Here is a 72,089-nt window from a genome sequence, read left to right as displayed (position 1 = left end):
AACAATGGCATCCGAGCCAGGTTTTATGCGTAGATGTTATATGCACGAGTAGAACACAAGTGAGTTGTGGGCGATACAAGTCATACTGCTTACCAGCATGTCATACTTTGGTTCGGTGGTATTGTTGGATGAAGCGGCCCGGACCGACATTACGCGTACGCTTACGCGAGACTGGTTCTACCGACGTGCTTTGCACATAGGTCACTGGCGGGTGTCAGTTTCTCCAACTTAGTTGAACCAAGTGTGGCTACGCCCGGTCCTTGAGAAGGTTAAAACAGCACTAACTTGACGAACTATCGTTGTGGTTTTGATGCGTAGGTAAGAATGGTTCTTGCTCAGCCCGTAGCAGCCACGTAAAACTTGCAACAACAAAGTAGAGGACGTCTAACATGTTTTTGCAAGGCATGTTCTGATGTGATATGGTCAAGACATGATGCTAAATTTTATTGTATGAGATGATCATGTTTTGTAACAAAGTTATCGGCAACTGGCAGGAGCCATATGGTTGTCGCTTTATTGTATGCAATGCAATCGCCCTGTAATTGCTTTACTTTATCACTAAGCGGTAGCGCTAGTCGTAGAAGCAATAGGTGGCGAAATGACAACGATGCTACGATGAAGATCAAGGTGTCGCCCCGATGATGATGGTGATCATGACGGTGCTTCGGAGATGGTGATCACAAGCACAAGATGATGATGGCCATATCATATCACTTATATTGATTGCATGTGATGTTTATCCTTTATGCATCTTATTTTGCTTTGATTGACGGTAGCACTATAAGATGATCTCTCACTAAATTTCAAGGTATAAGTGTTCTCCCTGAGTATGCACCGTTGCGAAAGTTCTTCATGCTGAGACACCACGTGATGATCGGGTGTGATAGGCTCTACGTTCAAATACAATGGGTGCAAAATAGTTGCACACGCGGAATACTCAGGTTAAATTTGACAAGCCTAGCATATACAGATATTGAAGGAAATATGCCCTAGAGGCAATAATAAAGTTATTATTTATTTCCTCATCTCATGATAAATGTTTATTATTCATGCTAGAATTGTATTAACGGGAAACATGATACATGTGTGAATACATAGACAAACATAACGTCACTAGTATGCCTTTACTTGACTAGCTCATTAATCAAAGATGGTTATGTTTCCTAACCATAGACATGTGTTGTCATTTGATTAACGGGGTCACATCATTAGGAGAATGATGTGATTGACATGACACATTCCGTTAGCCTAGCACTTGATCGTTTAGTATGTTGCTATTGCTTTCTTCATGACTTATACATGTTCCTGTAACTATGAGATTATGCAACTCCCGTTTATTGGAAGAACACTTTGTGTGCTACCAAACGTCACAACGTAACCGGGAGATTATAAAGGAGCTCTACATGTGTCTCCGAAGGTACATGTTGGGTTGGCGTATTTCGAGATTAGGTTTTGTCACTCCGATTGTCGGGGAGGTATCTCTGGGCCTCTCGGTAATGCACATCACTATAAGCCTTGCAAGCAATGTAGCTAATGAGTTAGTTACGGAATGATGCATTACGTAACGAGTAAAGAGACTTGCCGGTAACGAGATTGAAATAGGTATTGGATACCGACGATCAAATCTCAGGCAAGTAACATACCGATGACAAAGGGAACAAAGTATGTTGTTATGCGGTTTGACCGATAAAGATCTTCGTAGAATATGTAGGAGCCAATATGAGCATCCAGGTTCCGCTATTGGTTATTGACCGAGAATAGTTCTAGGTCATGTCTACATAGTTCTCGAACCCGTAGGGTCCGCACGCTTAACGTTATGATGACAGTTTTATTATGAGTTTATAAGTTTTGATGTACCATAGGTTGTTCGGAGTCCCGGATGTGATCACAGACATGACGAGGAGTCTGGAAATGGTCAAGACATAAAGATTTATATATTGGAAGCCTATATTTGGATATCGGAATGGTTCCGGGTGAAATCCGGATTTTACCGGAGCACCGGGGGGTTACCGGAACCCTCCGGGGGGTTATTTGGCCTTCATGGGCCCTAAGGGAGAAGAGGAGAGGAGGCAAGAGGTGGGCGGCGCCCCCCCTTTCCTTCCCCTCTTCCTCCTCCTTCCCCCTTCTCCTTCTCCAACTAGGAAAGAAGGGAGTCCTACTCCCGGTTGGAGTAGGACTCCCCCTTGGCGCGCCCTCCTTGGCCGGCCGCCCCCTCCCCCTTGGCTCCTTTATATACGGGGGCAAGGGGGCACCTCTAGACACACAAGTTGATCTTCATGATCATTCCTTAGCCGTGTGCGGTGCCCCCTTCCACCATATTCCACCTCGGTCATATCGTTGCGGTGCTTAGGCGAAGCCCTGCTTCGGTAGAACATCATCATCGTCGCCACGCCGTCATGCTGACGGAACTCATCCCCAAAACCCTGCTAGATCGGAGTCCGGGGATCATCATCGAGCTGAAGATGTGCTGAACTCGGAGGTGCCGTACATTCGGTGCTTGGATCGGTCGGATCGTGAAGACGTACGACTAAATCAACCGCGTTGTCATAACGCTTCCGCTTACGGTCTACGAGGGTATGTGGACAACACTCTCCCCTCTCGTTGCTATGCATCACCATGATCTTGCGTGTGCGTAGGAAATTTTTTGAAATTACTATGTTCCCCAACAGTAGCATCCGAGCCTAGGTTTTATGCGTTGATGTTATATGCACGAATAGAACACAAGTTAGTTGTGGGCGATACAAGTCATACTGCTTACCAGCATGCCATACTTTGGTTCAGCGGTATTGTTGGATGAAGCGGCCCGGACCGACATTACGCGTACGCTTACGCGAGACTGGTTTTACCGCCGTGCTTTGCACACAGGTGACTAGCGGGTGTCTGTTTCTCCAACTTTAGTTGAACCGAGTGTGCCTACGCCTGGTCCTTGCGAAGGTTAAAACATCACTAACTTGACGAACTATCGTTCTGGTTTTAATGGGTAGGTAAGAACGGTTCTTGCTCAGCCCGTAGCAGCCACGTAAAATTTGCATCAACAAAGTAGAGGACGTCTAACTTGTTTTTGCAGGGCATGTTGTGATGTGATATGGTCAAGACGTGATGCTATATTTTATTGTATGAGATGATCATGTTTTGTAACCGAAGTTATCGGCAACTGGCAGGAGCCATATGGTTGTCGCTTTATTGTATGAAATGCAAACGCCCTGTAATTGCTTTACTTTATCACTAAGCAGTAGCGATAGTCGTAGAAGCAATAGTTGGCGAGACGACAACGATGCTACGATGAAGATCAAGGTGTCGCGCCGGTGACGATGGTGATCACGATGGTGCTTCGAAGATGGAGATCACAAGCACAAGATGATGATGGCCATATCATATCACTTATATTGATTGCATGTGATGTTTATCCTTTATGCATCTTATCTTGCTTTGATTGACGATAGCATTTTAAGATGATCTCTCACTAGAAATTATCAAGAAGTGTTCTCCCTGAGTATGCACAGTTGCGAAAGTTCTTCGTGCTGAGACACCACATGATGATCGGGTGTGATAGGCTCTACGTTCAAATACAACGGGTGCAAAACAGTTGCACACGCGGAATCTCATGTTAAACTTGACAAGCCTAGCATATAACAGATATGGCCTCGGAACACGGAGACTGAAAGGTCGAACGTGACTCATATAGTAGATATGATCAACATAGTGATGTTCACCATTGAAACTACTCCATCTCACGTGATGATCGAACATGGTTTAGTTGATTTGGATCACGTGATCACTTAGATGACCAGAGAGATGTCTGTCTAAGTGGGAGTTCTTAAGTAATATGATTAATTGAACTTAAATTTATCATGAACTTAGTACCTGATAGTATTTTGCTTGTCTATGTTTGTTGTAGATAGATGGCTCGTGCTGTTGTTCCGTTGAATTTTAATGCGTTCCTTGATAAAGCAAAGTTGAAAGATGATGGTGGCAATTACACGGACTGGGTCCGTAACCTGAGGATTATCCTCATTGCTGCACAGAAGAATTACGTCCTGGAAGCACCGCTGGGTGCCAGGCCTGCTGCTGATGCAACTGACGACGTTAAGAACGTCTAGCAGAGCAAAGCTGATGACTACTCGATAGTTCAGTGTGCCATGCTTCACGGCTTAGAACCGGGTCTTCAACGACGTTTTGAACGTCATGGAGCATATGAGATGTTCCAAGAGTTGAAGTTAATATTTCAAGCAAATGCCCGTATTGAGAGATATGAAGTCTCCAATAAGTTCTATAGCTGCAAGATGGAGGAGAATAGTTCTGTCAGTGAACACATAGTCAAGATGTCTAGGTATAATAATCACTTGATTCAACTGGGAGTTAATCTTCCTGATGATAGTGTCATTGACAGAAATCTTCAATCACTGCCACCAAGCTACAAGAGCTTCGTGATGAACTATAATATGCAAGGGATGGACAAGACTATTCCCGAGCTCTTCGCAATGCTAAAAGTCGCGGAGGTAGAAATCAAGAAAGAGCATCAAGTGTTGATGGTCAACAAGACCACCAGTTTCAAGAAAAAGGGCAAAGGGAAGAAGAAGGGGAACTTCAAGAAGAACAGCAAACAAGTTGCTTCTCAAGAGAAGAAACCCAAGTCTGGACCTAAGCCTGAGACTGAGTGCTTCTACTGCAAGCAGACTGGACACTGGAAGCGGAACTGCCCCAAGTATTTGGCGGATAAGAAGGATGGCAAAGTGAACAAAGGTATATGTGATATACATGTTATTGATGTGTACCTTACTAATGCTCGCAGTAGTACCTGGGTATTTGATACTGGTTCGGTTGCTAATATTTGCAACTCGAAACAGGGACTACGGATTAAGCAAAGAATGGCTAAGGACGAGGTGACGATGCGTGTGGGAAATGGTTCCAAAGTCGATGTGATCGCGGTCGGCACGCTACCTCTACATCTACAATCGGGATTAGTTTTAGACCTAAATAATTGTTATTTGGTGCCAGCGTTGAGCATGAACATTATAACTGGATCTTGTTTGATGCGAGACGGTTATTCATTTGAATCAGAGAATAATGGTTGTTCTGTTTATATGAGTAATATCTTTTATGGTCATGCACCCTTGAAGAGTGGTCTATTTTTATTGAATCTCGATAGTAGTGATACACATATTCATAGTGTTGAAACCAAAAGATGCAGAGTTGATAATGATAGTGCAACTTATTTGTGGCACTGCCGTTTAGGTCATATCGGTATAAAGCGCATGAAGAAACTCCATACTGATGGACTTTTGGAATCACTTGATTATGAATCACTTGGTACTTGCGAACCGTGCCTCATGGGCAAGATGACTAAAACGCCGTTCTCCGGAACTATGGAGCGAGCAACTGATTTGTTGGAAATCATACATACTGATGTTTGTGGTCCAATGAATATTGAGGCTCGCGGCGGGTATCGTTATTTTCTCACCTTCACAGATGATTTGAGCAGATATGGGTATATCTACTTAATGAAACACAAGTCTGAAACATTTGAAAAGTTCAAAGAATTTCAGAGTGAAGTGGAAAATCATCATAACAAGAAAATAAAATTTCTACAATTTGATCGTGCAGGAGAATATTTGAGTTACGAGTTTGGCTTACATTTGAAATAATGCGGAATAGTTTCACAACTCACGCCACCCGGAACACCACAACGAAATGGTGTGTCCGAACGTCGTAATCGTACTTTACTAGATATGGTGCGATCTATGATGTCTCTTACTGATTTACCGCTATCGTTTTGGGGTTATGCTTTAGAGACGGCCGCATTCACATTAAATAGGGCACCATCAAAATCCGTTGAGACGACGCCTCATGAACTGTGGTTTGGCATGAAACCAAAGTTGTCGTTTCTTAAAGTTTGGGGTTGCGATGCTTATGTGAAGAAACTTCAACCAGATAAGCTCGAACCCAAATCGGAGAAATGTGTCTTCATAGGATACCCAAAAGAGACTGTTGGGTACACCTTCTATCACAGATCTGAGGGCAAGATTTTCGTTGCTAAATTCGGATCCTTTCTAGAAAAGGAGTTTCTCTCGAAAGAAGTGAGTGGGAGGAAAGTAGAACTTGATGAGGTAACTGTACCTGCTCCCTTATTGGAAAGTAGTCCATCACAAGAACCGGTTCCTGTGACAACTACACCAATTAGTGAGGAAGCTAATGATATTGATCATGAAACTTCAGATCAAGTTTCTACTGAACCTCGTAGGTCTACCAGAGTAAGATCCGCACCAGAGTGGTACGGTAATCCTATTCTGGAAGTCATGTTACTTGACCATGGCGAACCTACGAACTATGAGGAAGCGATGATGAGCCCAGATTCCGCAAAATGGCTAGAAGCCATGAAATCTGAGATGGGATCCATGTATGAGAACAAAGTATGGACATTGGTTGACTTGCCCGATGATCGGCAAGCCATTGAGAATAAATGGATCTTTAAGAAAAAGACTGACGCTAATGGTAATGTAACTGTCTATAAAGCTCGACTTGTTGCGAAAGGTTTTCGACAAGTTCAAGGGGTTGACTACGATGAGACTTTCTCACCCGTAGCGATGCTTAAGTCTGTCTGAATCATGTTAGCAATTGCTGCATTTTATGATTATGAAATTTGGCAAATGGATGTCAAAACTGCATTCTTGAATGGATTTCTGGAAGAAGAGTTGTATATGATGCAACCAAAAGGTTTTGTCGATCCAAAAGGTGCTAACAAAGTGTGCAAGCTCCAGCGATCCATTTATGGACTGGTGCAAGCATCTCGGAGTTGGAATAAACGCTTTGATAGTGTGATCAAAGCATATGGTTTTATACAGACTTTTGGAGAATCCTGTATTTACAAGAAAGTGAGTGGGAGCTCTATAGCATTTCTGATATTATATGTAGATGACATATTATTAATTGGAAATGATATAGAATTTCTGGATAGCATAAAGGGATACTTGAATAAAAGTTTTTCAATGAAAGACCTCGGTGAAGCTGCTTACATATTGGGCATCAAGATCTATAGAGATAGATCAAGACGCTTAATTGGACTTTCACAAAGCACATACCTTGATAAAGTTTTGAAAAAGTTCAAAATGGATCAGGCAAAGAAAGGGTTCTTGCCTGTATTACAAGGTGTGAAGTTGAGTCAGACTCAATGCCCGACCACAACAGAAGATAGAGAGAAAATGAAAGATGTTCCCTATGCTTCAGCCATAGGCTCTATCATGTATGCAATGCTGTGTACCAGACCTGACGTATGCTTAGCAATAAGCTTGGCAGGGAGGTACCAAAGTAATCCAGGAGTGGATCACTGGACAGCGGTCAAGAACATCCTGAAATACCTGAAAAGGACTAAGGATATGTTTCTCGTATATGGAGGTGACAAAGAGCTAGTCGTAAATGGTTACGTTGATGCAAGCTTTGACACTGATCCGGTCGATTCTAAATCGCAAACCGGATATGTGTTTTTATTAAATGGTGGAGCTGTAAGTTGGTGCAGTTCTAAACAAAGCGTCGTGGCGGGATCTACATGTGAAGCGGAGTACATAGCTGCTTCGGAAGCAGCAAATGAAGGAGTCTGGATGAAGGAGTTCATTTTCGATCTAGGTGTCATACCTAGTGCATCGGGACCAATGAAGATCTTCTGTGACAATACTGGTGCAATTGCCTTGGCAAAGGAATCCAGATTTCACAAGAGGACCAACCACATCAAGAGACGCTTCAATTCCATCTGGGACCAAGTCCAGGTGGGAGACATAGAGATTTGCAAGATACATACGGATCTAAATGTTGCAGACCCGTTGACTAAGCCTCTTCCACGAGCAAAACATGATCAGCACCAAGACTCCATGGGTCTTAAAATCATTACTGTGTAATCTAGATTATTAACTCTAGTGCAAGTGGGAGACCAAAGGAAATATTCCCTAGAGGCAATAATAAAGTTATTATTTATTTCCTCATATCATGATAAATGTTTATTATTCATGCTAGAATTGTGTTAACCGGAAACATGATACATGTGTGAATACATAGACAAATGTCACTAGTATGCCTCTACTTGACTAGCTCATTAATCAAAGATGGTTATGTTTCCTAACCATAGACATGTGTTGTCATTTGATTAACGGGATCACATCATTAGGAGAATGATGTTACTGACATGACCCATTCCGTTAGCCTAGCACTTGATCGTTTAGTATGTTGCTATTGCTTTCTTCATGACTTATACATGTTCCTGTAACTATGAGATTATGCAACTCTCATTTACCGGAGGAACACTTTGTGTGCTACCAAATGTCACAACGTAACTGGGTGATTATAAAGGAGCTCTACAGGTGTCTCCGAAGGTACATGTTGGGTTGGCATATTTCGAGATTAGGTTTTGTCACTCCGATTGTCGGGGAGGTATCTCTGGGCCCTCTCGATAATGCACATCACTATAAGCCTTGCAAGCAATGTAGCTAATGAGTTAGTTACGGAATGATGCATTACGTAACGAGTAAAGAGACTTGCCGGTAACGAGATTGAACTAGGTATTGGATACCGACGATCAAATCTCGGGCAAGTAACATACCGATGACAAAGGGAACAAAGTATGTTGTTATGCGGTTTGACCAATAAAGATCTTCGTAGAATATGTAGGAGCCAATATGAGCATCCAGGTTCCGCTATTGGTTATTGACCGAGAATAGTTCTAGGTCATGTCTACATAGTTCTCAAACCCGTAGGGTCCGCACGCTTAACTTTACGATGACAGTTTTATTATGAGTTTATAAGTTTTGATGTACCGAAGGTTGTTCGGAGTCCCGGATGTGATCACGGACATGACGAGGAGTCTCGAAATGGCAACACATAAAGATTTATATATTGGAAGCCTATATTTGGATATCGGAATGGTTCCGGGTGAAATTGGGATTTTACCAGAGCACCGAGGGGTTACCGGAACCCTCCCGGGGGTTATTAGGCCTTCATGGGCCCTAAGGGAGAAGAGGAGAGGAGGCAAGAGGTGGGTTGCGCCCCTCCCCTCCCTAGTCCGAATAGGACAAGGAGAGGGGGCGGCGCCCCCCCTTTCCTTCCCCTCTTCCTCCTCCTTCCCCCTTCTCCTTCTCCAACTAGGAAAGAAGGGAGTCCTACTCCCGGTGGGAGTAGGACTCCCCCTTGGCGCGCCCTCCTTGGCCGGCAGCCCCCTCCCCCTTGGCTCCTTTATATACGGGGGCAAGGGGGCACCTCTAGACACACAAGTTGATCTTCGTGATCATTCCTTAGCCGTGTGTGGTGCCCCCTTCCACCATATTCCACCTCGGTCATATCGTTGCGGTGCTTAGGCGAAGCCCTGCATCGGTAGAAAATCATCATCGTCACCACGTTATCGTGCTGACGGAACTCATCCCTGAAACCCTGCTGGATCGGAGTCTGGGGATCGTCATCGAGCTGAACGTGTGCTGAACTCGGATGTGCCATACGTTCGGTGCTTGGATCGGTCGGATCATGAAGACGTACGACTACATCAACCGCGTTGTCATAACGCTTCCGCTTACGGTCTACGAGGGTACGTGGACAACACTCTCCCCTCTCGTTGCTATGCATCACCATGATCTTGCATGTGCGCAGGAAATTTTTTGAAATTACTACGCTCCCCTATGTTTAATATGTGTTCTGATAGTATTTTGAAATTACTACGTTCACCAACAAACTTAGTCCTGATAGTATTTTGCAAATAATGTTGTAGATCAATAGCTCGCGTTGTTGCTTCCCTATGTTTAATATGTGTTCCTAGAGAAAACTAAGTTGAAAAATGATAGTATCAATGATGCGGACTTGGTCCATAATCTGAGGTTTATCCTCATTGCTGCATAGAAGAATTATGTCCGTAATGCACCGCTAGGTGACAGACCTATTGCAGGAGCAGATGCAGAAGTTATAAACGTTTGGCTAGTTCAATATGATGACTACTTGATAGTTTTGTGCACCATGCTTAACGGCTTAGAATCGGGACTTCAAAGATGTTTTGAACATCATGGACCATATGAGATGTTCCAGGAGTTGAAGTTAATATTTCAAGCTAATACCCGAGTTGAGAGATATGAAGTCTCTAACAAGTTCTATAGCTAAAAGATGGAGGAGAATTGCTCAACTAGTGAGCATGTGCTCAGATTGTCTGGGTACTACAATCGCTTGAATCAAGTGGGAGTTAATCTTCCAGATAAGATAGTGATTGACAGAGTTCTCTTGTCACCATCACCAAGTTACTAGAACTTCGTGATGAACTATAGTATGCAAGGGATGACGAAAACGATTCCCGAGCTCTTCGTGATGTTGAAATCGACGAAGGTAGAAATCAAGAAAGAGCATCAAGTGTTGATGATTGACAAGACCACTAGTTTCAAGAAAAGGGCAAAGGGAAAGAAAGGGAACTTCAAGTAGAATGGCAAGCAAGTTGTCACTCCCGTGAAGAAGCCCAAAGCTGGACCAAAGCCTGAAACTGAGTGCTTCTACTGCAAAGGAAATGGTCACTGCACCCTGAATATTTGGTGAATAAGTAGGATGGCAAAGTGAACAAGGGTATATTTTATATACAGGTTATTGATGTGTACCATACTAGTGTTTATAGTAGCCCCTGAGTATTTAATACTTGTTCGGTTGCTAAAAGTTAGTAACTCGAAACAGGAGTTACAGAATAAATAGAGACTAGTTGAGGGTGAAGTGACGATGTGTGTTGGAAGTAGTTCCAAGATTGATACGATCATCATTGCACACTCCCTCTACTTTCGGGATTAGTGTTAAACCTAAATAAATGTTATTTGGCATTTGCGTTGAGCATGAATATGATTTGATCATGTTTATTGCAACATGGTTATTCATTTAAAGTCAGAGAATAATTATTGTTCTGTTTACATGAATAAAACCTTCGATGGTCATACACCCAATGAAAATAGTTTGTTGGATCTCGATCGTAGTGATACACATATTCATAATATTGATGCCAAAAGATGCAAAGTTGATAATGATAGTGCAACTTATTTGTGGCACTGCCGTTTAGGTCATATCGGTGTAAAGCGCATGAAGAAACTCCATAAAGATGGATTTTTATAATCACTTGGTTATGAATCATTTGATGCTTGCGAACCGTGCCATTTGGGCAAGATGACTAAAACTCCATTCTTTGGAACAATGGAACGAGCTACTGACTTGTTAGAAATAATACATACCGATGTATGCGGTCCAATGAGTGTTGATGCTCGTGGCGAGTATCGTTATTTTTCTGACCTTCACAAATGATTTGAGCAGATATGAGTATATCTACTTAATGAAGCACAAGTCTGAAACATTTGAAAAGTTCAAAGAGTTTCAGAGTGAAGTGGAGAATCATCATAACAAGAAAGTAAAGTTTCTACAATCTGATCGTAGAGGAAAATATTAGAGTTATGAGTTTGGCCTTCATTTAAAAACAATGTGGAATAGTTTCATAGCTCACGCCACATGGAACACCACAGCGTAATGGTGTATCTGAACATCGTAACCGCACTTTATTGGATGTGGTACGATCTATGATGTATCTACCGACTTACCACTATCGTTTTGGGGTTATGCATTAGAGACAGCTGCATTCACTTTAAATAGGGCACCATTAAAATCCGTTTGAGACGACGCCTTATTAACTATGGTTTGGCAAAGAAACCAAAGTTGTCATTTCTTAAATTTTGGGGTTGCGATGCTTATTGAAAAAGTTTCAACCTGATAAGCTTGAACCCAAATCGGACAAATGTGTCTTCATAGAATACCCAAAGGAAACTGTTGGGTACACCTTCTATCACAGATCCAAAGGCAAGATATCCGTTGCTAAGATGGATCTTTTCTAGAGAAGGAGTTTCTCTCGAAAGAAGTGAGTGGGAGGAAAGTAGAGCTTGATAAGGTAATTGTACCTTCTCCCGAATTGGAAATAGTTCATCACAAAAATCAGTCCCGGTGATTCCTGCACCAATTAGTGAGGAAACTAATGATGATGATCATGAAACTTCAGATTAAGTTACTATAGAACCTCGTAGGTCTTCCAAAGTACAGAGTGGTACGGTAATCCTGTTCTGGAAGTCATGTTACTAGACCATGATGAACCTACGAACTATGAGGAAGCGATGATGAGCCCAGATTCCGCGAAATGTCTTGAGGCCATGAAATCTGAGATGGGATCCATGTATGAGAACAAAGTGTGGACTTTGGTGGAGTTGCCCGATGATCGGCAAGCCATATTATATAAATGGATCTTCAAGAGGAAGACAGATGCTGATAGTAGTGTTACTATCTACAAAGCTAGACTTGTCACAGAAAGTTTTTCGACAAGTTCAAGGTGTTGAATACGATAAGATTTTCTCACTCGTATCGATGCTTAAGTCTGTCTGGATCATGTTAGCAATTGCCACATTTTATGAAATTTGGCAAATGGATGTCAAAACTCCATTCCTTAATGGATTTATTAAAGAAGAGTTGTATATGATACAACCAGAAGGTTTTGTCAATCCTAAAGGAGCTAACAAAGTGAACAAGCTCCAGTGATCTATCTATGGACTGGTGCAAGCATCTCGGAGTTGGAATATACGCTTTCATGAGTTGATCAAAGCATATGGTTTTATACAGACTTTTGGAGAAGCCTGTATTTACAAGAAAGTGAGTGGGAGCACTACAGCATTTCTGATAAGTATATGTGAATAACATATTGTTGATCGGAAATAATGTAGAATTTTCTGGAAAGCATAAAGGAGTATTTGAAAAGAGCTTTTCAAAGAAAGACCTCGGTGAAGCTGCTTACACATTGAGCATCAAGATCTATAGAGATAGATCAAGACGATTGATAAGATTTTTCAATGAGTACATACCTTGATAAGGTTTTGAAGTAATTCAAAATGGAACAGCCAAAGAAGGAGTTCTTGCCTGTGTTGCAAGGTGTGAACTTGAGTAAGACTCAAAACCCGACCATGGCAGAAAATAGAAAAAGAATGAAAAGTCATTCCCTATGCCTCAGTCATAGGTTCTATAAAGTATGCTATGTTGTGTAGCAGACCTATTGTATACCTTGCTCTGAGTTTGGCAAGGGAGTACAATTTTGATCTAGGAGTAGATCACTGGACAACGGTCAATAATATCCTTAGTGAGGACTAAGGAGATATTTCTTGATTATGGAGGTGATAAAAGAGCCTGTTGTAAAGAGTTACATTGGTGCAAGCTTTTACACCGATCCAGATGACTCTAAGTCTCAATCTGGATACATATTGAAAGTGGGAGCAATTAGCTAGAGTAGCTCTGTGCAGAGCATTGTAGACATAGAATATTTGCAAAATACATACGGCTCTGAATGTGACAGACCCGTTGACTAAACTTCTTTCATGAGCAAAACATGATCATACATCAGTACTCTTTGGGTGTTAATCACATAGCGATGTGAACTAGATTATTGACTCTAGTAAACCCTTTGGGTGTTGATCACATGACGATGTGAATTCTGGGTATTAATCACATACATATGTGAATATTGGTGTTAAATCACATGATGATGTGAACTAGATTATTGACTCGAGTGCAAGTGGGAGACTAAAGGAAATATGCCCTAGAGGCAATAATAAAGTTATTATTTATTTCCTCATATCATAATAAATGTTTATTATTCGTGCTAGAATTGTATTAACCGGAAACATAATACATGTGTGAATACATAGATAAACATAGTGTCACTAGTATGCCTCTACTTGACTAACTCGTTGATCAAAGATGGTTGTGTTTCCTAGCCATGGACATGAGTTGTCATTTGACTAACGGGATCACATCATTAGGAGAATGATGTGATTGACTTGACCCATTCCGTTAGCTTAGCACTTGATCGTTTAGTATGTTGCTATTGCTTTCTTCATGACTTATACATGTTCCTATGACTATGAGATTATGCAACTCCCGTTTACCGGAGGAACACTTTGTGTGCTACCAAACGTCACAACGTAACTGGTTGATTATAAAGGAGCTCTATAGGTGTCTCCGAAGGTACATGTTGAGTTGGCGTATTTCGAGATTAGGATTTGTCACTCCTATTGTCGGAGAGGTATCTCTGGGCCCTCTTGGTAATGCACATCACTATAAGCCTTGCAAGCAGTGTAGCTAATGAGTTAGTTGCGGGACGATGCATTACATAACGAGTAAAGAGACTTGCCGGTAACGAGATTGAACTAGGTATTGAGATACCGACGATCGAATCTCGGGCAAGTAACATATCGATGACAAAGGGAAAAACGTATGTTGTTATGCGGTTTGACCGATAAAGATCTTCATAGAATATGTAGGAGCCAATATGAGCATCCAGGTTCTGCTATTGGTTATTGACCGAGACGTGTCTCGGTCATGTCTACATAGTTCTTGAACCCGTAGGGTCCGCACGCATAAAGTTCGGTGACAATCGATATTATGAGTTTTTGTGTTTTGATGTACCGAAGGTAGTTCGGAGTCCCAGATGAGATCGGGGACATGACGAGGAGTCTCGAAATGGTCGAGACGTAAAGATCGAGATATTGGACGACTATATTCGGACTTTGGAAAGGTTCCGAGTGATTTGGGTATTTTTTGGAGTACCGGAGAGTTACGGGAATTCGCCGGGGAGTATATGGGCCTTATTGGGCCATACGAGAATAGACGAGTGAGGCGAAAAGGAAGGAGGCGCCCCCCCCCCCTCTGGTCCGAATTAGACAAGGGGTGCAGCCCCCTTTTCCTTCTCCCTCTCCCCCTCTTTCCTTCTCTCCTACTCCGGAAAGGAAAGGGGAATCCTACTAGGACTTGGGAGTCCTAGTAGGACTCCCCACACTTGGCGCGCCCTCCTCTAGGGCCGACCTCTCTCTCCCTCCTTTATATACGGGGGTAGGGGGCACCTCTAGACACAACAATTGATCTCTTGATCTCTTAGCCGTGTGCGGTGCCCCCCTCCACCATATTCGACCTCGGTAATATCGTAGCGGTGCTTAGACGAAGCCCTGCGTCGGTAGCATCATCAACACCGTCACCACGCCGTCGTGCTGACGAAACTCTCCCTTGAAGCTCGGCTGGATCGGAATTCGAGGGATGTCATCGAGCTGAACGTGTGCTGAACTCAGAGGTGCCGTACGTTCGGTACTTGGATCGGTCTATCGTGAAGACGTACGACTACATCAACCGCGTTGTGCTAACGCTTCTGCTTTCGGTCTATGAGGGTACATGGACACACTCTCTCCTCTCGTTGTTATGCATCACCATGATCCTATGTGTGCGTAGGAATTTTTTTGAAATTACTAAGTTCCCCAACATGATATCACATCACAATTTGAACTACATTTCTGCATGTGCCTTAATGTCTCACTTGTACGAAAAATGTTTGTAGAAGAACATTCATTCATAAGGGACCACATAATCTCGCAACTATACTGCACACAGCGTTGCTCTTGTGTGTACCTCTTGCCCTGTATGACCATACTTACTTTTGTAGCTGGTTGATTATGTAGCATCACTGCACATGTTAGCCTTGTTATCCTCCATTTGGTGGACATTATAACATCGGTATCAACTCATACATAAATTTAAAATCAACCAATGCTTTTGAAGAGGTTTAGCTCTGCAGTCCTCTTGTAAAGACTAAATGTCGTCTAACACTGTACTTATATTAACAGCTACTCCATCCGTCCCATAATATAAGAGCATTTTGTATAGTACACCCTTGTTCAAAACACTCTTATATTATGGGAAGAGGGATTGGTTCATTGTGTAGCATTCTGCATCTTATCTCCCTCACCCATCATTTACTGAAAATATCATATCTATATTAATCTTACCAAAAAGTTGAATACACAGACAATGCCGGTGCAGAAGTGTAGCCCATTGCTCTTGTTAGTACATTTTGTCCTATAACGCTTGTACTTCCAGGGATTGATAGTTGATTATGTAGCATCAATCTGCATCTTATGTTCATTATCCTCTATCCCTTCAAGTATTATCATATCTATAATTACTCTCTAGAAAATGTAGAGTACATGCAATGCTTATGAAGAAGATTATGTGTTGAAATTCTTGAGTTATCCTTCCCTTGACATGGAGAAGGCCATTATAAAGCCGGTGTTAACTGTTAATGTAAGTCAGTCCTTCTAAAGCCTTTATCCTCAACTGTTGTTTAATTTTCTCATACTCCCTATCGTCAACTACTGTTTAGTTTGCTGTTTCTATCAAAATGCATGTTTGCAACAACTGTAAGATCCAAGTTTTACTTGTAAAACCAAATTCCTTATTCATACCATGCACATTACTCCATACTCCCTATATGTATGTTTGTTTTTTTGGATCTATAATCTAGTATGTGGTGAAGCAGCCCACGTTTGCACCTTGTAATCTCCTGTTTTATCTTACTGATGTGGCTGATGATATGAACAACATGCCATGCATATTAACCAAAATAGATACAATGATTGTCTTTGCCTTTCATCTATGCTTGTTTTGTTGACATGGTAATCCAGTAGTGTGGTGAAGCTCCCCGCATTATGAACAATGCCAAATTATGCTATTGATATTTTGAAATTACTCTTTATTTTCTAATTTGAAATTGGATGGAATTGACAGCACAGTTACCATCTTTGTTTATTCACGTGCAAAACCTATCATCTCTCTGTTTGTTTCAGGGTGATATGCTTGATGGCAGGCACAAGTCTGCTGAAGGCTGTGAGACAAACCCAACATATATAGTGTTCAAGTTACTTGAGACTAGCAGTCAGACAAGCTCACAGAATTCGATGTCTGAATCAGTTCGACTTCTTCAGTCCCAAGTTCTAGCAGAAAGGCATTCTGCAAATCAACCTCGACTTGAAGTCCTATCTCTAAGAAAGATTGCGGAGAACATCAGAACCTCATTGCTAAATAGCTACACCTGGAAGCTATGACCGACATGCTAGGCTGGTCTCACATCCTTGCTCAGCAGCTTGCATAGCAGTTCCCACGCAAGGCTAACCTTTCTTGAAATGTCTTGGAAGTGTTCTTGGTTTAGTATTATTTTGTTACGCTGCAATGGCGCCTAGTTTTTGTAATTTGCTTCTTCGTTGCGCTTTATGATCACTGGTGGTGAACTTTGATGCCCAGTGCATGTAATATACCATAAGTCCTTTATTATATAGTGTAAGTTTATTCTAAGTTACTATGCCGTAATTTCTTTATTGTGTAGAGTAGATTTGTTCTTAATTCCTACTAGTTAGCGTATATGCCATCATTCGCTATCTAAAGAAAAAAAGGAGAAAATCTGATGTAGTCGACCGGGCCAAAACATTCGCCTCTAACGGGCCTGCATTTTAGCGGGCCACAAGCATTTTAGCGGGCCACAATTGGGCCGGCCTACAAATTTCTTGGGCCTAAAAGGCCATTGGGGCCTTCACACTTTGCGACTGGCCCACAACTTACACGGGCCTATATTAGGCCCAAAGTTTAGTTGGGCCTTTAGTGGACCCAGCACTTAGTTGGCCCATGTAGCTTTGGCCCATTAACAGGCTGAATATTCTGCTGGCATGTTACGGCCCAGAAGAAACCATGGGCCTTTTGCAGGCCAAAATGCATGTTGGGCCTCAATTTTCACTAGTCGTCAACGGGCCTTCAGCAGGCTGAAATGTATACTGGGCCATTATTGGCCGAGTTATATGACGGGCCATTACCAGGCCGAAACATATCTCGGGCCTTAGTTGGCTCACTGATATTATGAGCCTTTAAGAGGACGAAAGCTTAGTAGAGGCATCAATGGGCCGAATTATACGACTAGCCTTTAGCAGGCCCAAAGTCACGTTGGGATGAATTATTGCCACATTTATCACGGGGTGTTAGAGGGCCGGATGTCGCATCGGACCATATATGCCCCATGGGCAGCACGTGCCATTCCCATGACGAAAGACACACCGGGCTGAAATGGGCCCATGTCTACATTGGACCTCTACCAAGCCAAAATGTCATTGGGCCGTAATTGGGCCCAAATATTCGGCGAATAATTAACGGGCCAGATCTGGCTTCGGGCCGTAAATGGGTCGTGTTTAAATAGGCGGGTTGGCCCACTAGTACCTGAGTAAATACTACAGGCCTTTGACTGGGTCGGCCTTTTTAACCTATATGGGCCTTTGTTGGGCCCTACCATGTGTCGACATATCATAGGCATGTCTCCTCCAATGGACGGACGACATCTGGCCCACCGAGGATCCGACACATGTTTCCTTTAGCCAATGATGATTTTACACGTGGAAAATCCTCATTGGTCCGGGCTGTTAATGGGTTATCGGATCCAAACCGGAACCCGATAGCTTAACGGCGACCCGTTATGGTGGATGCCACCTGTCGGTTACCCTTGACGAAAGCACTTCCATGATGCGCCATTTATTGTCATGGAAGTGGACACTTCCGTCATGATAATTTTGGAATTGTCAAGGAACACTTCTACGACAACACAGGTATGACTATCTTGATTCTGTCATAAAATCGTTGTAACACCCGCAGAATCATGCTACGGTAATCCCCTGTTGATGGTGCCATGTCATCACTCTTATTGTTGCTAATCCTCATTCGCATTCAAACACCATTCAACTTCAAATTCAAATTAAAGTCAAAATTCAAAATGCTCAAACATGAAAACTAAAATGTTCATCATGTGGAAAATATTCTTTTGGTAATATTGGTGATGAACTAACATTTTTCCAAAATGTCTAAGTTCCATAAACTAGTTAAAACTGTGGATAAAGCAATTAATTAAATGCCTGTTTAATTTATAAAAATTGCAAACTATTTCAAAAGCCTCACAATCTTTTTGTGGCAGTGCCCAATAATTCTTTGAAATTATTTTGTCTAGTAGCATAATTTTGCAAAGTCAATAGTGGCTAAAAGCAAATGCAAAAGCTGCTGAAAAAAAGCAAAGAAAAGGAGAAAAGGAAAAGCAGAGGGGAGAGAAAGCCCCTGCCCCACTTGGGCTTCGGCCCACCCGCGCCAGCTGGCCCAGCTAGGCCGGCCCACGCCCACTCCACGGTCGCTCTCCCCTCCCTCCTGTCCGCCCCCCCCCCCCGGTGCGCGCCACTACAGGGGCTCGTCGCCGCCCGATCACCTCGCCGGCAACGCCGCGGGTGGATGAGAGCGCCCCCCCCCCCTTCGGCTCCTCGAGGCCTCCCCCACCTACCTCCACCCACTCACAGATTCCCCTCGTCCGCTCCTCGCCTCTCCCCCTTGTTCCCCATCGACGCTCCAGCGCGGTCGCCGCCGTTCTCCGTCGTCCCCGCGGCTACCGCCATCCCCGAGCCCGGTAACCGAGCCTGGGAGGTGCGCCGTCCTCGTCCATCAGCTAGAGTCGGGGAGGTCAGCGACGTAGGCATCACCCTCTTCCCCTTCTCGGTGGTCACCTGCGATCACCGGAGCCACAGGCCTCCCTCTACGCTCCCGAACCCCGAGAGGCCTCCGTGTGCCTGCCCCGTAAGCTCTGCCTCCTTCCTCCCCGTCCTTGCTCCGTTTCCTCCTTCCCTAGCTAGCTGGCCGTAAGCGTCGGCTCCGCCGTCCGCCATTGCTGTCGCGCACCAGCTCCTGAGCTCTTCCTGCTCCGTCTAGTCCCCGCAGCGCGGTCCTGGAGGACTACTGCTCCCGCCTACCCTTTCCCCGAGTTGTAGCACGCCGTAGCACCTTTTCCGCCATCGACCGTAGCCGCTCCACCGTGGACCTCGTCGCCAGCGACATTTCTGGCCAGGTCCGATGATGCCACCACCACCACTTGACGCGCGGTTGAGTGACCGTTTGAACATGCCTAGCCGCACCCCTTTCCGTGCCCCGTACGCGTTTTCCGGCCAACTCTAGTGACGCACCGCCACGGGTAGGCTCGTTGGCGTCACTCTATCGCCTGCGCTGACCTGGCGCCGACGTGGCACCGCCTGGGCCACTGGCCAGTGGGCCCAATGGGTCCCGCTGGGCCGGTTAACCCAGTCAACTGCTGACCAGGCAGCCCAGTGCCACTAACATGCGGGCCCTACTGCCTATATTAATTAATTAAAATGTTTTAATAATTAAAACCTAATTAGTTACTAATTAGAGACTGACATGTGGGGCCTAATAGCTATTTAACCTTAGATTAGTTCAATATAAACTCTGTTAATTATAGTGGCTGACATGTGGGCGCCACCTGTGTGGTTTGACTGGTAAGCCGACCTGTTGACCTAGTGACATTAGCATTGCATCATGTTGATGTCATAATTCCCTATTCTATTAATTTAAATAATTCCAGAAAATGGTTTAATCTTTGAAAATTCATGGAAAATAAACCGTAGCTCGGTTGGAAAAACTTTATGCATGAAAGTTGCTCAGAACGACGAGACGAACCCGAATATGCTAACCACATACCTGTCAGATGCTTCTAACTATCTGAACATGGAACATTCCCCTCCGGTCATCTGTTTGACACAGGTCCGGAATCGGGAATACATTCTCGGTTGAATTCCCCCTTCACCTATATCGTGTAGCCATACGTTAGGTCACACCCGGCACAGCATATTGCCACGTTATGCTTTGTGATGCTATGTTTGCTTTATATTTACTGTTTCTTCCCCCTCTTCTCTTCGGTAGACCCCGAGACCGATGCTGCCCCTGTGATCGACTACGTCGACGACGACCCCTCCTTGCCGGAGCAACCAGGCAAGCCCCCCCCCTTTGATCATCCCGATATCGCCCATTCCATTCTCTCATGCTCGCATTAGATTTTGCTACTATTATTGTTTGCTCCTATTCTGATGCATAGCTTGCTTATTTATCTGTTGTTGTACCTTACCTGCTTATCCTAAACTACTTAGTATAGGTTGGTTAGTGATCCATCAATGACCACCACCTTGTCCTTGTTACCCATGCTTCATCATCGATGACTCGATCAACGTGATCGACGACCAGAGCCCGACACGTCACCTCACATCACATCACATCACGCCCCTTTTGTTGCTCGACTCTGCAGAGTTACCATCGAGTGCCGAGGGTGGAACCTCATACATCACTCTTGATGAGATCTCTGTAGTGTAGCTGTTCGGTCGTGGTCATCGAGGGTGATTTCCTCCTTAACCACTTCCGATACGACTCTGTCGTGCAACCCCTCAAGTGTGAACCTCGAGGATGGTTCCTCTTACGTTCACCTTGATGATTACATCGAGTGGAATCCACCGAGGGTGGTTCCTCAGGGTTCCCCTTGGTGTTAGACACACGGTTACTATGATTACTATGACTTTACACTGAACCATGTTACTAAAGATGGGTCGGCCCTGAGGGGTACCCGCGCGAGCTTAATTGCAAGTGATGTGGAGTTGGGTTGACCTGGAAGGTGCCCGCGAGATAATTACGAGGCGTGGCCGGGCATTCTTAGCCCTTGCCGCAAGTCCTCGAGAAGGGGCGACGGGGTCACATCTTTCGTGGGTCTCTACTTGTTATCGCGCGTTCCTAATCCACTACGACTTGGATATTTGATCTGATGGGCCTCTGGCCTGATAGCACTAACCATCACGTGGGCATAGTATGGGTGTTCTAAGAAGTATGCATCAGCCGAAGCTTAATAGACGTCAGCGACTGAGTGGCGCGTCGAGTTGGACTGTGTAAGCACCTGCCTTTTTAAGGAGGTAGCTAGGTCTGCTCACCGGCCGCCCACGCAACATGTAGGAGTTCCCGAGGCGATGGCCCATGACCCCTGGGGGCATAAGTTTAGTCCGGCGTGTTGACCTCTCTATTAAGCATAGGTCGGGTTGCGGCGTATTGTTTGGCCGAGGTCGGGCATGACCCAGGAAAGTGTGTCCGGCCGGAGTTAATCGAGCGTGGTGGGTAAGTTGGTGCACCCCTGCAGGGAAGAAAACATCTATCAATAGCCTGCCCTACGGTAACGGACACTCGGAGTTGTATCCCAATCGATACAATTAGAACTGGATGCTGAGGCATGATTTGGATATGTTACTTCGGGAGTCGAGAAAGGATCCTGGAGCGTTGATACAACAACATAAATATGACTTATGTTATACTACTCTACTCCCTCATGTTGCTGCAAGATGGTGGTTTCTAGACGATGCTAGTCTTCGATAAGACTAGTTTTTCCCCTTCTCTTCTGGCATTCTGCAGTTCAGTCCACAGATACAGCCCATTTCAATTGACACCGATGCATATGTAGTGTAGATCCTTGCTTGCGAGTATTTTGGATGAGTACTCACGGTTGCTTTGCTCCCTCTTTTCCCTCTTTTCCATTCTTCTCGGATGACGCAACCAGATGATCGACGGAGTCCAGGAGCTAGATGCAACCTTCGACGACTACTACTACAAACCCGAGGGTGCCTACTACTACGTGGAGGACGCCGACGACCAGGAGTAGTTAGGAGGCTCCCAGGCAGGAGGCCTTGCCTTTTCGATCATGTTGCTTTTGTGCTAGCCTTCTTAAGGCAAACTTGTTTAACTCATGTCTGTACTCAGATATTGTTGCTTCCACTGACTCGTTTGTATTCGAGCTGATGTATTCGAGCCCTTGAGGCCCCTGGCTTGTAATATAAAGCTTGTATTATTTTAATTTGTGTCTAGAGTTGTGTTGTGATATCTTCCCGTGAGTCCCTGATCTTGATCGTACACATTTGCGTGTATGATTAGTGTACGATTGAATCGGGGGCATCACAAGTTGGTATCAGAGCCGACTGCCTGTAGGTAGCCCCCTTCCAACTCCTTGGCCGAAGTCGAGTCTAGTCACTACAAAAATTTTACTAACATGGTTGTGTGCCTTACGGGCCCACGTCACCATTGGGTGGTATTAGGATCTTTTATTCCTCGTCTATACTCTAGGATTCTGATCTCTCTTCTATTCAGGTTAAATGTTTTTACTAACTCTAACCTTAGGTTCTCGTAACTACTTCCTCCCAGAGAGCCCTCATTCCACATGGTCGCTTGGTGCACAAGAAGATTCTGAAGATACTCTTCAATGTTTTCCCGAGACCCATGTGCCCTTCGTCGTTGCAATTCCCAAACATCGATGAATCCCTATGGATAGCCACATACACTTGCTGGCCAAACCTTCTTTCCAATTGATCTTGTTACTACAAGATACCTTGAAATTCTCTCTTTTGTTCCGAGGATCCTTTGTGCCACTGCCTTGCAGTTCCTTGCCGCATGAATACCCCTACGAATAATTCCTCGCACTTACCGAGTATCCATTCATCCCTAGTTATTCTCACAAATTCTTCAAAATGCTAATCGATCTTCGGAAAAACCTCAGCGACCTATTGCTACTAAAGTTCTTTCCTTCCTGCATTATGGTTAACTCCATATGACTGGTAATCTTCGTTGACATCCTTTGTCACTGTCATTCTGACCCTATTGATTCATCAGGTGTGCGGATACACTCAATCAACAGTTGATACCTAGAATTTGTCCTTCCGAAATGGACGTCATTCCGAATATGAGTTGGTCCTTGGCCAATCGAATTATGATCGGTTGTGCCTCTAAGTCTATTCAACTTTCTCATCTTTAATCAGAGCATCTGATCCTGATACACCGATCTGGAAATCATAATTTCTTTGCATTTTAAGCATCAAATTATTCAGATGTTTCTATAATTCGATGCCTTTGCATTCTTCCTCATCTAGTTGAGTACCGATACTCACATCAGCTCTGTTGTGGATCGTTAGACCCCTTGCTGGATTTTGTGTGACAACATCCTTCATATGCAATAACCTTGTGAGCCTTTCCTCGGATACATAAAGCCTTTGGTAAATTGTCTCCTCTCCTTTTGTCAACCATGATCTGCTTTCAAGCTTGTGTTGTTTACTTCTGAAGTTTGTGGAATAGGTTCCTAAGATGCCCCTATGGGTTGAACCTATGCCTCCCCTAATCCGTTGAACCCAAGAGTTTTTAACGAGTCTTACTCTTCTGGTGTTTTGCCAGATAACATTTCAACACTACAACTTCATCAAAAGCGAGAAGTAAATGGAATGATATGCATTAAAAAAAAGTGGGAGTCGACCTTGAACTTTGTGTTCATGCGCATGGACATGATGTAGATCTTATCATGGAAGCTTCTCTTAAAGTTAATTATCCCCTTGGTATAAGATCATCTTATATCTAGGATTTGATCCTTTGCAACCATGGTTCTGACCATGATTGTTCCCCTTTGATTCCATTTCTCGGACAAGTTAAAGCACTTGTCTTATGTAGATAAATGCATCTTCGTAACCTCTATTTTTATCTTCCATCGAGTATTACCCTCCGGTATCTTGAGAATAACAAAGAACCGTGTTGCTTCCTGTGAGTCTTCATATGGTATTGCTTCTCATCGATTTCAGATTTCCCGGGGTTTTGAGTTGTTAGTCACTCGAGAACGCCGATAAGTGAATCGATTCCACACTCCAATTTAATAACTCTAAATAATTTGCGTTGCTTATGAGTTTAATAATCCTTCAAGTCATTCCTAGCCCGATCGGCTATATCATTATAATGCTAAATTTTAACTGTGCTACCTGGTCCTTCTTCCCGAAGCACAATTTCCGACGATGAGCTAAGTCTACGTCCATTTTCCTTGTCATATCTTTTCGCCTTGAACAACAAGCTTGATTTCGAGTTTGTGCCATACCCGTGGTTCCAATAACCTTTTGCTTCATCATTCCTTTGACTTGATGTCATCGCTGATCGATTACATCTTCATGAAATCTCTCCACAATTGTGGTGATCATCATCAACATTATGAAATCTTCCGGGATATCAATACTTCATGATGAGAAATACCATGCTTACCCCTCGATGATTTGTGTTATCATCGACAACATTTATGCCTTCGCCCCAACACAAACTTGTTCATATAATTTTGGAAATACATCCTTTGTGACATGTCGATGGATTGCCGCTGAACCCATCAGCCACCTTCCCATCTTTTACCAAATAAAATTGCATAAGATGTTCTAAAAATTCTTGATTGATCCTTTGTATTCCCAAGGTCCGATCTTTACCTAATGACCATGTCAATGCTATCCGAAAGCATGATAGTGGTACTCCGAACATCAATAAGAACATTGAGAGCGCAACGCTAACTGTTCTTGATCAGTTATCCAAAGACCATTGTATGGGTAAACCTCATAAATTCCTTACCCCTTTGTCTAAACGGTTTAATACTTGGAGCCCTATCATGCCATGCCTTTCCTTGGGAAAGTTATACTCTAATACTTGGGTATAAAGTATAAACACCTTTCCTCTCCATTGGTCTTCCTTTCCCTTGTTTTGTTTCACCTTTCTTGTAATCTAACTTGTCTGAGCAGAGATAAATCCCTGCTTAAGTAAGCACCTTGGTGTACAACTCTGTCAGTAAGACCCTGTTACTATTGTTGATGACATCCCGGTAACCACCGATAGATGATAACTTTGCCTATTGGTCCGCCTCGTCTTACGAGCAGGAAAATGGTTCTCTTCGTCCCACGCCCTTGGTACCAAACTTTGTTGCCAACATAACTGACAGGATATCCTCTGACCTGCCTTGCTATCATGACCGTTCAAGATGTTAGCGCCTTCTTGCTTTTAACCCACATGGTGGGCCCATAACCCATAGTTCCACAAGATCAAAACCTGACTCTCCTGTACACCTTTGTTTCTAAGGTTATTTCTCACGCTTGGCTTCATATGAAAATCCCGAGCCGCCTTCCGAGAGGCGATCTATTCTGGTATCAGACGCAATACTTATTACCATTTCTCTGAACCCCTTTCACCCCTTGTTTCAGGCAACAAACGATTGCCTACCCAGTTGGAGCTTCTTATTGCACCTCACTTTGCTCTCGATGACTTTCATGAATTTCAACTCGAGAGATGCTTCTATGCCATGTTCACTGAGATAGTCCCCACGTACCTATCTTGTGTTGAGCTCCGTCCTTCCCGAGTCTCTCCCCCTTACTCCACCCCTTAAATCTCGAGACGAGATTTCTTGTAGTGGAGGAGATTTGTAACACCCGGAGAATCATGCTACAGTAATCCCCTGTTGATGGTGCCATGTCATCACTCTTATTGTTGCTAATCCTCATTCGCATTCAAACACCATTCAACTTCAAATTCAAATTAAATTCAAAATTCAAAGTGCTCAAACATGAAAACTAAAATGTTCATCATGTGGAAAGTATTCTTCTGGTAATATTGGTGATGAACTAACATTTTTCCAAAATGCCTAAGTTCCCTAAACTAGTTAAAACTTTGGCTAAAGCAATTAATTAAATGCATGTTTAATATAGAAAAATTGCAAACTATTTCAAAAGCCTCACAATCTCTTTGTGGCAGTGCCCAATAATTCTTAGAAATTATTTTGTCCAGTAGCATAATTTTGCAAAGTCAATGGTGGCTAAAAGCAAATGCAAAAGCTGCTGAAAAAAAGCAAAGAAAAGTAGAAAAGGAAAAGCAGAGGGGAGAGAAAGCCCCTGCCCCACTTGGGCACAACTGGCCCAGCTAGGCCGGCCCACGCCCACTCCCTGGTCGCTCTCCCCTCCCTTATGTTCCCCCGGTGCGCGCTGATACAGGGGCTCGTCGCCGCCCGACCACCTCACCGGCAACGCCGCGGGTGGATAAGAGCCCCCCCTCCGGCTCCTCGAGGTCTCCCCCACCTACCTCCACCCACTCACAGATTCCCCTCGCCCGCTCCTTGCCTCTCCCCCTCGTTCCCCATCGACGCTCCAGCGCGTTCGCCGCCGTTCTCCGTCGTCCCCGCGGCTACCGGCGTTCCCAAGCCCGGCAACCGAGCCTGGGAGGTGCGCCGTCCTCGTCCATTAGCTGGAGTCGGGGAGGTCGGCGACATCAGCATCACCCTCTTCCCCTTCTCGGTGGTCACCGGCGATCACCGGAGCCACAGGCCTCCCTCTGCGCTCCCGAACCCCGAGAGGCCTCCGTGTGCCTGCCCCATAAGCTCCGCCTCCTTCCTCCCCATCCTTACACGGTTTCCTCCTTCCCTAGATAGCTGGCCGTAAATGCCGGCTCCTCCGTCCGCCATTGCTGCCGCGCACGAGCTCCCGAGCTCTTCCTGCTCCGTCTAGTCCCCGCAGCGCGGTCCTGGAGGACTGCTGCTCCCGCCTAGCCCTTTCGCCTGATCTGTAGCACGCCGTAGCACCTTTTCCGCTGCCGATCGTAGCTGCTTCACCACGGACCTTGTCGCCGGCGACGTTTCCAGCCAGGTCCGGCGATGCCACCACCACCACTCGACGCGCGGTCGACTGACCGTTCGAACATGCCTAGTCGCAACCCTTTCCGTGCCCCGTACGCGTTTTCCGGCCAACTCCGGCGATGCACCACCGCGGGTAGGCTCGTCGGCGTCACTCTGTCGCCTGCGCTGACCTGGCACCGACGTGGCACCGCTTGGGCACCAGGCAGCCCAGCCAACTGCTGGCCCGGTTAACCCAGCCAACTGCTCACCAGGCAGCCCAGTGCCACTAACACACGGGCCTCACCGCTATATTAATTAATTAAAATGTTTTAATAATTAAAACCTAATTAGTTACTAATTAGAGACTGACATGTGGGGCCTAGTAGCTATTTAACCTCAGATTAGTTTAATATAAACTCTGTTAATTACAGTGCCTGACATGTGGGCGCCACCTGTCTGGTTTGACTGGTTAGCCGACCTGGTGACCTGCTGACGTTAGCATTGCCTCATGCTGATGTCATAATTCCCTTTTCTGTTAATTTAAATAATTCCGGAAAATGGTTTAATCTTTGAAAATTCATAGAAAATAAACCGTAGCTCGGTTGGAAAAACTTTATACATGAAAGTTGCTCAGAACGACTAAACGAACCCGAATACGCTAACCACATACCTGTCAGATGCTTCCAACTATCTGAACATGGAACATTCCCCTCCGGTCATCTGTCTGACACATGTCCGGAACCGGGAATACATTCCCGGTTGAATTCCCCCCTTCACCTATATCGTGTAGCCATACGATAGGTCACACCCGGCACAACATATTGCCACGTTATGCTTTGTGATGCTATTTTTGCTTTATATTTACTGTTTCTTCCCCCTCTTCTCTCCGGTAGACCTCGAGACCGATGCTGCCCCTGTGATCGACTACGTCGACGAGGACCCCTCCTTGCCGGAGCAACCAGGCAAGCCCCCCCTTTGATCATCCCGATATCACCCATTTCATTCTCTCATGATTGCATTAGATTTTGCTACTGTTATTGTTTTCTCCTATTCTGATTCATAGCCTGCTTTTGTATCTGCTATTGTACCTTACCTGCTTATCCTGAACTGCTTAGTATAGGTTGGTTAGTGATCCATCAGTGACCCCCACCTTGTCCTTGTTGCCCCTGCTTCATCATCGATGACTCGATCAACGTGATCGACGACCAGAGCCTGACACCTCACATCACATCACATCACGCCCCTTTTGTTGCTCACTCTGCAGAGTTACCATCGAGTGCCGAGGGTGGAACCTCATACATCACTCCTGATGAGATCTCTGTAGTGTAGCTATTCAGTCATGGTCATCGAGGGTGATTTCCTCCTTAACCACTTCCTATATGACTCTGTCGTGCAACCCCTCAAGTGTGAACATCGAGGGTGGTTCCTCTTACGTTCACCTTGATGATTACATCGAGTGGAATCCACCGAGGGTGGTTCCTCAGGGTTCCCCTTGGTGTTAGACACACGGTTACTATGATTACTATGAATTTACACTGAACCATGTTACTAAAGACGGGTCGGCCCTGAGGGGTACCCGCGCGAGCTTAATTGTGAGTGATGTGGAGTCGGGTTAACCTGGAAGGTGCCCGCGAGATAATTACGAGGTGTGGCCGGGCATTCTTAGCCCTTGCCGCAAGTCCTCGAGACGGGGCGATGGGGTCACATCTTTCCTGAGTCGCTGCTTGTTACCGCGCGTTCCTAATCCACTACGATTTGGATATTTGATTCGAGGGGCCTCTGGCCTGATAGCACTAACCATCATGTGGGCATAGTATGGGCGTTCTGCGTCGTATGCATCAGCCGAAGCTTAATAGACGTCAGCGACTGAGCGTCGCGCGCCGGGTTGGAATGCGTAAGCACCTGCCTTTTTAAGGAGGTAGCTAGATCTGCTCACCGGCCGCCCACGCAACATGCAGGAGTACCCGGGGCGATGGCCGATGACCCCTGGGGGCATAGGTTTAGTCTGGCATGCTGACCTCTCTATTAAGCCTAGGTCGGGTTGCGGCATATTGTTTGGCGAGGCCAGGCATGACCTAGGAAAGTGTGTCCGGCCGGAGTTAATTAAGCGTGGTGGGTAAGTTGGTGCACCCCGGCAGGGAAGAAAACCTCTATTGATAGCCTGTCCTACAGTAATGGACACTCGGAGTTGTATCCCCATCGATACAATTAGAACTGGATGCTGAGGCATGATTTGGATATGTTGCTTCGGGAGTCGAGAAAGGATCCCGGAGCGTTGATACAACAACATAAATATGACTTATGTTATACTACTCTACTCCCTCATGTTGCTGCAAGATGGTGGTTTCCAGAAGATGCTAGTCTTCGATAGGACTAGCTTTTCCCCTTCTCTTCTGGCATTCTGCAGTTCAGTCCAGAGATACAGCCCATTTCAATTGACATCGATGCATATGTAGTGTAGATCCTTGCTTGCAAGTACTTTGGATGAGTACTCACTGTTGCTTTGCTCCCTCTTTTCCATTGTTCTCGGATGACGCAATGAAATGACGGAGTCCAGGAGCCAGATGCCACCTTCGACGACGACTACTACAAACCCGAGGGTGCCTACTACTATGTGGAGGCCGTCGACGACCAGGAGTAGTTAGGAGGCTCCCAGGCAGGAGGCCTTGCCTTTTCGATCATGTTGCTTTTGTGCTAGCCTTCTTAAGGCAAACTTGTTTAACTCATGTCTGTACTCAGATATTGTTGCTTCCGCTGACTCGTTTGTATTCGAGCTGATGTATTCGAGCCCTCGAGGCCCCTCGCTTGTAATATAAAGATTGTATTATTTTAATTTGTGTCTAGAGTTGTGTTGTGATATCTTCCCGTGAGTCCCTGATCTTGATCGTACACATTTGCGTGTAAGATTAGTGTACAATTGAATCGGGGGCGTCACATTTGTCATGTATGTACATGCATCACAAAAAAGTGACCTACTGTGACAAACACGTATCATCACGGAAGTGGTTTTTTTGTAATGAATGATTCTTCTTGGTGAAGAGGAGGGTCTGCATCGAAGCTAGGGTCCTCCTCCGCTGGAATCCTCGAATGACCGAGGTCTTGTCGACCTCCCCGGTGTACTACCACATCGGGCGAGTTCGGGCCTAAAGATGTTGAACACCGCGCTTGAGCGCCACGTACATCACATCAATCAATGTGACCTTCAGACTGATGAAATGTTGCACCTCGCCATAAGCCTGGGAAGCTCCTCCGTGTCCTCCCAAGCATTGTTCTTGAAAATCTATGAGTGGATCCGCGTTGGGGGAGTGGCAGTAAAGGGGGTGGCGATGCCTTCTCGATTACCTAGGGGCACATCGGCCATGTAGAACCACTTCTCTTCACAGTTCTTCATAGTCTCGATAAATTTTCCCTCCAGCCATATCGAGTTTGGCGTCCTGTTTATCATGGTGGCCCCACATTTAGTTGGCTTGGAGCCGTTTGTCTGCATCTTGATGCATAAGAGGTTCAACCAAAACCCGAAGTGAGGCTCGATGCAGAGGAAGGCCTAGTAGAACGTGACATAGCAAGTGATGTGGAAGATGGAGTTGGGGGTGAGAACATGGATTTGAAGGCTATAAAAATAGAGAAGCCCTTGAGGGAAGGGGTGAATCGAAAAACCCAGACCTCGGAGGAGGTGGAAGAGAAAGACTACATGCTCACTGGAGCGAGTTTCGGGCACCCTGACCGAAGTACGTGTACAGTCCGGCCCCGGGACCAAGGGAGAGCGAGTAACGGCCATCTCGGCGGGTGGTAAGTACCCATTGCCCCGGACAGCATTCACCTCCCCCTTTATGACGACGGAGGGCTTCCACGGCCCCTATAGTGCTTCACTTCTGGCCCTCGACGACGAATTTCTTCCTCCCTTCACTGCGGAGGCGGAGGCACCCTCACCGGCCATCTCTTGGTGAGGAAGGGAGGAAGGATGAGTTGGGGGATTTTGATTTGAGGATGAGGGAGGGAGGCAATGAGGGGATTGAGAAAGTTAAGCTGAAATGCCCTCACCTTTTCACCTCTTATAGCAAGAATGTCAATCGCACGTCACGCGTGGCAGTAATTTCGCATTTTCCCCATGCATTGTGCGTTAAGCGCGCGCAAGGATGGAGGGGTTTTGTTGGTAATGTTGCTGAAAATCCGGTGCACGATCTCCTTTTTATGATTTGATACATCGATGGCAGAGGCCTCAAGCCATGATTTTATTCCATGATGGCCTTTTAAATGACGACACACAGTGGCAGAGCGTGGTGACGCTTCGGGTCGGTCAATGCTAATGCTTCGCCACTTAAGCGACCCGCCTAGGGAGTTGGTCCTTGAATCCAAGACCGCTTTTGGGTGTTGCAGGAATCTTTTGTTTAAATATATATGACGCTGGGATACCCTGGATATCCAAGGTATGTGACTCCTCGACCCAAAATGAAATTGCTTCAGAAGGCTACATGGGAGTTGAACCAGCTTGCAAGGTTGAAGACTGGAGATTAAGAGCAGCTCGGGGAGGGCCAAGGTGTGTCCTCGGCCTAAAGACCAGTTCAAGGGCTACTGATGAAGTCCTAGATTAAGGGGTGTTCGGTGAGTTGGTTACCAGTCTCTTGGATGGGCCGAGAACCCCCCCCCCTAAGCCCAGTCTCTTGGATGGTCCGAGAACCCCCCCTAAGCCCATCACCGGTTATCCTAATTCGTCTACATTAGGAAGGAAATATCCAAAGACTTGGGTGTCAAAAAAAAGATCCGAAGACTTGGTGCAGACTTCATGGCATAGAGATAGACTCTGGCATGTTTGACCCTAGATACAACCAACCTATTTGTAACCCTATGCACCCGATACCTAATATAAATCGAGGTGCGAGGACTGTAGAGGACAGATTCATTCATACACAATCTTGCGGTAGTTCACATGTATTTTGTACCCCATCCACAATTAATACAACAAAAACAGGATGTAGGGTTTTACATCTTTGAGAGGGCCTGAACCTAGGTAAACACCGGTGTCTATTAGAATAAACCGCGGCGTGTGTGGTCAGGCTCGTCGGGGCGTGTCGGGTGCGCACGGAACGTGCGGGATACACTGGTGTGGTCGGGCTCGTCGGGCGCGTCGGGTGTACGCGGGGCGCGCGGGACATGCGGGACACAACGGCATGATGTGCGTATGTGTGTGTCTGGGCATTGTATGGCCTGCGTGGGTGTAGGAGTCTAGGTTGAGTCGGACTGTGGTTGAGCTGTGATCGTGTGGCAAGGCAGGCAGGATGCAGCGGTAGCACGATGGCACCAGGTCTTGCGGAGGAGCGGGCTGCACACGTTCTAGGGAAGACCAGATCGCCATGGACTCTGTGAGCGCTATGTATTGTTAGCTAGATAACCGGTTGTATGTTTGAGTCTGTTACTGCGTGCGTGGGTGCTACGTTTCTGTTGGCTACAAAAACGGCTGTAAAATGCTAGTCTGTACGTGGGTTGATGCTCTTGGAATAGTAACGGGGCTGTGTGGTGCGGCCGGGTGAAACTCCTGTGTATTCTGCTCTTTCTTCTACCTCTAGTCCTGAGTGAGAGAGAGAGAGCTGCAACAACAATTGGTATACAGAGCTTCAGTTCGGGCGACCATGGCGCTCGTTCCACACGGCGGCGGCGCGGGCGGATCGGCGACGATGGCGATCCCCATGGTGACCGCAGACAACTACACGGTCTGGGCCATCAAGGCGCAGGCGATCCTCGACGTCCACACCATGTGGGAGGCGGTGGTGCCAGGCGACGCGGCGGTGAACACGCGGAATGACAAGACGGCGCGCGCGTTGCTGAAAGTGCAACTATCCTTAGGTGGTTTTGGTAATTCATAACAACATATAGCTCATTGAGCTAATGCTATTCCAAGACTATTATTTCAGGAAAGCTCAATGAATGGCATGGCATGGATGATGAAAGTGGATCCCTCAAAATACTAAGGACAAAGGATTGGCTCAAGCTAAAAAGATCAAGACTCTTCATTTTATATTTTAGTGATCCAAGATCACATTGAGTCTATAGGAAAAGCCAATACTATCAAGGAGGGATGAGGTGTTGCTTAATGAGCCTCTTGCTTCATGTGCTTAGTGATATGCTCCAAAACCCTCAACTACTTTCCCATATCCACAAATGACCTAAACTCAAAGCCAAATCGGTCACACCGAATCTTCCTATCCGGCGCCACCGATTCCAAAAGTCATAGCCACTGCCACAAACCCTAAGCAAATCGGTCTTACCGATAGGGATCTCGGTCTCACCGAGATAGGGTTGTAATCTCTCCGTTTCCCTTCGTAACATTTCGGTCTAACCGAAGTGAGCAACCGGTCCCATCGAGATTGCAATGTAAACTCTTTGTTTCCTTTTTGCAACATTTCGGTCTCACCGAAAAGAGCAAATCGGTCCCACCGAGTTTACCTAACCAACTCTCTGGAAAGCTTATTACCAAATCGGTCTCACTGAGTTTGTGTAATCGGTCTTACCGAGATTATGTTATGCCCTAACCCTAACCGAATCGGTCTCACCGAGATGCATGTAGTCCCACCGAAAATCACTAACGGTCACTAGGTTTACTAAATTGGTCCAACCGAGTTTAACAATTCGGTCCCATCGAGTTTGGTAAATTGTGTGTAACGGTTAGATTTTGTGTGGAGGCTATATATACCCCTCCACCTCCTCTTCATTTGTGGAGAGAGCCATCAAAACGAACCTACACTTCCAACTTACCATTTCTGAGAGAGAATCACCTACTCATGTGTTGAGACCAAGATATTCCATTCCTACCATATGAATCTTGATCTCTAGCCTTCCCCAAGTTGCTTTCCACTCAAATCTTCTTTCCACCAGATCCAAAACCTATGAGAGGGAGTTGAGTGTTGGGGAGACTATCATTTGAAGCACAAGAGCAAGGAGTTCATCATCAACGCACCATTTGTTACTTCTTGGAGAGTGGTGTCTCGTAGATTGGCTAGGTGTCACTTGGGAGCCTCCGACAAGATTGTGGTGTTGAACCAAGGAGTTTGTAAGGGCAAGGAGATCGCCTACTTCGTGAAGATCTTCCGCTAGTGAGGCAAGTCCTTCGTGGGTGACGGCCATGGTGGGATAGACAAGGTTGCTTCTTCGTGGAACCTTCTTGGGTGGAGCCCTCCATGGACTCGCGTAGCCATTACCCTTCGTGGGTTGAAGTCTCCATCAACGTGGATGTACGATAGCACCACCTATCGGAACCACGCCAAAAACATCCGTGTCTCCAATTGCGTTTGAATCCTCTAAACCCTTCCCTTTACTTTCTTGCAAGTTGCATGCTTTAATTTCCGCTGCCTATATACTCTTTGCATGCTTGCTTGAATATTGTGATGATTGCTTGACTTGTCCTAAAGTAGCTAAAATCTGCCAAACTCTAAAATTGGGAAAAGGTTAAGTTTTTATTAGTCAAGTAGTCTAATCACCCCCCCCCCCTCTAGACATACTTCAAGGTCCTACAAGTGGTATCAGAGCTTTGGTCTCCATTTGCTTTGATTTCCATAGCTTTTGGTGGTCATAGCCTTGGTTTCACAACCTAGGAGAGTATGGCGTCTAGCGAGGGAAATTATCACCGCAGAGGTCCTTACTTTGATGGTACTAATTTTGCTAGTTGGAAGCATAAGATGAAAATGCATATTCTTGGACATAACCCCGCCGTTTGGGCAATTATTTGTATTGGCTTGCAAGGTGAATTTTTCGACGGGAGAGAACCGAACCGTGAAGCTAATGCGGAAGAATTGAAGATGATGCAATACAACGCTCAAGCATGCGATATCATCTTCAACGGATTGTGCCCCGAAGAATTCAACAAAATCACCGTCTTGAGAATGCAAAGGAAATTTGGGATACTTTGATTGATATGCATGAAGGTACCGAGTCCGTCAAGGAATCCAAGTTGGATGTGCTCCAAAGTCAGCTTGACAAGTTCAAAATGAAGGATGGTGAAGGTGTCGCTGAAATGTACTCTAGGCTTGCTCTTATCACGAGATTGCCGGCTTAGGGAGTGAAGAGATGACCGACAAATTCATCATCAAGAAAATCCTAAGAGCATTGGATGGAAAGTATGATACCGTGTGCACATTGATCCAAATGATGTCAAACTACAAAGATCTCAAGCCAACAGAAGTCATTGGAAGAATTGTTGCTCATGAGATGTCACTCAAGGATAAGGAGGAACTTCACAACAAGTCAGGTGGTGCTTACAAAGCCTCAAGTGAAGCCCGCACATCATCAAGTGAGAAACAAACCTTCAATGAAGAATTGAGCTTAATGGTAAAGAACTTCAATAGATTCTACAAGAGTAGAAGCAAAGAAAGAAGCTCTAAGTCAAGGTCTTACAATGACAAGAGATCTTCTAGTCGAGAGCGCAATTGCTACAATTGTGGGAGACCCGGACACTATTCCATTGAGTGTACAACACCCTACAAAAGAAGAGAAGATTCACCACCAAGAGAGAGGAGGAGTAGAGATGATCGTTATGAACAAAGACCCTCATGGAGAAGCAAGGATTCGGAAAGGAAGGACAAGTCATCAAGGAGCTACACAAAACAAAGACATCAAGCTCATGTTGGTGAATGGGTTTCCGGCTCCGACTCCGACAATCACTCCGAGAGAAGCTATCACTCTGACTCCGAATATACTCAAGATGAAGGTGCGGTCTAGCACTTGTGTCAACCAACTCCTACGACATATTTGATTCACCAAATGAAGGTGTTGGAAGATGCTTCATGGCCAAAGGTCCAAAGGTAACACATCCTGAGTATGTTGATTTCAATAGTGATGAAGATGACTTGCTTGTGGATGATGATTTACTTGTTGACAACTCTAGTGATGAATACTATGATGAAACGTCATTTAATCATGCTAATCAAGATAAAATGAATGACAATGATAAGGAGAAGATTGAGCTTCTAACTAAAGAACTAAACACTCTTAAGTTGGCTCATGAAACTATCTTCGAAGATCATCGTGAACTTTTAAGGGCTCATGAGAAGTTACGCTTTGAAAAGCTCAATCTTGAGCAAGAGCATGAGTTCTTAAAAGCAATCAATGATGATCTCCGCAAGAAAAGTTCTTCTTACATTGCCAAGCGTTTACTCTTATCTACTTACATGCCTCAAGTCAAGTCTAGTAACAAGTACAAGAAAGATACTTCCTCTAGTAGTAACAATAATAATGTCAAATCCAATATTGTTGCTTCTAGTAGTTCTCTTGATTCCACTAATGATTCTCTTAGCCAAGTTACACTTGAGCAAGAAAATAGCTTATTGAAGGGAATTATAGAGAAAGGTGTTTACAAGAGCCTTGTCGGGAGTAAGCAATTCGAGGAAATTGTACGCAAGCAAGGAAGGCACCGGAAGAATCAAGGTGTTGGTTTTGAACGAAAGTTCAATGCCAATGGAGTTGAGTGGGAAGAAGGTCAATACCCCGAGACAAAGTTTGTTCCTCAACAAGAGAAGTATGATCCTACTTCCTTCAAGGTAACACAAGCTCAAGATGATCTTTGACCACAAGACCACAAGAACAAAGGCAAGGACAAGCTTCAAGAAGAGATTGATGCATTTGAAGAAGCACCTAAAGCCTCGTTCAAGTGGGTTCCCAAGACTACATCAAGTTCTACTTCATCAAGTACAACTACAACTCCAAGGATTCCCATCAAGATGATGTGGATCCCGAAGAAGAAGAACTAGAGAGTTCTTGAGGGTGACTCCACCAACATTCTTCACTCATATCATTATGGCAAGAACAAGTGCAATCAACTTCCACATATTGCACTAGTTCAAGGAGTCACAAACCCTCATGTTGGTAAGACAAGGGACAAGGTAACCTAATGATTTCATGGACATCATCTTGTGTGTGCATCACTCTATGTCTATGGATATTCTTGTTTGTTCCTTGTGGGACTAACCCATGTAGGTAAGTTGAAAGTGCAACTCACTCCAAAGGATTGCTCCAAATAATCTACATCAACATTGAGCATCTACATCTTCAACACCTACATCAAGTCATCATCGATAAAACCTAAGGTTAGTTCATCCCTCTAAGGGGGGATCTCACATCTAGGTGGAGCTTAACTCTAAGAATTGAGTCAAAGCAACCCTAATGGTGTGAACACATCAATGCATTATGTAAAAGTGGAAACCCCACTTGAGCTTAAACAATGAGTATGACCTATGATCAAATGTTCTCATTTGACTCCTAAGTCAATATACTCATATATAGATGACCTAGTCATCTCCAATTGTTTGATAGATGCTAAGATTGGTTGTGCATGCTTTGTCACATATTTCATTTGCCATTTTATTGTGTGAGCATGTTGGTGCATATTTTACTCATTCAAGGACATCCACTTGTTGTTTTGATTGTTTGGTTTCTTTTCTATTTGCCAAGTGGATGGACAAGAATGCCTAAGAACCTTCTTTAGCTATCTATGCTTTTCTCATCTCAAACTCTATTCATGCTACATCACAAAATTTGATCAAGTCAGATTCGAACCACTTTGTGTGAGGAGCACTCGGAGTCCCCGATTCGTCATAGACTTAAACTTCCAAAACCTCTTTGTGATTCTCGGTCTGACCGATTCCTCCATTTCGGTCCTACCGAGATCACTAAGTTGCTATGAGTTTTCAATCTCGGTGCAACCAATTTGAACTTTTCGGTCTCACCGATTTGTTGTAACTGCACACAGTTATGCATCTCGGTGCCACCGAGTTGTTCCACTCGGTCACACCGACAGGGTCGGGCTATATATTGCCACGGGCAAAATTTTGGAAATTTCTCCGAAACCCTTCGCCCGCGCACTAGCTCGCTCTGCCATCGGTGGTCTCCGGATCGTCTCCTCATCGCCAGCAGCCTCCTATCGCTGGTCCCCGCCGCCGTCAACGGATTTCGTCCCCGCCGTTGTCGCCGTAGCAAGTCCACCGCCAAGTTAGGGTATGGACTTGATCTTTGTGCTATCCATGTCTGATTCCTAGCACATTGTATTCATATTGATTCTTGCCATGATTGAGACTCTTCTATCCAGCCAAAGTAATCCATAGATTAGATGAGATTCAAATTTTTAGGGTTAGGTTTCCGCCGAAACCATCTCGGACCCACCGAGTTGAAAAACTCGGTCTCACCAATTTGGCTTATGCCATTGCACTAGTGACTCTCGGTCTGACCGAGAATTACTAATCGGTGCGACCGATTTGAGGATTCTGTGAAACCCTAGCAGTCTCGGTGCCACCGAACTAAGACTCGGTCCAACCGAGATCATCAGTTTAGGTACCAAAACTGCTTCGGTATCACCGAGTTCGAAAATTGGTTGATCCGAAATGCTTTCTGTGGAAAACTAAAACTGAACTTTTGAATCATTCTTTTGCAAAAATCTCTGCATTTTGTGATGCTCATCTATTCTATCTCATCTATAACTCTTCGCAGGTCAGCAGTCAGCTTTTGCAGTATGTCAGATCAGAGTGACAGCCAGAACAGGTCAGAAGAGCAGATGGACTTGAGTGAGGGCACTAGTCCCTCAACTTCAGATGATGGGAGCAGAAGTACTCCTAGCAATTTGCCTAAGGCTGCAACTAGGCAAAGGAGGAAAAGAACTTCATATTCTGAGGATGAAGATTACAAAGCTGAGGAAGATGAGGCTACTTCCAAGAAAGTAGTGCTCAAGAAAGAGTATGGCTCTGCACAGAGCACTAAACCAGGACTGAAGAGGAAAGTTCCTACCAAGAGGACACCAATGCCAAAGGCCAGAAAGTCCACTCAAGTGCCAGCTCAGGCTCAACCCAAAGAGGCACCTACAAGGAAAGAAACATCATCCAAACCTTAGAAAGTTCCTATTGGAGAGACTATGAAATTCACAATTGAGTCAGAGGATGATGGGCCTCAAGACAAGAAGAAGAGAGCTAGAACCACAACTGCCAAGGTCCTTGGAAAGCCCTCAATGAGAAGAGATTCAGATGAAGAGGAAGAGGATGCTGCACCAGCACCTAAGGCACCTAAGCTTATGGGTGATGCAATCGTATCAGGGGCTGCAACATTTAAGCCCAAGGATGCACCCAAAGTTGCCTCCAAGGCCAAGCAAGTTCCAAAGAGGAATACTAGGAGTATTCCAGCTGCTGAGAAGAACAAGGCCCCAATGCCCAATGTTGCTGAAGAAGAAGATGAAGAAGGCCAAGTCTTAAGAAAGCTCACGCCCAAGATACCAGACCACAATGATGCCCATCCTGTGGCTGAGGACATGAGAATCAGGAAGAATTCAGGGCTGAGACTGTGGAGGATGGAAGATCCATATGCTTCAAGAAGAAGAACTGCTGTTGACTACAAGTTCCATACAAAGGAACAACAAGACTTTTATGAAACAATTTTGTTGGATAAGAAGCCTATAGTCTATGACATGAGGTGGGTCGACTGGACCTACATCAAGGAGAATGAACAGCACTATCCTGGAGTGCAAGAAAGCTTTGTTGCTTGTGGAGTTGCTAATTATGTTGGACAGAAGTTCACTCACTGGAATGATGAGCTTATCATGCAGTTCTACTCCACAGCACATTTTTACCCAGATGGTAGAATTGTTTGGATGTCTGAAGGTACAAGGTACCAATCTACTATTGAAGAATGGGCAAATCTGATAAATGCCCCCAAGGAAAATGAGGATGACCTGGACATTTATGCAAAGAAGAAGTTGGGTCACAATTCAATGGCTCACATGTACAAGGAAATCCCATACAAGGCGGTAGAGACTCACAAGTTTGGATCAGTTCACTTTCTGCTGTCAGGGCTGCCAACCATCAATTGGATTCTGAGGCACACTTTGTTGCCCAAGTCTGGTGACCATAACATGATCAGAGGGCATGCCATCAACATGCTGCATGTGTTTGATGTGCCACAGAAGTTTAAAGTCATGAGCCTGATGATTGAAACAATCAAGAGGACTGCAGCAGATCAGAAGAGGAGTTGTGGATATGCACCTCAGATTCAGGAATTGATCAACTCAAAGATGGGCAGAGGGAGATATCAATTGGATAAGGAACATTTTCCACTTTATCCAGACTTTGAGGACAATGAGGTTGTCATGAATGAAGATGATCCACAATCAGTTCAAGCTCAGGAGAAGAAGGAGAAGGCAAAGAAGGAGAAGGCTGCCAAGATGCCAACTCAAGAGGAGGCATCTGAATATTTCTTGAAAACCAAACAAGAGCAGCTTGGTTACTTGATAGCATCTACACCGAGGATTGAGAAGGGACTGGCCACCCTCACTCAGAACCAGGAGAGCCTTGAGAGAATCATGGAACTCAAGTTTCATGACCTTGATGTTAAAGTAACTAAGATTCAGTCAGTAGTAGAGCAGCTACAGGATGAAGTGCAGGAGAGGCAGGGCAAGACTACCACCAATGTGTTTGCCAGAGTGCCCAGAGCCTAGAGGTCAGTTGCAGTGCCAGTGACAGACACTAGAGCAACAACTTCAGCACCAGCCACAGCACCTTCAGTTCCAGTGCAACCAGCTCCAGCATCTACTACAACACCCTCTACTTCAACTGAAGCCTTCATCCTTGGAGTTATCAGGACACCACCACCAGAAGATCAAGCCTGAGAGATGATCTAGCACTATGCATTTTCTATGAACTTTTTGGTAACTTGTTGCCAAAGGGGGAGAAAAATTTATAGATCATAGGCTTCGAGAGAGAGTGTTGCTTTTATTCTCTCTTGCTTCATTTGGTGGTTTTTCAAACTTTGTTTGCTTTTGGTTGAGATACTATGCTTGTGAGACATTGATGATCATGTGTTTGATCATAAGCTACACTTATGCATGTTTGATGATATTATCCTATCTATCTTATGTGATCATTCACCATGCTTGGTGATGAGTGCTTGTATTCATTATTTATTATTTTGAGCGCTCCACCAAGATGTATGTGACATGGAAGAGTAACCCATGAGCCTAATTCATTGTGCATTTGCAGTCCAAAGCAAATCTTAAACTATGGACAAATTTAGGGGGAGCTCTTGCTTATCACATACTTCTCAAAGTGACGATGTTATTCAATCTTATTATCATTTGTCGAAGCTTTGATCTATATGTTGTCATCAATTACCAAAAAGGGGGAGATTGAAAGTGCAACTATCCCTAGGTGGTTTTGGTAATTCATAACAACATATAGCTCATTGAGCTAATGCTATTCCAAGACTATTATTTCAGGAAAGCTCAATGAATGGCATGGCATGGATGATGAAAGTGGATCCCTCAAAATACTAAGGACAAAGGATTGGCTCAAGCTAAAAAGATCAAGACTCTTCATTTTATATTTTAGTGATCCAAGATCACATTGAGTCTATAGGAAAAGCCAACACTATCAAGGAGGGATGAGGTGTTGCTTAATGAGCCTCTTGCTTCATGTGCTTAGTGATATGCTCCAAAACCCTCAACTACTTTCCCATATCCACAAATGACCTAAACTCAAAGCCAAATCAGTCACACCGAATCTTCCTATCCGGCGCCACCGATTCCAAAAGTCATAGCCACTGCCACAAACTCTAAGCAAATCGGTCTTACCGATAGGGATCTCGGTCTCACTGAGATGGGGTTGTAATCTCTCTATTTCCCTTCGTAACATTTCGGTCTAACCGAAGTGAGCGATCGGTCCCACCGAGATTGCAATGTAAACTCTCTATTTCCTTTTGTAACATTTCGGTCTCACCGAAAAGAGCAAATCGGTCCCATCGAGTTTACCTAACCAACTCTCTGGAAAGCTTATTACCAAATCGGTCTCACCGAGTTTGTGTAATCGGTCTTATCGAGATTACGTTATGCCCTAACCCTAATCGAATCGGTCTCACCGAGATGCATGTCAGTCCCACCAAAAATCACTAACGGTCACTAGGTTTACTAAATCAGTCCGACCGAGTTTAACAATTCAGTCCCACCGAGTTTGGTAAATTGTGTGTAACGGTTAGATTTTGTGTGGAGGCTATATATACCCCTCCACCTCCTCTTCATTCGTGGAGAGAGACATCAGAACGAACCTACACTTCCAACTTACCATTTCTGAGAGAGAAACACCTACTCATGTGTTGAGACCAAGATATTCCATTCCTACCATATGAATCTTGATCTCTAGCCTTCCCCAAGTTGCTTTCCACTCAAATCTTCTTTCCACTAGATCCAAAACCTATGAGAGGGAGTTGAGTGTTGGGGAGACTATCATTTGAAGCACAAGAACAAGGAGTTCATCATCAACGCACCATTTGTTACTTCTTGGAGAGTGGTGTCTCCTAGATTGGCTAGGTGTCACTTGGGAGCCTCTGACAAGATTGTGGAGTTGAACCACGGAGTTTGTAAGGGCAAGGAGATTGCCTACTTCGTGAAGATCTTCCGCTAGTGAGGCAAGTCCTTCGTGGGCGACGACCATGGTGGGATAGACAAGGTTGCTTCTTCGTGGACCCTTCTTGGGTGGAGCCCTCCATGGACTCGCGCAACCGTTACCCTTCGTGGGTTGAAGTCTCCATCAACGTGGATGTACTATAGCACCACCTATCGGAACCACGCCAAAAACATCCGTGTCTCCAATTGCGTTTGAATCCTCCAAACCCTTCCCTTTACTTTCTTGCAAGTTGCATGCTTTAATTTCCGCTGCCTATATACTCTTTGCATGCTTGCTTGAATATTGTGATGATTGCTTGACTTGTCCTAAAGTAGCTAAAATCTGCCAAACTCTAAAATTGGGAAAAGGTTAAGTTTTTATTGGTCAAGTAGTCTAATCACCCTCCTCTAGACATACTTCAAGGTCCTACAGTTGCTACTCGGGGCGTTGCTGGAGGACATGCTGCTGCAGGTGGCGACGAAGCTCACCGCCAGGGAGGTATGGGACTCCGTGAAGGTGAGGTTCGTCGGCGTCGATCGGGTCCGCACGGCGAGGCTGGCGACGTTGCGTGGCGAGTTCGACCGCCTGAAGATGGCGGACGATGAGGAGCTCGACGTGTACGGCGGGAGGCTCACGGCGATGGCGGCGAGGTACGCCTACCTCGGGGAGACGCTGGGCGACGCGGCGCTCGTCAAGAAGCTGCTGGATACGGTACCGGATCGGCTCTTCCCCGTCGTCGCGGGCATCGAGCAGTTCTATGACGTGACGATGATGGCGTTCGACAAAGTGCTCGGGCGGCTGCGCGCGTTCGGCGAGCGAGTTCGGCGTTGACGGCAAGACAGCGGCGAGCGGGCGGACGGACAGCTCTTGTTCATGGCGGCGCAGTGGCGGGCGCGGGAGCGGCAGCAAGGCGGAGCACTGGACGACGATGACGGGCGCAGCGTGGCGTCAGGGAGCGGCGGCAACAGGCGCAGACGCTGCTACAAGTACAGGGAGCACGGGCACTTCCGGCGCGAGTGCCCGCAACTGCGGAAAGGACCGGCGGCGGAGCAGGCTCTCTTGGCCGGCGCCAACGTCAATGACGACGGACTCCTCTAGGCCGTGGCTTAGGGGGTCTGTGTTAGAATAAGCCGCGGCGTGTGTGGTCGGGCTCGTCGAGGCGCGTCGGGTGTGCGCGGACATGCGGAATACACTGATGTGGTCGGGCTCGTCGGGTGTACGCGGGACGTGTGGGACACAACGGCATGGCGTGCGTATGTGTGTGTCTGGGCATTGTATGGCCTGCGTGCGTGTAGAAATCTAGGTTGAGTCGGACTATGGTTGAGTTGCGATCCTGTGGCAAGGCAGGCAGGATCCAGCGGTAGCACGATGGCACCAGGTCTTGCAGAGGAGCGGGCTACGCAGGTTCTAGGGAAGACTGGATCGCCATGGACTTCGTGAGCGCTACGTATTATTAGCTAGATAACTGGCTGTACGTTTGAGTCTGTTACTGCGTGCGTGGGTGCTACGTTTCTGTTGGCTACAAAAACAGCTGTAAAATCCTAGTCTGTATGTGGGTTGATGTTTTTGGAATAGTAACGGGGCTGTGTGGTGCGCCCGGGTGAAACTCCTGTGTATTATGCTCTTTCTTCTACCTCTAGTCCTGAGTGAGAGAGACCTGCAACAACAATGTCTCCTCGTTTCCTTTTACCATCCAGCAAGACTACCAGATTGGGACCCCTTACCTAAAATCTGTCGGATTTAGCTCTGCCACTAACTATTACCTATCTTGACGTCCTCATGTTTTGAATTTTTGATTTGTACGCATTTAAAATACTAAAATAGTGATCTAAACGCTCTTATATTAGTTTACAGAGGGAGTAGGTTCCAAGGAAACCTCAAAAACAACTTTTTCTTCAATTTTCTCTCTAAAGAAAACTTTTCTTCAATGAGACGGGCCGTCAATGGGCTGAACTCGCTTGTGAACATACGCTCAAACGGTACGCTGACGCACCACCTTTCACCCTCTCTTAACACTTTGTGAGAATCTCTGCACCGTTGACGGTAACCAGCACCGTATGCTCGAACTGCGCGTTGAGGCTGCCATCCACCGTGATGGCGGTCCGGCCGTCGTCCCACACCTTGCACCGTGTGCTCCCCATGGACAGGGTAGGCTCTGCAGGATGAACCATCACAAACCAAACCGCCGGTTAGTCACATATTCACAGTCCTATGTTACTTACATCTATCACGAAAAGCAGACGGAGATCATCAGATCTTGTGACATATCTCAGTTACAGCTACACGCCTACACCACCTATGTCGTCTGACAGAGTCATGTTTCATCCTAAGAGTTTGCCGACTGATGGGAAGAAGGGATCAACCAGACAGAAGCTTTGCATTTGGGCTATTTTGCAGCAGAGACAAGTCTGCACATATTGTTATCTTGAAGAAGGCCATGGAAGCGGCTTACCGATTGTGAATGTCTGGCCTGCGACCATGAATCCTGGCTCATAATCATCTATACAAAATGTGTGTTTAGTTGCTGTTTATGAGGACCAGAGCGTTGCCAAAAAAATTGCTCATGTGGCTATCTAGCATTTAGTCCATGATCACGGTCAGTGAAAACAGCTAAGGTTACTTACAGGTGTGCCATATGATGGGTTCTGAATGGAAGATCGTCCCAACTCCGTGCCCGATGAAGGGATCGACGCTGTAGCCGTACTTGTTCACATGTTCGCTGAAATCCATTGGAAGTACAAAAATGATCACCAACAATAACACAACAATTACATGCATTGATAATTAAACTGTTTAGATTCTCAAGTCATAAACAGCGTCGAGACATTTTCTGAGGATGCATATGTTTTAAGACAAGTAATATCATCATTAACTGATAAACTGCATCAAGGCATATTCTGAGGATGCATATGTTTAAGAAACGGAAATCCTCGTGAAGCCATTCGAGAAGATAATCTTTGTTAGTGAAAAAACAATAGATGCTGATAATTTGGCTTTCTTCTCATCTGTTTCAGACCCAAACACATGAAAAACGATGTGCTGGCATCTGGTAATATTATATTTGTAAGTCAAATTTAAACAAAAAGCAACTGATTGGTATGGAAATTACCAAAAGCATCATAAAATTCATACTATTGGCCAAAATCTGAGAGAACAACACCTTATTCTCTCTCCAATTGCCTTAAAGCTAACACCATGTTTGCAGGCTGATATGCCCCTCAGCATGCACTCTTCAGTGACCTATTACATGAGACAAGTTCTTCAGGTGCTGTCTGAAACTTATGGTTGGAACTTGGAAGTAATCAGTAGAAACCAGACCTTTACAAGCTGCTTAGTAGGTTCATCGACCTCCCCACACAGATATGTTCTTGAGGTGTCACCATGATATCCCTAGAGCAACACAGTATGTCACACTACACCTCAAAATGTGCTTAATTTATCGTACAAATACAATAGGGCCTACTACATTTAAGTAGACAGTAACATCAATGTTGATGATATCCCCATCCTGCAAAGTCAGCAGGAAACAACCATCATTTCTTTTCAGGACAAAGAGGTTGCTAGCAATTGGAGAATCAGATGAAAAAGATAGGATCATGTTTCGACCCGTAGTGCGCGTGAGTCAGGAATTCCATGGCAGATGCACTCATTCACCGACGTGCAGACGCTCTTCGGGAACCCGCCGTATCCAAGGGGAGAAGGGTAGGCACCAGCATCAATGATCATCTGATGAACTGCCCTGTCGATTTCATCTGTCGTCACGGAGGGCTGATGGGAACACAGAGATTTCATAATTTGATATTAGTGGATATGAACAATCCATTGCAGAATACAGAAGAAAACTAACAAACTATATGATGAAATATTAGAGTGTTTGCCACAAGAAGATGTGGCTTCTTTGTAATGCAGCATTACCTTCACCATTGTTCCTGCATACTGAAGAACTCGGGCAGCAAGCTCGCATGCGGCTCTCATATGAACGATGCTCTCACGGTCATGCATTTGCCGATCGGGATTTACATCTGGCAGACGATCGGTACCATCGTAAGGCGGTTGGCGGATGTGCTCGGGCACCGGGAGGCGTGGACTGACCCTGCCGCGCGTAAGTGGTTCCCTTCCCTTTACTTGTTCAGAGCCATGGGTCTCTGCAACCCTTCAGTTTCAACAGTTAACAGGTGTTCATGATTCATGGCACCAATGAAATGGAAAGAAAAAAAATTCTGCATTTTTTTTAAATCATGGTTCATGGCACCAAGGTAGCATTGGATTGGATTGTACCTGCAGATCGCCGTTCTGTTGGCTTCCCCGCATTTGCAAGATTCTCGTGTTGCTACCGCATGGAAATGCTTCTGGAGAATAGCCTTACCTGACAAGATTCTTGTGATCAGACTAGGGGTCGGCGGGAATTATGAGATTCCCAGCAAGAGCGCGCACGGACCTGAACGGCGGCAGGGGGAGGAGGGGAACAGCGGCGGCGGAGGTGACACGAGGAGCTTCATCGCGGGTCGCCGTCGCCGCAATGTACACAGGCGGAGTTGCCAATCGCACTGGCTGGTGGGAGATAAGACGAGTCCACGTGGAGGGGGCGTACTGGCTGGTGGACTCGCCTTGAAATCTCGCTCTCACACCGCCCGCAGACCGCAGGTGGACATGGAGCGGGAGACGCCGGAAGCCGCGCCACCGCTGACATTTCTCCGCGGGGAGGAGGCGTCGTCGGGGTCTTCGTCGGCGCGCGCGCGGTTCGAGCGCCTGATCCGGCGGGTGCAGGCGGAGGTGTGCGCGGCGCTCGAGGCAGTCGAGGAGGGCAGCGGCGGCGGTGGCGTGGTGTTTCGGGAGGACGCGTGGACGCGCCCGGGCGGGGGCGGCGGATCAGCCGCGTGCTGCAGGGCGGCCGCGTGTTCAAGAAGGCCGCCGTAAACGTGTCCGTCGTCTACGGAGTCATGCCCCCAGACGCGTACCGCGCGGCGAGGCCCGACGCGGCGGCGGGCGCGGAGAAGGCCGGGCCCGTGCCCTTCTTCGCTGCCGGCGTTAGCTCGGTGAGTCTCTGAGAGGCGCCTCCCACCGGCGCTGCCCAAGTTCGCATGTCTCAGCAATCTGTTTGCGTCACCACCATTTCTGTGTAGGAATAGCTACTCCTACAGTACCAATCTTCTTGTGTAATGTGCAATTGCTTCCACGGCCTTATATGATTCTTGTTTTGGCGTCCGAGCTCCAGGTTATCCACCCAAACAATCCCTTCGCGCCAACATTGCATTTCAACTACCGATATTTCGAGACAGAGGCACCGCAAGGTACTACTTGTGCTGGCAAGTGAAATAAGTGGATTTTTGTATTAACAGAATCCAAATCAAATTCAGAGATTACTGCTGGAATTTTGTCCATCTTGGGCCTAGCCCAGTAGCAGTTTCAGAAATTCCTAGTAAATCCTAGAGGCCCACGCAGCCCATTTGTGCAAGGCAAGAGGTGGAACTAAAGTTTAGTCCCACATTGCTAGTTTAGAGGGAGTTGGACCTCTTTATAAAGTAGGCTCCTTCCCCACTTGCATGAGCATGAGAACAAGAGGGAAATCCACGCGCGCTCCTCCCCCGCCGCCCGCCTCGCCACGACGCGCCGCGGGAATGAGCCGAGCCTGCACCCTTCGGCTGCTCCTCCTCTCGCCTCCTTCTCTTGCGCCTATAAAAGGGAGGTCGCTCCTCTCTGCTGCTACGATCTTCTCCATCCCGGCTTAGGCCTCCGAAACCACACTCTTTGAGTCTTGTACGGGAGAAGGGTGATAAGGTTTTTGGGGAGCGCTCTGCGCGACTACTGGCTGCTTCATCACGGACAATCCGGTCGCCAATGACTACGTCCACGACCTCCTGGACGACATGGCAGGCGAGGACACCGACCCCAAGTCCAGCGGTTCTGTTGCTGCTGTGCCGTACGTGTTCTTCTCCTTTCTGTTAGAAGTCCTGCTACAGTTCTTGGCTCTAGTTTCTGTCCTACGTACGCTCTGCGCGACTACTGGCTGCTTCATCACGGACGATCCGGTCGCCAATGACTACTTCCCCGACGTCCACGACCTCCTCGACGACATGGCAGGCGAGGACACCGACCCCAAGTCCAACGCTTCTGTTGCTGCTGTGCCGTACGTGTTCTTCTCCTTTCTGTTAGAAGTCCTGCTACAGTTCTTGGCTCTAGTTTCTGTCCTACGTATGTTAGGTTCTATGTCGTATAAGCAACTTCATCTAGTGACTGTTCTAGATGTGTTTACCTCAAGTTCATATATGCAGACAATGTTTACCTTCTCTCTGTCAGATTCCATGACTTGCTTTATATTTGCTATTTTAGTCATGTTTTATCTACTATTTATGTTAATAAAATCATTCGGTAAATTGCTCATATTTCCAACAATCCAAAAACCTTATTATAGGCAATTTACCTCGAATGGTTTTGATGCTTCCATGAGACCTCCTATGTTTGAGGGTATCCACTAGAAGAGGTGGCGCATGAGAGCAGTCTTATGGTTTCAAACTATGAGTTGCTATGACGCCACTCTTGGCAAATCTGAAGGAGAGCAAGATGCCCAACAAGCACAAGCTTTTCAGAAAATGGATACCTTGTTTAAGGCTGCTCTCTTGAGTGTTCTTGGTGAGAACATAGTTGATGCTTATGCGACAATTGACAATGGAAAAGATATGCGGGACGCACTCGAGGCCAAGTTTGAGGTCTCGGATGCCGGCACTGAGCTGTACATCATGGAGCAATTCTATGATTACAGGATGACTGAAGAGCGCTCCGTGGTTGAGCAGGCTCACGAGATAGAGTCATTTGCTAGAGAACTTGAGCACTTCAATTGTATCCTACCGGACAAGTTTGTTGCCGGGGGTATCATCACTAAGCTTCCTCCTTCGTGGAGGAACTTTGCTACCTTACTGAAGCATAAGAGACAGGAGTTTTCCATCCCCGATCTCATTGGTACTCTTGATGTGGAAGAAAAGGCGAGAGCAAAGGACACACGTCCTCGAGGTATTGAGGGAGGATCTAGTGCCAATCTGGTACAGAAGAAAAACTTCCAGTCCCACAAGTTCAAGAACAAGGGCAAGTTTGATGGTAAAGGAAAGTTTGATGGGAATAACAAGGTTGTGCAGCACACGAACTTCAAGAATAAGAATGACAAGAAGAAAGGTGATTGTCATGTGTGTGGAGATCCTGATCATTGGGCTCCTAGTTGCCCCAATCGCTATGACAAGCGTCATCCTGGGAAAGGCGGCAAGACCGCTAATGTTGTCATCAGACAGAGACATTGACATGAAGGATGCTGGGTATGGTATATTTCCCACTATTCTTTCAGTATGTCATTCTCCCGATTGGTTGATTGACACGGGTGCTAATGTGCATGTATGCGGTGATATTTCCATGTTTTCATCTTATCAGACCGCAGGGACTTCAACCATGCTGATGGGCAACGGTTCAAGTGCTTCTGTTCGTGGTGTTGGCAAGGTCGATCTGAAGTTTACTTCGGGGAAGATCGTGCGGCTGAAGAACGTGCATTATGTCCCCTCCGTCAATAAAAATCTTGTTAGCGGATCTCTTCTGTGTAGAGATGGCTATAAGCTTGTCTTTGAGTCGAATAAATTTGTAATATCCAAGTACGGAACCTTTGTTGGTAAAGGCTATGAGTCAGGAGGCCTGTTTCGTTTATCCTTATCAGACGTTTGCAATAAAGTTGTTAATCATATTTGCAACAATAGTGAATCAAATATGTGGCATTCACGACTTTGTCATGTTAACTTTGGTTGCATGTCGCGACTAGCGAAGTTGAACTTAATCCCTAGTTTCACCATCGTTAAGGGATGTAAGTGTCAAGTGTGTGTGCAAGCTAAGCAACCTCGTAAATCTCACGTGACTGCGGAGACGAGAAATCTTGCACCACTAGAACTTATACATTCAGATCTATGTGAAATGAATGGTGTTTTGACAAAAGGTGGAAAGAAATATTTCATGATGTTAATTGACGACTCCACTAGATACTGCTGTGTGTATCTTCTGAAATCTAAGGATGAGGCTTTGAATTTTTTTCAAGATCTATAAAGCTGAAGTGGAAAATCAACTTGATCGGAAAATCAAGAGGCTTCGGTCCGACCGTGGTGGAGATTATTTTTCCAATGAATTTGATGTTTTTTGTGCGGAACATGGTATAATCCATGAGAGGACGCCTCCCTACTCACCTCAGTCAAATGGGGTGGCCGAAAGAAAGAACCGTACTCTAACTGATTTGGTTAACATCATGTTAGACACATCGGGTCTCTCCAAGGCATGGTGGGGGGAGGCGATATTGACAGCATGTCATGTCCTAAATCGAGTTCCCACAAAGAACAAAGAGATAACTCCATTCGAGGAATGGGAGAAGAAAAGGTTAAAACTCTCTTATCTGCGAACATGGGGTTGTTTGGTGAAAGTCAATGTTCCAATTCCAAAGAAGCAGAAACTTGGACCAAAGACTGTGGATTGCGTTTTCTTGGGATATGCTTTTCATAGCATTGGCTATAGATTCTTGGTTGTAAAATCTAAGGTACCTGACATGCATGTCGGTACGATCATGGAGTCGAATGATGCGACTTTCTTTGAAGATATATTTCCCATGAAGGATATGGCTACCTCATCTAATCAGGAGATGCCTAGTTCATCGAATCAGGAACCAGTTACAATTACTGAACCTGCCATTTCGATGGAACACTTTGAAAGTCCTGTGGAGGAGAACAATGAAGTTCCTATTAGGAGCAAGAGACAGAGGACTGCAAAGTCCTTTGGTGATGATTTTCTTGTGTATCTCATAGATGACACTCCCAGTTCTATTTCAGAGGCCTATGCATCTGAAGATGCTGACTACTGGAAGGAAGCAGTTCGTAGCGAGATGGATTCCATCTTGGCGAATGAAACTTGGGAGATAACTGATCGTCCTTATGGGTGCAAACCTATACGATGCAAATGGGTATTCAAGAAGAAGCTTAGGCCTGATGGTACTATTGAAAAGTACAAGGCTCGGCTCGTGGCTAAGGGTTATACCCAAAAGGAAGGTCAAGATTTCTTTGATACTTACTCACCTATGGCTCGACTGACCACTATTCGAGTTCTACTTTCACTAGCTGCCTCACATGGTCTTCTCGTTCATCAAATGGATGTTAAGACTGCTTTCCTAAATGGAGAGTTGGATGAGGAAATTTATATGGAACAACCAGATGGATTTGTAATAGATTGTCAGGAAGGGAAAGTGTGCAAGTTGTTGAAGTCTTTGTATGGACTCAAGCAAGCACCCAAACAGTGGCATGAGAAGTTCGAAAGAACTTTAATAGCTGCAGGCTTTGTTTTGAACGAAGCTGACAAATGTGTGTACTATTGCCATGGTGGGGGCAAGGGAGTTATGCTTTGCTTGTATGTTGATGACATACTGATTTTCGGAACAAATCTGAATGTTATTAAGGAGGTCAAGGATTTCCTATCTCGCTGTTTTGAGATGAAGGATTTAGGAGTGGCTGATGTCATTCTGAACATCAAGTTGTTGAGAGATGATGATGGTGGGATTACATTGCTTCAATCTCACTATGTGGAAAAGATCTTGAGTCGCTTTGGCTATAGTAACTACTGTTGGAAATATGCCCTAGAGGCAATAATAAATTAGTTATTATTATATTTCCTTGTTCATGATAATCGTTTATTATCCATGCTATAATTGTATTGATAGGAAACTCAGATACATGTGTGGGTACATAGACAACACCATGTCCCTAGTAAGCCTCTAGTTGACTAGCTCATTGATCAATAGATGGTTACGGTTTCCTGACCATGGACATTGGATGTCATTCATAACGGGATCACATCATTAGGAGAATGATGTGATGGACAAGACCCAATCCTAAGCCTAGCACAAAGATCGTGTAGTTCATATGCTAAAGCTTTTCTAATGCCAAGTATTTTTTCCTTAGACCATGAGATTGTGCAACTCCCGGATACCGTAGGAATGCTTTGGGTGCACCAAACGTCACAACGTAATTGGGTTACTATAAAGGTGCACTACAGGTATCTCCGAAAGTGTCTGTTGGGTTGGCACGAATCGAGACTGGGATTTGTCACTCCGTGTAAACGGAGAGGTATCTCTGGGCCCACTCGGTAGGACATCATCATAATGTGCACAATGTGACCAAGGGGTTGATCACGGGATGATGTGTTACGGAACGAGTAAAGAGACTTGCCGGTAACGAGATTTAACAAGGTATCGGTATACCGACGATCGATCCTCAGCCAAGTACAATACCGCTAGACAAAGGGAATTGTATACGGGATTGATTGAGTCCTTGACATCGTGGTTCATCCGATGAGATCATCGTTGAACATGTGGGAGCCAACATGGGTATCCAGATCCCGCTGTTGGTTATTGACCGGAGAACGTCTCGGTCATGTCTCCATGGTTCCCGAACCCGTAGGGTCTACACACATAAGGTTCGATGACGCTAGGGTTATACAGGAAGTTTGTATCTGGTTACCGAATGTTGTTCGGAGTCCCGGATGAGATCCCGGACGTCACGAGGAGTTCCGGAATGGTCCGGAGGTAAAGATTTATATATGGGAAGTTCTGTTTTGGTCACCGGAAAAGTTTCGGGTTTTATCGGTAACGTACCGGGACCACCGGGAGGGTCCCGGGGGTCCACCAAGTGGGGCCACAGGCCCCGGAGGGCTGCATGGGCCAAGTGTGGGAGGGGACCAGCCCCAGGTGGGCTGGTGCGCCCCCCCACAAGGGCCCAAGGCGCCTAGGGTTTGGGGAGGGGGCTCCTCCACCTTGCTTGGGGGGCAAGTTTCCCCCTCTCCCCCCCTTGGCCGCCTCCCTAGATGGGATCTGAGGCTGCCGCACCCCTTGGGGTGGGAACCCTAGAGGGGGCGCAGCCCCCTCCCCTCCCCCTATATATAGTTGAGGTCTAGGGGCTGCCCAACATACGAGAACCTCTCCCTCTTGGCGCAGCCCTACCTCTCTTACTCCTCTCCCGCGGTGCTTGGCGAAGCCCTGCTGGACTGCCACGCTCCTCCATCACCACCACGCCGTTGTGCTGCTACTAGATGGAGTCTTCCTCAACCTCTCCCTCTCACCTTGCTGGATCAAGGCATGGGAGACGTCACCGGGCTGTACGTGTGTTGAACGCGGAGGTGCCGTCCGTTCGGCACTAGGATCTCCGGTGATTTGGATCACAGCAAGTACGACTCCTTCAACCCCGTTCTCTTGAACACTTCCGCTTAGCAATCTACAAGGGTATGTAGATGCACTCTCCTTCCCCCTCGTTGCTGGTTTCTCCATAGATAGATCTTGGTGACACGTAGGAAAATTTTGAATTTCTGCTACGTTCCCCAACAGTGGTATCAGAGCTAGGTCTATTGCGTAGATTCTTTGCACGAGTAGAACACAAAGTAGTTGTGGGCGTTGATTTTGTTCAATATGCTTACCGTTACTAGTCCAATCTTGTTTCGACGGTATTGTGGGATGAAGCGGCCCGGACCGACCTTACACGTACTCTTACGTGAGACAGGTTCCGCTGACTAACATGCACTTGGTGCATAAGGTGGCTAGCGGGTGCCAGTCTCTCCCACTTTAGTCGGAACGGATTCGATGAAAAGGGTCCTTATGAAGGGGAAATAGCAATTGACATATCACGTTGTGGTTTTGCGTAGGTAAGAAACGTTCTTGCTAGAAACCCATAGCAACCACATAAAACATGCAAACAACAATTAGAGGACGTCTAACTTGTTTTTGCAGGGTATGCTATGTGATGTGATATGGCCAAGAAGAATGTGATGAATGATATGTGATGTATGAGATTGATCATGTTCTTGTAATAGGAATCACGACTTGCATGTCGATGAGTATGACAACCGGCAGGAGCCATAGGAGTTGTCTTTATTTATTGTATGACCTATGTGTCATTGAAGAACGCCATGTAATTACTTTATTTTATTGCTAACCGGTAGCCATAGTAGTAGAAGTAATAGTTGGCGAGACAACTTCATGAAGACACGATGATGGAGATCATGATGATGGAGATCATGGTGTCTTGCCGGTGACGATGATGATCATGGAGCCCCGAAGATGGAGATCAAAAGGAGCAAAATGATATTGGCCATATCATGTCACTATTTAATTGCATGTGATGTTTATCATGTTTATGCATCTTATTTGCTTAGAACGACGGTAGTAAATAAGATGATCCCTCATTAAAATTTCAAGAAAGTGTTCCCCCTAACTGTGCACCATTGCGAAAGTTCGTCGTTTCTAAGCACCACGTGATGATCGGGTGTGATGGATCCTTACGTTCACATACAACGGGTGTAAGCCAGATTTACACACGCGAAACACTTAGGTTAACTTGACGAGCCTAGCATGTACAGACATGGCCTCGGAACACAAGAGACCGAAAGGTCGAGCATGAGTCGTATAGTAGATACGATCAACATGAAGATGTTCACCGATGATGACTAGTCCGTCTCACGTGATGATCGGACACGGCCTAGTTGACTCGGATCATGTAATCACTTAGATGACTAGAGGGATGTCTATCTGAGTGGGAGTTCATAAGATGAACTTAATTATCCTGAACATAGTCAAAAGATCTTTGCAAATTATGTCGTAAGCTCGCGCTTTAGTTCCACTGTTTAGATATGTTCCTAGAGAAAATATAGTTGAAAGTTGACAGTAGCGATTATGCGGACAGTAGAAAGCTTATGTCCTTAATGCACCGCTCAGTGTGCTGAACCCCAAACGTCGTTTGTGGATGTTGCGAACATCGGACATACACGTTTTGATAACTACGTGATAGTTCAGTTAAATGGTTTAGAGTTGAGGCACCAAAGACGTTTTTGAAACGTCGCGGAACATATGAGATGTTTCGAGGGCTGAAATTGGGATTTCAGGCTCGTGCCCACGTCAAGAGGTATAAGACCTCCGACGATTTTCTTAGCCTGCAAACTAAGGGAGAAAAGCTCAATCGTTGAGCTTGTGCTCAGATTGTCTGAAGTGCAACAATCACTTGAATCGAGTGGGAGTTGATCTTCCAGATGAGATAGTGATGTTTCTCCAAAGTCATTGCCACCAAGCTGCTAGAGCTTCGTGATGAACTATAACATATCAGGGATAGATATGATGATCCTTGAGGTATTCGCGATGTTTGACACCGCGAAAGTAGAAATCAAGAAGGAGCATCAATTGTTGATGGTTGGTGAAACCACTAGTTTCAAGAAGGGCAAGGGCAAGAAGGGATACTTCATGAAACGGCAAATCAGCTGCTGCTCTAGTGAAGAAACCCAAGGTTGAACCCAAACCCGAGACTAAGTGCTTCTGTAATAAGGGGAACAGCCACTGGAGCAGCATTACCCTAGATACTTGGTAGATGAGAAGGCTGGCAAGGTCGATAGAAGTATATTGGATATACATTATGTTAATGTGTACTTTACTAGTACTCCTAGTAGCACCAGGGTATTAAGATACCGGTTCGGTTGCTAAGTGTTAGTAACTCGAAATAAAAGAGCTACGGAATAAACGGAGACTAGCTAAAGGTGAGCTGACGATATGTGTTGGAAGTGTTTCCAAGTTTGATGTGATCAAACATCGCACGCTCCCTCTACCATCAAGATTAGTATTAAACCTGAATAATTGTCATTTGGTGTTTGCGTTGAGCATAGACATGATTGGATTATGTCTATCGCAATACGGTTATTCATTTAAGGAGAATAATGGTTACTCTATTTATTTGAATAATACCTTCAATGGTCTTGCACCTAAAGGAATGGTTTATTGAATCTCGATCGTAGTGATACACATTTTCATGCCAAAAGATATAAGATAGTAATGATAGTACCACTTACTTGTGGCACTGCCATGTAAGTCATATTGGTATAAAACGCATGAAGAAGCTCCATGTTGATGGATCTTTGGACTCACTCATTTTTGAAAAGTTTGAGACATGCGAACCATGTCTATTGGTGTATACGCATGAAGAAACTCCATGCAGATGGATCGTTTGGACTCACTTGATTTTGAATCACTTGAGATATGCAAATCATACCACATGGGCAAGATGACTGAAAAGCCTCGTTTTCAGTAAGATGGAACAAGATAGCAACTTGTTGGAAGTAACACATTTTGATGTGTGCAGTCCAATGAGTGCTGAGGCATGCAGTGAATATCGTTATGTTCTTACTTCACAGATGATTCGAGTAGATGTTGAGTATATTTACTTGATGAAACACAAGTCTGAATTATTGAATAGTTCAAGTAATTTCAGAGTGAAGTTGAAGATCATTGTGACAAGAGGATAAAATGTCTATGATATGATCATAGAGATGAGTATCTGAGTTACGAGCTTTGGCACGCAATTAAGACATTGTGGAAATTGTTTCACAATTAATACCGCCTGGAACACCATAGTGTGATGGTGTGTCCGAACATCATAGGTGCACCCTATTGGATATGGTGCGTACCATGATGTCTCTTATCGAATTACCACTATCATTCATGGGTTAGGCATTAGAGACAACCGCACTCACTTTAATAGGGTACCACATAATTCCGTTGAGACGACACCGTTTGGAGAAACCTAAGTTGTCGTTTCTTAAAAGTTTGGGGCTGCGACGCTTATGTGAAAAAATTTCAGGTTGATAAGCTCGGACCCAAAGCGGATAAAATGCATCTTCATAGGACACCCAAAACAGATGGGTATACCTCCTAATTCAGATCCGAAAGCAATAGGGATTGTTTCTTGAATCGGGTCCTTTCTTGAGGAAAGGTTTGTCTCGAAAATTGAGTGGGAGGATGGTGGAAACTTGATGAGGTTATTGAACCATCACTTCCACAAGTGTGTAGCAGGGCACAGGAAGTTGTTCCTGTGGCGCCTACACCAATTGAAGTAGAAGCTTATGATAGTGATCATGAAGTTTCGGATCAAGTCACTACCGTACCTCGTAGGGTGACAAGGATGCGTACTACTTCAGAATGGTACAGTAATCCTGTCTTGAAAGTCATGTTGCTAGACAACAATGAACCTACGAGCTGTGGAGAAGCAATGGTGGGCCCAAATTCCGACAAATGGTTAGAAGCCATGAAATCCGAGATAGGATCCATGTATCAGAACAAAGCATGGACTTTGGTGGACTTGCCCAATGATCGGCAAGCCATTGAGATAAATGGATCTTTAAGAAGAAGACGGACGTGGATGGTAATGTCACCATCTATGAAGCTCGACTTGTGGCGAAGAGTTTTTCACAAGTTCAAGGAGTTGACTACGATGAGATTTTCTCATCCGTAGCGATGCTTAAAGTCCGTCGGAATCATGTTAGCATTAGCTGCATTTATGAAGTCTGGCAGATGGATGTCAAAACGAGTTTCCTTACCAGTTTTCGTAAGGAAAGGTTGTATGCAATACATTCAGAAAGGTTTTGTCGATCCTAAGGATGCTAAAAGGTATGCAAAGCTCCAGCAATCCTTCTAAGGACTGGAGTAAGCATCTCGGAGTTGGAATGTGCACTTTGATAAGATGATCAAAGATTTTGGGTTTATACAAAGTTTATGAGAAACTTGTATTTCCAAAGAAGTGAGTGGGAGCACTATAGAATTTCTGATGAGTATATGTTGTTGACATATTGTTGATCAGAAATGATGTAGAATTTCTGGAAAGCATATAGGGTTATTTGAAAGGTGTTTTTCAATAGAAAACCTGGATTAAGCTACTTGAACATTGAGCATCAATATCTATGAGGATAGATCAAAAACGCTTAATGGTACTTTCAAGTGAGCACATACCTTGACATGATCTTGAAGGTGTTCAAGACGGATCAGTCAAAGAAGGAGTTCTTGCCTGAGTTGTAAGGTATGAAGTTAAGAGTTAAAGCTCGACCACGGCAGAAGAGAGAGAAAGGACGAAGGCCGTCCCCTATGCTTCAGGCGTAGGCTCTATAGTATGCTATGCTGTGTACCGCACCGGAAGTGTGCCTTGCCATGAGTCAGTCAAGGGGTACAAGAATGATCCAGGAATGGATCATTGGACAGCGGTCAAAATTGTCCTTGGAGTAAATAAGGACATGTTTCTCGATTATGGAGGTGATAAAGAGTTCAGTGTAAAGGTTTACGTCGATGCAAGCTTTAACACCTATCCGAATAACTCTGAGTAGTAAACCGAATACGTATAGTGGAGCAACCATTTGGAATAGCTCCAAGTGGAGCGTGGAAGCAGCATTTACAATATGACCTAGAGATTTGCGAAGTACACACGGATCTGAATGTTGCAGACCCGTTGACTAAAACCTCTCTCACAAGCAGAACATGATCAAACCCCAGAACTCATTGAGTCTTAATCACATGATGATGTGAACTAGTTTAGTGACACTAGTAAACTCTTTGGATGTTGGTCACATGGTGATGTGACATGTGAGTGTTAATCACATGGCGATGTGAACTAGATTATTGACTCTAGTGCAAGTGGGAGACTGTTGGAAATATGCCCTAGAGGCAATAATAAATTAGTTATTATTATATTTCCTTGTTCATGATAATCGTTTATTATCCATGCTGTAATTGTATTGATAGGAAACTCAGATACATGTGTGGGTACATAGACAACACCATGTCCCTAGTAAGCCTTTAGTTGACTAGCTCGTTGATCAATAGATGGTTACGGTTTCCTGACCATGGGCATTGGATGTCATTGATAACGGGATCACATCATTAGGAGAATGATGTGATGGACAAGACCCAATCCTAAGCCTAGCACAAAGATCGTGTAGTTCGTATGCTAAAGCTTTTCTAATGTCAAGTATTTTTTCCTTAGACCATGAGATTGTGCAACTCCCGGATACCGTAGGAATGCTTTGGGTGTACCAAACATCACAACGTAACTGGGTGACTATAAAGGTGCACTACAGGTATCTCAAGAAAGTGTCTGTTGGGTTGGCACGAATCGAGACTGGGATTTGTCACTCCGTGTAAACGGAGAGGTATCTCTGGGCCCACTCGGTAGGACATCATCATAATGTGCACAATGTGACCAAGGGGTTGATCACGGGATGATGTGTTATGGAACGAGTAAAGAGACTTGCCGGTAACGAGATTGAACAAGGTATCGGTATACCGATGATCGAATCTCGGGCAAGTACAATACCGCTAGACAAAGGGAATTGTATACGGGATTGATTGAGTCCTTGACATCGTGGTTCATCCGATGAGATCATCGTGGAACATGTGGGAGCCAACATGGGTATCCAGATGCCGTTGTTGGTTATTGACCGGAGAACGTCTCGGTCATGTCTCCATGGTTCCCGAACCCGTAGGGTCTACACACTTAAGGTTCGATGACGCTAGGGTTATAAAGGAAGTTTGTATGTGGTTACCGAATGTTGTTCGGAGTCCCGGATGAGATCTCGGACGTCACGAGGAGTTCCGAAATGGTCCGGAGGTAAAGATTTATATATGGGAAGTCCTGTTTTGGTCACCGGAAAAGTTTCGGGTTTTATCGGTAACGTACCGGGACCACCGGGAGGGTCCCGGGGGTCCACCAAGTGGGGCCACAGGCCCCGGAGGGCTGCATGGGCCAAGTGTGGGAGGGGACCAGCCCCAGGTGGGCTGGTGCGCCCCCCCACAAGGGCCCAAGGCGCCTAGGGTTTGGGGAGGGGGCTCCTCCACCTTGCTTGGGGGGCAAGTTTCCCCCTCTCCCCCCCTTGGCCGCCTCCCTAGATGGGATCTGAGGCTGTCGCACCCCTTGGGGTGGGAACCCTAGAGGGGGCGCAGCGGCCTCCCCTCCCCCTATATATAGTTGAGGTCTAGGGGCTGCCCAACATACGAGAACCTCTCCCTCTTGGCGCAGCCCTACCTCTCTTACTCCTCCTCTCCCGTGGTGCTTGGCGAAGCCCTGCTGGACTGCCACGCTCCTCCATCACCACCACGCCGTTGTGCTGCTGCTGGATGGAGTCTTCCTCAACCTCTCCCTCTCACCTTGCTGGATCAAGGCATGGGAGACGTCACCGGGCTGTACGTGTGTTGAACGCGGAGGTGCCGTCCGTTCGGCACTAGGATCTCCGGTGATTTAGATCACGGCGAGTACGACTCCTTCAACCCCGTTCTCTTGAACGCTTCCGCTTAGCAATCTACAAGGGTATGTAGATGCACTCTCCTTCCCCCTTGTTGCTGGTTTCTCCATAGATAGATCTTGGTGCACGTAGGAAAATTTTGAATTTCTGCTACGTTCCCCAACAACTGCAAGCCCTCTCCAACACCATATGATGCTAGCGTGCTGCTTCGAAAGAATCGAAGAATTGCTAGAGATCAATTGAAGTATTCTCAGATTATTGGCTCGCTTATGTACTTAGCCAGTGCTACAAGACCTGACATCTCTTTTGCTGTTAGCAAGCTGAGCCGGTTTATCTCAAAACCAGGAGATGTGCATTGGAAAGCTCTAGAGAGAGTTTTGCGTTATTTGAAAGGCACTGTGAATTATGGAATTCACTACACTGGGCACCCAAAGGTGCTTGAAGGGTATAGTGACTCAAACTGGATCTCAGATGCTGATGAGATAAAGGCCACGAGCGGATATGTGTTCACTCATGGAGGTGGCGCTGTTTCTTGGAAGTCTTGCAAGCAGACCATCTTAACGAGGTCAACTATAGAAGCAGAACTCACAACACTAGATACAGCTACGGTCGAAGCAGATTGGCTTCGCGGGCTCTTGAATGACTTGCCGGTTGTTGAGAAACCTGTACCGGGTATCCTTATGAACTGTGAAAATCAAACTGTGATCACGAAAGTGAACAGCTCTAAGGATAACATGAAGTCATCAAGAGACGTTCAGAGAAGGTTAAAGTCTGTCAGAAAAATGAGAAACTCCGGAGTTATTGCATTGGATTAAATCCAAACGTCTAAAAATTTGGCAGATCCTTTCACTAAGGGTCTATCACGTAATGTGATAGATAATGCATCGAGGGAGATGGGTATGAGACCCACAATATGAGTTGTTCACAGTGGTAACCTATTCTTTGTGATCGGAGATCCCGTGAATTAGATGTGGAAGACAAGTTGTTGGTCAACTGGGAGGAGAGTATCCTTACTATTAAAAATACCACTCCATGAAGATGCAATACTCTCCTAATCTGCATGGCAGGTTGATGTATATCTTCATGTGTTCTAAGTGGCTCTTTGAAGCAAAGATGTTGTCCTGCAGCACATCTTTTGAAGAACACACCTATATGAGTCTGATTGTCAAACGTCGCAATCTATGAGAGTAGGGTTCTCTCTAGTAAACTCATGAAAGGTCACGGAGTATGACGCATAAGCTCCACCCGCGGGGAAGACCCACGGTAGCCACGTATCGGTCAAAGCTTTATGTGAAGCTAGATTCGCAGAAAACTTGCAGTTCAAGGCCCAGTCCACTGTTCAAGTTGCTTACTAGTGTAGCATAGAGTTCTAGGTGGAAGTTCAACTTAACAGTCTCCACTGCAGTACCGGTATATAAAACAGTGTTTTGGAACCAAAGGCAAATTTTGTGTGCCTTTGGGATCTGGTGGGGGATTGCTGGAATTTTGTCCATTTTGGGCCTAGCCCAGTAGTAGTTTCAGAAATTCCTAGTAAATCCTAGAGGCCCACGCAGCCCATTTGTGCAAGGCAAGAGGTGGAACTAAATTTTAGTCCCACATTGCTAGTTTAGAGGGAGTTGGACCTCTTTATAAGGGAGGCTCCTTCCCCACTTGTATGAGCATGAGAACAAGAGGGACATCCACGCGCGCTCCTCCTCCGCCGCCCGCCTCGCCACGCCACGCCTTGTCACGACGCGCCGCGGGTTGCGGGAAAGAGCCAAGCCGATGTCTAAATTTTTGCCATGCACTAGGGTATACGAAAGGTCAATCGGGAGATGGAAAGTTTTTGTTGTAGTGGAGATTAAATGCGAACGCTGCACCCTTCGGCTGCTGTCTGTTCGTTTCATCTCTCTCGGTCCCTTCAGCTCCCGGCGCTGCCCTCTCGCCTCCTTCTCTTGCGCCTATAAAAGGGAGGTCGCTCCTCTCAGCAAGACGCACCAGAACTACTTCTTCCTCTCGCCACCGGTTCCTGAGCACTGCGCTGTTGCTACGATCTTCTCCATCCCGGCTTGCGGCGTGCACCGCAGGTCGGGACAGTAGGCCTCTGAAACCACACTCTTTGAGTCCTGTACGGGAGAAGGGTGATAAGGTTTTTGGGGAGCGCTCTGCGCGACTACTGGCTGCTTCATCACGGATGATCCGGTCGCCAACGACTACTTCCCCGACGACGACTTCTTCCCCGACGTCCATGACCTCCTCGACGACATGGCAGGCGAGGACACCGACCCCAAGTCCAGCGCTTTTGTTGCTGCTGTGCCGTACATGTTCTTCTCCTTTCTGTTAGAAGTCCTGCTACAGTTCTTGGATCTAGTTTCTGTCCTACGTATGTTAGGTTCTATGTCGTATAAGCAACTTCATCTAGTGACTGTTCTAGATGTGTTTACCTCAAGTTCATATATGCAGACAATGTTTACCTTCTCTCTGTCAGATTCCATGACTTGCTTTATATTTGCTATTTTAGTCATGTTTTATCTACTATTTCTGTTAATAAAATCATTCGGTAAATTGCTCATATTTCCAACAATCCAAAAACCTTATTATAGGCAATTTACCTCGAATGGTTTTGATGCTTCCATGAGACCTCCTATGTTTGAGGGTATCCACTATAAGAGGTGGCGCGTGAGAGCAGTCTTATGGTTTCAAACCATGAGTTGCTATGACGCCACTCTTGGCAAACCTGAAGGAGAGCAAGATGCCCAATAGGCACAAGCTTTTCAGAAAATGGATACCTTGTTTAAGGCTGCTCTCTTGAGTGTTCTTGGTGAGAACATAGTTGATGCTTATGCGACAATTGACAATCAAAAAGATATGTGGGACGCACTCGAGGCCAAGTTTGGGGTCTCGGATGCCGGCACTGAGCTGTACATCATGGAGCAATTCTATGATTACAGGATGACTGAAGAGCGCTCCGTGGTTGAGCAGGCTCACGAGATACAGTCATTTGCTAGAGAACTTGAGCACTTCAATTGTATCCTACCGGACAAGTTTGTTGCCGGGGGTATCATCACTAAGCTTCCTCCTTCGTGGAGGAACTTTGCTACCTTACTGAAGCATAAGAGACAGGAGTTTTCCGTCCCGGATCTCATTGGTACTCTTGATGTGGAAGAAAAGGCAAGAGCAAAGGACACACGTGCTCGAGGTATTGAGGGAGGATCTAGTGCCAATCTGGTACAGAAGAAAAACTTCCAGTCCCACAAGTTCAAGAACAAGGGCAAGTTTGATGGTAAAGGAAAGTTTGATGGGAAGAACAAGGCTGTGCAGCACACGAACTTCAAGAAGAAGAATGACAAGAAGAAAGGTGCTTGTCATGTGTGTGGAGATCCTGATCATTGGGCTCCTAGTTGCCCCAATCGCTATGACAAGCGTCATCCTGATAAAGGCGGCAAGAGCGCTAATGTTATCACCAGACAGAGACATTGACATGAAGGATGCTGGGTATGGTATATTTCCCACTATTCTTTCAGTATGTCATTCTCCTGATTGGTTGATTGACACGGGTGCTAATGTGCATGTATGCGGTGATATTTCCATGTTTTTGTCTTATCAGACCGCAGGGACTTCAACCATGCTGATGGGCAATGGTTCAAGTGCTTTTGTTCGTGGTGTTGGCATGGCCGATCTGAAGTTTACTTCGGGGAAGATCGTGCGGCTGAAGAACGTGCATTATGTCCCCTCCGTCAATAAAAATCTTGTTAGCGGATCTCTTCTGTGTAGAGATGGCTATAAGCTTGTCTTTGAGTTGAATAAATTTGTAATATCCAAGTATGGAACCTTTGTTTGTAAAGGCTATGAGTCAGGAGGCCTGTTTCGTTTATCCTTATCAGACGTTTGCAATAAAGTTGTTAATCATATTTGCAACAATAGTGAATCAAATGTGTGGCATTCACGACTTTGTCATGTTAACTTTGGTTGCATGTCGCGACTAGCGAAGTTGAACTTAATCCCTAGTTTCACCACCGTTAAGGGATCTAAGTGTCAAGTGTGTGTGCAAGCTAAGCAACCTCGTAAATCTCACGTGACTGCGGAGACGAGAAATCTTGCACCACTAGAACTTATACATTCAGATCTATGTGAAATAAATGGTGTTTTGACAAAAGGTGGAAAGAAATATTTCATGACATTAATTAACGACTCCACTAGATACTGATGTGTGTATCTTCTGAAATCTAAGGATGAGGCTTTGAATTTTTTCAAGATCTATAAAGCTGAAGTGGAAAACCAACTTGATCGGAAAATCAAGAGGCTTAGGTCCGACCGTGGTGGAGAGTATTTTTCCAATGAATTTGATGCTTTTTGTGCGGAACATGGTATAATCCATGAGAGGACGCCTCCCTACTCACCTCAGTCAAATGGGGTGGCCGAAAGAAAGAACCGTACTCTAACTGATTTGGTTAACGTCATGTTAGACACATCGGGTCTCTCCAAGGCATGGTGGGGGAGGCGATATTGACAACATGTCATGTCCTAAATCGAGTTCCCACAAAGAACAAAGAGATAACTCCATTCGAGGAATGGGAGAAGAAAAGGTTAAAACTCTCTTATCTGCGAACATGGGGTTGTTTGGCGAAAGTCAATGTTCCAATTCGAAAGAAGCGGAAACTTGGACCAAAGACTGTGGATTGTGTTTTCTTGGGATATGCTTTTCATAGCATTGGCTATAGATTCTTGGTTGTAAAATCTGAGGTACCTGACATGCATGTCGGTACGATCATGGAGTCGAATGATGCGACTTTCTTTGAAGATATCTTTCCCATGAAGGATATGGCTACCTCATCTAATCAGGAGATGCCTAGTTCATCGAATCAGGAACCAGTTACAATTACCGAACCTGCCATTTTGATGGAACACTTTGAAAGTCCTGTGGAGGAGAACAATGAAGTTCCTATTAGGAGCAAGAGACAGAGGACTGCAAAGTCCTTTGGTGATGATTTTCTTGTGTATCTCATAGATGACACTCCCAATTCTATTTCAGAGGCCTATGCATCTGAAGATGTTGACTACTAGAAGGAAGCAATTCGTAGCGAGATGGATTCCATCTTGGCGAATGAAACTTGGGAGATAACTGATTGTCCTTATGGGTGCAAACCTATAGGATGCAAATGGGTATTCAAGAAGAAGCTTAGGCCTGATGGTACTATTGAAAAGTACAAGGCTCGGCTCGTGGCTAAGGGTTATACCCAAAATGAAGGTGAAGATTTCTTTGATACTTACTCACCTGTGGCTCGACTGACCACTATTCGAGTTCTACTTTCACTAGCTGCCTCACATGGTCTTCTTGTTCATCAAATGGATGTTAAGACTGCTTTCCTAAATGGAGAGTTGGATGAGGAAATTTATATGAAACAACCAGATGGGTTTGTAATAGATGGTCAGGAAGGGAAAGTGTGCAAGTTGCTGAAGTCTTTGTATGGACTCAAGCAAGCACCCAAACAGTGGCATGAGAAGTTCGAAAGAACTTTAACAGCTGCAGGCTTTGTTGTGAACGAAGCTGACAAATGTGTGTACTGTCGCCATGGTGGGGGCGAGGGAGTTATGCTTTCCTTGTATGTTGATGACATATTGATTTTCGGAACAAATCTGAATGTTTTTAAGGAGGTCAAGGATTTCCTATCTTGCTGTTTTGAGATGAAGGATTTAGGGGTGGCTGATGTCATTCTGAACATCAAGTTGTTCAGAGATGATGATGGTGGGATTACATTGCTTCAATCTCACTATGTGGAAAAGGTCTTGAGTCGCTTTGGCTATAGTGACTGCAAGCCCTCTCCAACACCATATGATGCTAGCGTGCTGCTTCGAAAGAATCGAAGAATTGCTAGAGATCAATTGAAGTATTCTCAGATTATTGGCTCACTTATGTACTTAGCCAGTGCTACAAGACCTGACATCTCTTTTGCTGTTAGCAAGCTGAGCCGGTTTGTCTCAAAACCAGGAGATGTGCATTGGAAAGCTCTAGAGAGAGTTTTGCATTATTTGAAAGGCACTGTGAATTATGGAATTCACTACACTGGACACCCAAAGGTGCTTGAAGGGTATAGTGACTCAAACTGGATCTCAGATGCTGATGAGATAAAGGCCACGAGCGGATATGTGTTCACTCATGGAGGCGGCGCTGTTTCTTGGAAGTCTTGCAAGCAGACCATCTTAACGAGGTCAACTATGGAAGCAGAACTCACAGCACTAGTTACAGCTACGGTCGAAGGAGATTGGCTTCGCCGGCTCTTGAATGACTTGCCGGTTGTTGAGAAACCTGTACCGGGTATCCTTATGAACTGTGACAATCAAAATGTGATCACGAAAGTGAACAGCTCTAAGGATAACATGAAGTCATCAAGACACGTTCAGAGAAGGTTAAAGTCTGTCAGAAAAATGAGAAACTCCGGAGTTATTGCATTGGATTATATCCTAACGTCTAAAAATCTGGCAGATCCTTTCACTAAGGGTCTATCACGTAATGTGATAGATAATGCATCGAGGGAGATGGGTATAAGACCCACAATATGAGTTGTTCATAGTGGTAACCTATTCTTTGTGATCGAAGATCCCGTGAATTAGATGTGGAAGACAAGCTGTTGGTCAACTGGGAGGAGAGTATCCTTACTATTAAAAATACCACTCCATGAAGATGCAATACTCTCCTAATCTGCATGGCAGGTTGATGTATATCTTAATGTGTTCTAAGTGGCTCTTTGAGGCAAAGTTGTTGTCCTGCAGAACATCTTTTGAAAAACACACCTATATGAGTCTGATTGTCAAACGTCGCAATCTATGAGAGTAGGGTTCTCTCTAGTAAACTCATGAAAGGTCACGGAGTATGACGCATAAGATCCACCCGCGGGGAAGACCCACGGTAGCCACGTATCGGTCAAAGCTTTATGTGAAGCTAGATTCGCAGAAAACTTGCAGTTCAAGGCCCAGTCCACTGTTCAAGTTGCTTACTAGTGTAGCATAGAGTTCTAGGTGGAAGTTCAACTTAACAGTCTCCATTGCAGTACCGGTATATAAAACAGTGTTTTGGAACCAAAGGCAAATTGTGTGTGCCTCTGGGATCTGGTGGGGGATTGCTGGAATTTTGTCCATTTTGGGCCTAGCCCAGTAGCAGTTTCAGAAATTCCTAGTAAATCCTAGAGGCCCACGCAGCCCATTTGTGCAAGGCAAGAGGTGGAACTAAAGTTTAGTCCCACATTGCTAGTTTAGAGGGAGTTGGACCTTTTTATAAGGGAGGCTCCTTCCCCACTTGTATGAGCATGAGAACAAGAGGGACATCCACGCGCGCTCCTCCTCCGCCGCCCGCCTCGCCACTCCACGCCACGCCACGCCACGCCACGCCACGACGCGCCGTGGGTTGCGGGTTGCGGGTTGCGGGAACGAGCCGATGTCTAAATTTTTGCCACGCACTACGGGTATACGAAAGGTCAATCGGGAGATGGAAAGTTTTTGCTGTAGTGGAGATTAAATGCGAACGTTGCACCCTTCGGCTGCTGTCTGTTCGTTTCATCTCCCTCGGTCCCTTCAGCTCCCGGCGCTGCCCTCTTGCCTCCTTCTCTTGCGCCTATAAAAGGGAGGTCGCTCCTCTCAGCAAGACGCACCAGAACTACTTCTTCCTCTCGCCACCGGTTCCTGAGCACTGCGCTGTTGCTACGATCTTCTCCATCCCGGCTTGCGGCGTGCACCACAGGTCGGGACAGTAGGCCTCCGAAACCACACTCTTTGAGTCCTGTACGGGAGAAGGGTGATAAGGTTTTTGGGGAGCGCTCTGCGCGACTACTGGCTGCTTCATCACGGACGATCCGGTCGCCAACGACTACTTCCCCGACAACGACTTCTTCCCCGACGTCCACGACCTCCTCGACGACATGGCAGGCGAGGACACCGACCCCAAGTCCAGCGCTTCTGTTGCTGCTGTGCCGTACATGTTCTTCTCCTTTCTGTTAGAAGTCCTGCTACAGTTCTTGGCTTTAGTTTCTGTCCTACGTATGTTAGTTTCTATGTCGTATAAGCAATTTCATCTAGTGATTGTTCTAGATGTGTTTACCTCAAGTTCATATATGCAGACAATGTTTACCTTCTCTCTGTCAGATTGCATGACTTGCTTTATATTTGCTATTTTAGTTATGTTTTATCTACTATTTCTGTTAATAAAATCATTCAGTAAACTGCTCATATTTCCAACAATTACTGCTGCATATGCTCCTGGGGCACCCAGGCAGTGGTGGTTTGGAGGTGGTACTGACTTGACACCGTCGTACATCATCGAAGAGGATATCAAACATTTTCATTCTGTATGACATCTTGCTTCTGCTATTATCTTGGCTAAAATCATACTACTATGATCCAAGGCCATTTGACACTTCTCTGTTGCTGTCTACTTTGTTCGATAACCTTTTTAGGTTTTGTTGTACACTTTTAGGTTCAAAAACAAGCATGCGATAAGTTTGATCCAACTTTCTACCCAAGATTCAAAAAATGGTGCGATGATTATTTCCATGTCAAGGTTAGTTTGACCTGTGCTCGTTTAGTAAATCTTTTGGGTGATTAGTCTGTACAATGTCTCCGAATTAGGTGACATGATCCAGACATCTGAAAAGTGAGATCAGGCTTGCTAGTCTTATGAATATCCCGCAATGTGTAGTTTGTCCTGCACTGTCTCGTGTTTTTTCCAGAGATAATCATGGAGATGATTGCTTCCCTGTGACTGCAGCATCGTGGTGAACGCCGTGGGGTGGGTGGAATATTCTTTGATGATCTCAGTGACCATGATCAAGAAACTCTTCTTGACTTCGTGACAGGTATCAATAGATAGAACTCTGAATTTGGGTCCTTTTCTACCATCTTCTGAAATGCTAAGGCGCCTGCCTTCCTTCCCTGCAGACTGTGCGGCCTCTGTAATTCCTGCATACATCCCCATGGACCCCATCATAGAATGTCGGAAAGATACCCCATTTACAGAAGACCACAGGGCATGGCAGCAGCTACGGAGAGGTCGCTATGTGGAATTCAACCTCGTAAGTGCTCCGACATGGCCACGGTCATCATGCTTGTTAGTACAGTATTAGCGTTACTCTGGTTCTTAACTTTTTGCTCCTTGCGAAGGTCTACGATCGTGGCACCACATTTGGCCTCAAAACTGGAGGAAGGATTGAGAGTATCCTTGTTTCCCTCCCTCTGACCGCACGGTGGGAGTATGATCATGTAAGTTAAGATGCTCTGTTACTGTTATATAACTCTGATAAACACATAATTTTGATCCCCGCAAAAAAAAATACACAAACTTTTTGAGGTTGTACTGTTTAAAGGCGCTGCAATATTTAAAGGGCGACGCTAGGCGCCGGTGCGCCGGCCCAAACGGTTCGGCCGGTCCAGGCCCAGCCGTCCGATGCGCGAGCCTGGACCGTCGGATCTGCGCGAGATCCCGTCTTCTCCAGCACCCATCGTCAACCTCCCGCGCGGGGGAAAAGGAGAAGGAAGGAGAGTGCCGCCCCCGCACGCGAGCCGCACCACTAGCCTTCCCGCGCTGCGCTTGCAACCTCTTCCCCGCCGTTCGCATCCCTCATCACCGTCTGTCGTGTTCCTTGCAGCTCCTCGCCATGGCGGGTCGCCGCTTCCACATCACGCCTATGTAGCACCGGCCAACAGCGGTTGCACCTCGCCGCCCCCATGGTTGCAACACCAGGCGCCCTCGCCGACCCTCGCCGCCTGGTGCATGCCGCTCACATCGGCGCCGTATCTCTGGTCGCCACTTCCATCTGTCGCCATTGAAGCAAAAAAACTCACCGGTGGAAGCTTTGCAGGTTGCCGGTTGCAACAAAATCAGAGCTGCGGAGGTTGGTTGAAGCAAAATCGACAAACGCTTCCAGCAAAATTGAACACCCGTTCCAGCTTTTGTTTGGTCGGTTGTAACATTTCAGGGCGTCGTCGGCGAGGGTGTCAAGAGCTCCGGTAGGCGGTTGAAGCAAAATTGAAAAACGCTTCCAGCAAACGTGAATGCCCGTTCCAGCTTTTGTTTTCGCCGGTTACAACATTTTACACTTGAAAAACATCTGGTTGTAGCAAAAAAAGTCAGGCGCCATCGCCGCCGGCGACGCTCGCCGTCGTCCTGGTTGCAACAAAATCAAGCGTCGGTGCTAGCTTCCTCAAGACCGGTTGCGGCAAAAACGCAACATCGTTGTCGGCGGAGGAGCGGGGTGGGGTGGGGGTGGGGACGGAGCGCTGGGAGGCGGCGGTGGAGGCACGCAGCTTGGCCAGCGGCGAACGGAGGGTGAGCTCGCGGCATTGAGGTGAAAAAGGGGAGATTGGATCGGGGGAGGAGGAAGGATGGTTACATGGGCCCACAAAAAAAGGAGGCGCGGCCCACTACGCTCGCGCTGGGCGCGTGATGAGGCGTGCGACCGGCCGAAGCTTCGGCCGGTGCACCGTCTTGGAACGTTTCCCATATTTAAAATCTTCAAATTATTCTGAAAATAAAAGGTTTTCAGTTTTAAATAGTTTGGAAAGATTGATTTGACACGTTAATTGATAGACTCGTAGTGTGTTGTGATGCATCTTTTGATTGGGTCAGGTAAATTTTGTTACAGCAGTGGCATTTTGTCAAGTTTACTCACGACCATTTGTATGCAGAAACCGCAAGAAGGGACTGAAGAATGGAAACTTCTCGACGTGTGCATCAATCCAAAGGAATGGATCTGATTGGTTGGAACTGGAAGTGCTTGCTCTCCAATTTTGAAGCGTCTTCTGTGTGTAGATTTTGTGCATTTGCATGGCGCGGTTTGGTCCAGTGAGCTTATCAAGCTTGGAAATTTGTGTTTGGCTGTTTGCTTAATTTTCGTATAAGAAAAAAAAAACATGGTCTTGTTCCTTCCAATAGAAACCTCCGTTCAAGTGAGATCTCTACTGCTGCAACATAGCAGATCATGACAAAGAAGAGTTTTTTATCTAAAAAGAGGGAAAAGTCCACCGGCCTCTGCCATAATTGATGCACTCAACCTTCTATTATTGCAAAGTTTTAAGATCCAAACACGGGAGGCTCGACCAAGATTTTTCATGTCCTACTCGATGCAAACAAGGCTTCGAATCACGGAGATCACGTGTTGCAGGGTCCACGTAGGGTCCACGAAAAAGCAACCACCTATCCACAATGGCTTCTGACCACAAAGATCTAGCCTTACTCGAAGTAGATCTCCAGGCTCGTACAAACTTCTTGGATCATTCACTATGTGCCGCCTCACGCGACCGCCTCGTCGGCACCGACCTCTTGAGCGCTGCGGGCGGTGGACCATATCGCGGCCGCCAAGGACCGAATAGGAAGAAGAAACGCCACGGTCAGGGCCGCGGCAACCCGGCTGCTCCTACCCCGCTCGCTCCGGGCTCCTGTGCCGCCCCGGGGCCCATCT

The 72,089-nt window shown here is 45.7% G+C and overlaps 1 protein-coding gene and 1 pseudogene across 4 annotated transcripts; one reads left to right on the top strand and one right to left on the bottom strand.

Annotated features, from left to right (window-relative positions):
- Positions 1 to 44,391: 44,391 nt before the first annotated feature.
- On the bottom strand, positions 44,392 to 47,594 carry LOC123161323 (methionine aminopeptidase 1B, chloroplastic). 4 transcript variants are annotated; one of them, XM_044579160.1, is made up of 10 exons: positions 47,006 to 47,591; positions 46,846 to 46,933; positions 46,483 to 46,720; positions 46,174 to 46,335; positions 46,031 to 46,075; positions 45,886 to 45,957; positions 45,728 to 45,807; positions 45,192 to 45,286; positions 45,020 to 45,067; positions 44,392 to 44,722 (listed from the first exon to the last, which is right to left on the bottom strand). In XM_044579160.1, the coding sequence occupies exons 1-10, from the start codon at positions 47,064 to 47,066 to the stop codon at positions 44,577 to 44,579; spliced, it is 1,035 nt and encodes a 344-aa protein (XP_044435095.1). In that variant the 5' UTR covers positions 47,067 to 47,591; the 3' UTR covers positions 44,392 to 44,576. The 4 variants fall into 4 exon arrangements, with proteins under 4 accessions (XP_044435095.1, XP_044435096.1, XP_044435097.1 ...); XM_044579161.1 differs by having other exon boundaries at positions 46,034 to 46,075; positions 47,006 to 47,566; XM_044579162.1 differs by lacking the exon at positions 45,020 to 45,067 and having other exon boundaries at positions 47,006 to 47,594.
- On the top strand, positions 47,218 to 71,468 carry LOC123161326 (oxygen-dependent coproporphyrinogen-III oxidase, chloroplastic-like; annotated as a pseudogene).
- Positions 71,469 to 72,089: the final 621 nt, after the last annotated feature.

This window comes from Triticum aestivum, chromosome 7B (genome assembly GCF_018294505.1).
Source record: "Triticum aestivum cultivar Chinese Spring chromosome 7B, IWGSC CS RefSeq v2.1, whole genome shotgun sequence".
Taxonomy (NCBI): domain Eukaryota; kingdom Viridiplantae; phylum Streptophyta; class Magnoliopsida; order Poales; family Poaceae; genus Triticum; species Triticum aestivum.
This window is presented reverse-complemented; position numbering and strand designations above follow the sequence as displayed.

What these genes read in the sequence shown, in the direction of transcription:
- LOC123161323 (XM_044579160.1), bottom strand. Translation starts at nt 47,066, where the DNA reads ATGAAGCTCCTCGTGTCACCTCCGCCGCCGCTGTTCCCCTCCTCCCCC. An exon ending in ATGCAGGAACAATGGTGAAG is followed by an intron (nt 46,336 to 46,482) that starts GTAATGCTGCAT and finishes TGTTCCCATCAG; the next exon opens with CCCTCCGTGACGACAGATGA. An exon ending in CTACTAAGCAGCTTGTAAAG is followed by an intron (nt 45,808 to 45,885) that starts GTCTGGTTTCTA and finishes CTCATGTAATAG; the next exon opens with GTCACTGAAGAGTGCATGCT.